General features: G+C 46.6%; 4 protein-coding genes across 4 annotated transcripts in view; 2 read left to right on the forward strand and 2 right to left on the reverse strand.

Moving 5' to 3' along the window:
- Positions 1-14,578: 14,578 nt before the first annotated feature.
- Positions 14,579-17,223, forward strand: LOC142558482 (solute carrier family 22 member 7-like). The gene is made up of 2 exons (XM_075670614.1): positions 14,579-16,340; positions 17,102-17,223. Exons 1-2 carry the CDS (start codon positions 14,579-14,581, stop codon positions 17,221-17,223), a joined length of 1,884 nt encoding a protein of 627 aa, XP_075526729.1.
- A 1,823-nt stretch (positions 17,224-19,046) lies between these two features.
- LOC142558116 (uncharacterized) lies at positions 19,047-26,472 on the reverse strand. The gene is made up of 5 exons (XM_075670274.1): positions 26,344-26,472; positions 24,150-24,267; positions 21,940-22,107; positions 20,237-20,377; positions 19,047-19,329 (listed from the first exon to the last, which is right to left on the reverse strand). Exons 2-5 carry the CDS (start codon positions 24,168-24,170, stop codon positions 19,171-19,173), a joined length of 489 nt encoding a protein of 162 aa, XP_075526389.1. The 5' UTR covers positions 24,171-24,267; positions 26,344-26,472; the 3' UTR covers positions 19,047-19,170.
- Positions 26,473-54,178: 27,706 nt separating this feature from the next.
- Positions 54,179-68,725, forward strand: LOC142558117 (uncharacterized). The gene is made up of 6 exons (XM_075670275.1): positions 54,179-54,400; positions 58,560-58,639; positions 58,772-58,855; positions 62,933-62,965; positions 63,489-63,533; positions 68,409-68,725. Exons 1-6 carry the CDS (start codon positions 54,199-54,201, stop codon positions 68,442-68,444), a joined length of 480 nt encoding a protein of 159 aa, XP_075526390.1. The 5' UTR covers positions 54,179-54,198; the 3' UTR covers positions 68,445-68,725.
- Positions 68,726-71,191: 2,466 nt separating this feature from the next.
- LOC142558483 (tyrosyl-DNA phosphodiesterase 2-like) overlaps positions 71,192-71,566 on the reverse strand; it is an 849-nt gene continuing 474 nt past the window's right edge. The window contains exon 1 of the mRNA XM_075670615.1: positions 71,192-71,566. This exon is cut by the window's right edge and continues 474 nt beyond it. Coding sequence (XP_075526730.1) covers positions 71,192-71,566 — 375 coding nt within the window.

Raw genomic sequence — 71,566 nt, forward strand, 5'->3', positions numbered from 1 at the left:
CCCAAGCCCTTTTCACGCGACTTCCTGCAATGTAAGAGACACATCGACAAGTTTCTCCAATAACTTGAGCAACACATTGGCACGCTACACTCTGGGGTGAAATGTCGCACTGGAAGTTTTAACAAAGATTCCTTTTGAGAAATGTTCTCGTTTGAAATTTAACTGAGTTTCTTGCATTTTAGCGTGTATTCCAAACTAAAAGTTGTGCACCCGTGGCAATCCTAAATGATGACGCGTCTTTTTTTGCGTTTTTCTGGTACAATATTGATTAATTTTTTTTTTGCATCTTGTGTCCCCTGCATAAATATATGTCAATGGCCCGCATCTCTCTCTCATGAAGAATACATTTGCTGGTAGGTACGGGGAAATCATTGAAATGAAATATTTTCTGGTATCAAATGTAGCATTTACTTCAACGTTCAGAACGACAACCCATTTGTTTGCGTTTGGCTACGCCGCCACCAAAGCTCTTCCAACAAGCAGGACGATGTCGTATAGCAGCTCCCCACTCCCAGCGTACACTGTAAAATAAGCTACGGTCTTGAAAGAGAATAAGATTATAAATCTGTCTGTAATAGACACCCTTACACGCACAGAAAGGTGTAAGGAGTGTGAGTTTTAGCCGTATTTACACCCTTATTCCGTTTTTAGGCTGTAATGTGTTTTGCAGTGTAATGTATAAGACTCATCGCGCTTTCCGATGACTGTTCAGAATAGCGACTGCGCTGGACTGATGCTCGAGGGAATCGGTTGTTTCTGTGCCCGGCATAAGAGAGGTGTGCCGGCCAGCCTTCCGTCGACGGTTAAGGACAGCCTGACACATATTATGCATGCCGCTTGTAAATTTGCAAGGAAAAAAATATGTTTTCATGATGAGTAGAGGCAGGCCGGAAATTGCAGGAAGGGTATGGGTAGTGGAACACGTTAGGGCATAGCGAGTGCAGGGAACTCTGAACGTGGAACTTATCAATATTTATCTTTAGTTCGAGATTACGTTGTTGCAGTTCCGGAATAACGTAACCTCGCTGCTATCACGTACCGCACTCACTGTGCTTCTTGCGGAAGTACCTAATGCGGTACCTCATCGGGAAGTGCGGTCAGTTACCTCTAATCAGTGGAGTTCCTTGCGGAGGGAGCCATCGTTCGTGATGGCGTTGCACGAACAAGCTTTGTTTTTTAATTTAATGTATTAACGCGTGCTTACGTGTGTTTTTTTTTTCAATTGTTCCAGGCAGATCTCCTGTACTGCAAGAACGGCGGCACTTCGCAATACAGGGTTAGTCGAAACGAACAGAAAAGCTACAGATTTCGCCAGCTATATCAGTCGCGGTTAACGACGCGATAATGGGCGCTCACCTTATTGGCACAGAAAGCTTGGTTCATGCCTCGACGCAACAGGATGATTCTCATGGCACATTGTATGCAAGATAACATGTCGTCGACAAGTGCAACCATGAAGTCAAACCTTGACCTTATTAATTTTCAGCTTCGAAGAGATGTTTCCCGTCTGTGCCTTTTTCAAAAAATCTTTTACGAAAATAACTCAGTTAAACAAGACTTCATTTCAGAGCCTTCGTACATGTCGTCGCGTCTTGATGATCGGTTTAAGGTGTTCGTTCCTTTCTGCCGCACAAATGTTTTCTCTGATTCATTCCTGCCGAAAACCAGTGCCGAGTGTCTTCCCCCGTCCATCGCCTGCATCGAAGAGGCATCATCTTTCAAGATTGCAATAACTGATTATGTTTGAGTTTATCACCTAAATACTGATAATTGTTTGAACGTGTTGTACTTTTTTTATTATTGTACCCACCCCCTCTGTAACGCCCTTCTGGGCCCTCAGGGTAGTGTAAATAAACAAATAAATAAATAAATAAATAAATAAATAAAAGCTTCCATCACGTTAGCAATGACGCAAAGTATTGCACGGCTTAAAAAAGCATGTTCTGCTTTGAGTAACCACGATAGCGGGCCGACGCTGTCCTAGTAAATTTCTAAAAGGGGAGAGGGAGAGGACGAAAGGAGGCGGGCAGAAAGAACGAAGCAATGTAGCCCATCCGAAGTGCTAGTGGCAAAGGCGTAGCAGGTTGATCAATTAAATCACTAACAGCAACCACGAGGCGACAATGTCCCTTTTGTTATTGGTTAAATAGTTAGTTTATGCACAAACAGGGACGTCACGGCCAAGAAACGCATTTGATACTGGTATGAATGACCGCAAATAAGCTTTTCGAAAAATTGTAAAGGGCATAAATGTTGGGATAACGTGAAATTCCTGGAAATCATCCCAGCCGAGTGATTTAAACTCAACAATGGGCCGGTTGGCGACTCGACCATGGCTCAGCCTACACTTGCTCTGCTAGCTGGTTCTTCATCGAAGAAACGAGGGGATGAACAGTCGTGAGGGCTTGCGCAGTTATCACCGCCTAAATAACTAAGAGAAAAGTACAGCACAAACAAGCAGAGAAAAAACAGCGTCTAAGGCAGTTCAAATGCGAAGTAAACTACTAGTGTCGACATAGGCACCTTGAGCAGTCCCCCTTATTGTTTCCGCAGTAATATAATTTCTTGTACTATGCCACCAGGGCCACACACAATATTTCTGAGATGCATGATTGCAGACATTCTTAATTTCTTCGCGAGATTCATGTATTTCCAGCGTCAACGGTATTCATTTGGCTAACATTAAAGATGATGTCGACATGGCCCGTAAACATTTCAGCATCGCTGGTTACAAAACCGTAGCAGCCAGACATCACTTCGTGAATTACAATTGTTGTACGCACTCTCACCTGAACACGAAGCATGGTGATCGACGGCATTATTTCTCGTGCAGCGAAGACGTCTAAGAGATGGCTAAGGCCATGTCATGCCACGGGAAGATTCGCCGTCCCTACGTGCCAAGACAAGGGAGCAGAACTGTCATCCGTTGTCAAGCGAGTATCGAGGAAATCTTGTGCAGGCTCTCAGCAGCTGTTTTGAGGACCCCTGCATAGAACAGAATGATGTAGCAAGAATGAAGCTGGTTGCGTGACTGCAAGGTTAGCGGGGGGAATCTGTTGCAGCTTCATTACCGTCAGCAGAGAAAATGCGATGTTGCTGCTGCTGATGATGATGAGGATTAAGATGATGATGCCCTTCAGAGCTGTGACACATACCCAAGGTGGAGAGTCGGCCAAGAGCCTCTCGGAATGGAGAAAGTAGACCTAGAGTTTTCTTTAAGCCCAAGAAATTTTCTAAAGAGAAAGAAAAGGAACAGGAAAAAGAAAAGGAAAGAAAGTGCTTATTTAGACTGACATGAGCTACGAGTCACGCTAGAACCCTCTTTTTTTTTTCTCTAGTGAACAGGGAAAAATCACGCCGTGTTCTTCATTCGTGCGATTAGCATTCCTTGGCAACCTTGCCCAATTTGCGGTTTGTCAGTTGGTATCTAACCTCTTTCACCCTGTGACCCTGGGTCACTGGGCATGTGGCCGACAGAGGTAACTTGCTGCTGGCTGCTCTCTGTACCAGTACACAATTTGGTTCTTTGGGAAAGCGAAAGAAGAATATTAATGCATCAGCACTCTTATAGGCCTCAGGTAATTTTCTGGGATTATACATGTTTTCATCCATGTATTTACGGTTGTACTTTATAACCGTTTTCCCGCCTACCTGTATCATTGGGCAGTCCGTGGTCAAATGGGTACACGGTGTAAGAATAATTTAGGTGTTGACACTGCGGCCGGCGCACCGTCCTGGTTGTGTTCGCCGCCGGCACTGTTTCCGTTTCCCGGCGACAGGTGGCGTTAGTAGGTGGAGGCTCTCGGATTTGCGCTGCGTAGGTTATCGATGCTAAGCGTTGCTCGTTTGTCGAGCTCGATATCGGGGTATATAGAAAAGTATGCACAGGCATGAATACACCGGGATTCTGCAGTAACAAGACTGATTATCTAAATGAATGTGCAACTGATTTCTCGACGACGTTTTTATTATAGATCTGGTATCTAGCATACGTTGAAGCCAGTGTATCAATCGTATTTTCTAGTTGCGCCCGCCAATGTTAGCTAATTAAAGCAAAAATAAATAAATTGTAGCCGGATTTTTGGGGAAATAGCGTAAGGAGAGCTAGCCAAAATGCCGTTCCGAGCTTCGGTCGTCAACCCAGCAATATCGCGCTGTGCGCTGGCGGTGCGGCTGCCGCCGCTGCTCATCTTCCTCTTTACAAAATAAACGTCCTCAAAGCACCTTGAACCATTGCACCTCTAGCTTACACATGTACTTGGTTACAAACTTCGCTCGACACGCGACCCCTACGCAGGCTTCTGCTCAGTGTTAAGGCGATGGCGGTTATACTTTGCGCCAGTACTGCAAGCCGTGTGCAGTACAGCTTGATGAAGGGCATGTCACACGGCTAAATCCATCGCAACTCTCAAAGCAGTATATCTTGCGCTAGTTGCCCATGAATGGGCATAATTTTTCTATTCTACTCTGTCATTTCAAGAGAACAATGCGCGCTCTTATATTAGAAAAAAAAATGTCCGACCTGAAGTAGGTCTGGTGGTGTGTACAGTGCTCTTACATTTGTGTAGAATATTAGGAATGGCATGCTGAAAGGGGGGCTGAACATATAATTTATTCTGTTACAAAACTATACATTGCATGGCACAAACTGTTTAATACATACATTCACAAAAAATCTAACAAAATTAGTACATTCTGTAAACTTGGCAACACGATTCAGGATGAACAAAGTTTCGCAAGCTTTTTTTTCTCTTGAGCTTGTTTTTTCAAGTTCATGGTTGCAGCTTTGCAGTGCTGCCTCATTCTCATGGTTAAGAAATAGTGCAGAATTTGTGCAATGACCTCTTCTTTGTGCTGAGCACATGGAAAAGTCAAAGTCTTTGTGTCAAGCACATGCTCCACCGTTTCCCAGTATACAGACTGACTGTCGGCATTTTTTGCAAAGTGCTCCTCAGCTACTCTCAACAGCTCAAAGAGATTCGCGTTGGGGTGCAACAGTCCACCCCTGCTCTTTGTGTTGGTCAGGGATGCTTCAGCAGAGCTGTTTTGCGGAATGGTAAAAGCAGACCGGCAACAATCGCACGTGGTGGCTTTCATCAACTTTCGGCTCAAGAATCCAACCACATAGTAAAGTATGCAGTCAACGACTTGCGCTGTATCCTTTCCGTTTACTGTGATAACATCCTCACATTCCCAGTCCTCAACAAGAATCAGTTTATCAAGCTTTTCTTTTAGCTGATCAATGAAGCCAGGCGAAGAGTTGCTTGCACTGCCTAGTTCGATCAGGGCTCTGAAGTCTGATGCGTCTAGTAATGGCTTCTCATCGACCACGCAGCAATTGCCAAACTTGGGAGGCCTCAGAAGGCTGTAAATGGACATTGTATTGTACAGTTGCATAAATGTTGGCATTGAAGGATGGTCATTCTGGCTTCCAGCAAGTCTTATCTTGCCAAAGAATCTTTCGATCGGATCTTGATTCATTTTATTTGTAAGAACGTATCTGAACTCGTACTGATGCAAAAGAACCTCACAAAGCTCTTTAGTTGATCTCAAGGTAACTCGGAGCCCTTCAGAAGTGCTTTTTGTCAGGAACATATCTTTCGTGATATTTCCACTCTGCAGCTCTTTTTCCCAGTTATCCAACCATTCTACCCCACGTGACAGAATGCCTAGGTCAGAGCCCTGCTTTGTGACACCTTCATGAGGAAACCGCCGGTTCAAGGCATCGAAAAGATTATTAAGAAACAATGTGAATTCTTGCGTGGCTTCAGTGTCTCCCAGACTGCGCACACCACGGTTTCTGTAAAATTCAATACCTGCTGCCATCGAGCGACTGAACACTTGCGTGGCAAGCTTTACCCGCATCTTTTCACAGTTGCTTGGATAAATGTGGGAATGTGTTATTTTTGGACACACCTTCAAAGCTCCAACATTCGCTTGGTCTTCTTTATAAACTGCTGCATAGTCCTCCCACCTAATCCAACGTCCCTCCTTTTTCAGGTACCTTTGTTGCAAAAGACGGTTCCTGATGCATTTAAAGAGGTGTGGAGCATCAGAAAATGCAAAAACTTTTCGTGTGGGGTCGCTTGGATGTGTGAAGGAGTTCCGGCAGGCTTCTAGTGACCCACTTATACCCAGTGTTCGCCACATAGTCCTGTTTGTCGAAGCTCCATCACAAACAAACCCATGAATTTTTGCTCCAGCTTCCTCCATAAGTAAAATTGCCTGAAGGAGCAACTGTGCAAGAATAGTACCCCTCGTGGCACCTTTTGCTGCAAAAACACCTATTGGCTGAGCATAACTTTCACCAAAAGGGCAGAACATAAAAACAAGAGCATGGTCTGCAAGCTCGGTACTGTTTTCCGTCTCTGATGCCAGACCGACGTAGGTCATTGTCTTTGAGTTGACAGCCTTACTTTTACGGACTTGCATCTCATCAAAGATGATAATACCGTGCCGCTTGAAGTCATCTTTCTTTTCAAGTTTCTTTTTTAAGGCTATGAAGAACTTACTATCAAAGCCTGTTTTAAAGCCCACCAATGAGATTAGCGGTGTATTGTTCGTACTGAAGGCAAGGCGAGAATTTCACTCTCCATCAAGAATCTGTATCCTCCAGGTGACCTAATATGGAGGAGAAGGCAGAGCAAGATCCAGTCATCTGAGTATCTTCTACCGTTTTTTGAGCGAGCTTTGCCTGCAGCTACACACTCTTTCAACACCAGCTTTTGCGCTTCAGGAAGGTTTGCTTCTCTGGAAAGGCGTTCGAGTGTTTCATTACTGATTTCTAGTAGCTTTGATTTGCAGTTAGCCAATTCTTGTTCAAGATTATGTTTTTGTTTTTGAAGCCGCACTTTTGACTTGTAGCAGGCAATCCTGGCGCGCCGCAACATTTCAATGCGTGTTTTTTTCGATGGACTGGCCGGAATGCGAATGTGTTTCAGTTGAGAATTCTTTTTCTTTCGTGCAGCATGAATACGAAGTACATCTTTTAACTTAGCACATGCATTGCAACTTGTACTCTCTGTCACTAGTAGGCAACGGTTGTGCCGCCAGGTTCCACATTTGTCAATATATGCGCACTCGGGGCGTATATTATTGTACATTTCACCACTGGGACCACCTGCACACACATGCATTTCATGAAAGACCCGTACTGCACACTCTATATCAGCTAGGGAATTCATGGGCAAACCAGAACTTATGGTCTGTACGTTAACAAAACGGCCATAAACAAAACATTTCACTGACAAGGAGTCATTATGTGATGTGGTTACTTCTAGTACTTTTCTATGAAAAGGCGCCTGGTTACTCTCTTTCGGCAATTCTAGCTCACTGAAAACAACAGATTTAACCCCAAATCTGTCAGAAACTTGGACTGCCCAGGCTTCACTTGGGAGTTTAAGGCTGGAAGCACAGCCTGACAGAGCGGAAATTGTCATTTGCTGTCCTCCGTCCTGGAGGAACAGGGACTCGGTGGGTCGCTGCTCTTGCGTTGGTCCATGACTTCTCTCTTGCTCCGTAGTTTTTTGAGATGAGGAAGAAACTTGTTGCTGAATGAAAAGAAATGATAGAATTAGGAATGTTTCTGCCGTCCGAACTAAGCCAGAGTTTCGTTTACGTCATCTATATTATGTCATTACTTCTCTTAACAAGTCGGTGTTATATGTTTCTTACTATTTTATTATTTCTTATTAATCTAAAATTTTCCTGTTACCAACCTCTTCTTTAACGCCTGAACGGCGCTGAAATTAAATAAATGAATGTGCACTTTCCGGATGGCACCTAATAGTGAGCAAAGCTTATGCGATTACTAGCACACTGTGCTCTTAGATGTCCAATGAGATCCTGGCTAATTAATTATAATCAAATAAATATACTGAAGGGAAGAAAACACGGCTGCAGCAACCGTATCGTATTTACGATAATTTCCGCTCAGTAGGTATTGTAGAACAATATCATGATTTGTTGCGCCTAGTGAGCTTAGGTGAAGCGGCTGGAGGAATGCCACCTGAATTTAAAACAGGAAATTACCTTTTCAGCTGTGTGACTAGGTGCGTCGGCAGTGCATGTGCCACTCAATGTGTCAGTATCGTGTTGAAAAGGATCCTTTTCTTCACGTGGAGGGGGCGCGACGCTGCTGAAATCCAAGCGTGGCCTCTTACAAGGCGCGTCTGTTGATTCGGCATCAGAATATTTTAAACTCGTTGTGTCAACCAGCAATAAACTTGGTGTATTTTCAACGGCCAGGTGTAGCTCTTCAGAAGCATTCGACGCTTCTGGCTGTCCTTGCTTCTTAGGCTTCTGAGAAGTCGGCGGCAGAGCCTGCCGTTTCCGCGGAGGTTTTCTCGTTTTTTGCTGCACAGTCAAGTATCCTGGGCAATTCGGGAAAATGCTAGGCACAGCGTCGGGTGAGAGCACCGGCTTTTTTTGTGCGTGCAGAAGGACGTTCCCCTTGTATTCCGCGTGATATGTTGCAGAGATCACTTCATTCGGGAAGTGCTTCGCGCACACGTGGTCGGTAGGCTGCAAAACTCTGTCTGCTCTCGGAATCGCCCGTCGCCACTTTTCTAAACGTTCGGGTTCACGCGGAGCCTTGAAAAGCGACACACGCTCCGTGCATGTCCGATACCCCGACTTGCAATTCGGTACAAAGCACTTCTTGCCCATTTTGAAGCGCAGCAAGCCTGAGCGCAACTAATTGCACTCGGCGTCACATGACGCGGCGTGGTATACGTTGAGTGAATCCCAGCAGAATACCAATCAGCCGAACAATGCACTCACAGGACTGACAGGCACAACCAAACACTTTTCGAGAATCCGGAGAAGCCTTCACACACACACACACACACACACACACACACACACACACACACACACACACACACACACACACACACGAGTTTCAGCAAGTACACTTCTGCACCTATACCACGTGTATTCACCCCGCGCGTGGCGTGAAAATTTCTGAACGCACCCGAGCGGGCAGCGCGGGCCCCTGGGCTCCCATACTACAGCGCCATCTGTACCCTTGCGGCGAAAACTACCGCCGATTCAAGGTCATCTGCGAACACAATCTGCCCGCGCGTTCTCTCTACGGGCAGCGGCGAGTGTCAGCACCTAAATTATTCCTACACCGTGAATGGGTAGCGCATCGTGATGTTACTCTGAAAGAGCGGGGTTCGAAATGAACCATCGAACCAACTTAGGTCACTGATTATGTGGCAATGTGTACATACCGTGCAGCTCTTCAACAAACCTATTTCACGCCGATGTGGGTCGCTGTAGATGCGGGGCAGGGTAGGCGCCGCTGTTCAAAGAAAATCTTTGACACTGACTTGGAACACAGGGTTTGTGCCACTCAGTCTGCGCTGGTCTTCAATGAACCACTAGCATGCCAACTTGGACCGCTGGGTATGGGCCAGTGGGCGTGCCCCACTCTTCCGTGAACATCTTTGTCGCCAGCTTGGGCAACAAAGTAATTGCCACAGCGAAGGTGCCTCGCTTGACGCACACTCAGTGGCACGTACAGGGACCCAAGTTGGCGAGAGGTTCATTGAATAGCGGCACATACAAAGAGCATTCAGGGCGGAGCTCGCTAAAGCGTTGACGTGAAAGGCGCCACAAATGTGGCGTAGCCTGCCAATGCGTCGGTTCATTTAGCGTTCGAACTTCGTTCTTAGGACCCCAGTTCGCACTTAGTATCCCTTTAATATTAAGCGAGAAGAATGGGGATTAACCGAGGGGCCCGATTTTTATTAGTCATGTCATAAGAAGTCAACATACACTGATACCAAGAACAACCATAGGGGAAATTACTTCTGCCTAATAAATGAAGTAAAGAAACGATAAAAAATGGAAATGAAAGTGGATGAAAAAACTTGCCGAAGGTGGGGAGCGATCCCACAACTTACGCATAATAAATATTAAATATTTATTATTAAATGATATTAATATTAATATTAATGTTAAATATAAATATTGAAGAGGGTAAAGCAAGTTTCAGCTCATGTTTACAGTCCAGGAGTAGATCATGTCATGTACTATTGTTTGTTCTCGCTGAGTGTTAAATGTTAAGGCTCGCGGCCGTAACCATCAAGACAGCCAATCAAATTGTGGCCCTTTTACGCAGTCAAAGTAGGGCGACTACAAGCCCACGGAAACTTGCGCAGGGACTTATCCGGTGCTGATTTCCCCCCGGTTGGAGGATGCATAGGAGGATTTGGTCGAAAGACTTGTGAAGTTCCTGCGAATCAGGAGCTTTGACACATTATTTGTGAGACAAACAGTTCTTCAATGCCATAGTAATAACACGCTGCCGATGCCCCACTGCCTATGTATGCTAAGAGTTCTCACTCATACAGAGTTCGGGATCGTGAGGTATTTACACTTTATTTAAAGCGTGAGCCACGCTTTTGGCTTTGCTGTTCGAGACTTGTATAAACACTTAAAAAGACAGGTACAATATTTGTTAGGCAGTTAAACAGTTCTTCAATGTCATTGCAAAGACACGTTGCGGACGTTCCCACTGCCAATGTATGCTAAGTGCTCTCAGTAAACCATTGTTTGGGATCGCGAGGTGCTTACACCCTATTCCAGAAGGACTTCTTCTTGGGCAAGTTGGTGCTTAAAGTGGAGCAGAAAAGAAAAAAGACAGTGTTGGCCGCTTCGCCGTCTTCCTTTTTCTGTCCCTTTTCACGAAATGTGTTGCGCGCCAGAATCAAGTGCACCTAGGGAAGGTTCGCACTCTATTTAAAGCGTGAGCCATGGTCAAGGTTTTGGCTGTGCTTGTCGAGGCTTGGCTTCACACTTAACAAACTCTATTCTGATGGGTGTGGTATAGTGCCTCCCCCTGCCAGATCTCTGTGTTATCATACATTTATGTTTCGTAGTAGTTTAGCTAGATGGCGCACCCCCCTTCTGTCATGTGACGAGCTGGGACCAATCAGGAGGTGTCATCTGGACGTGAAGTCCTTTTTAATAATAAACGGCCGCAAGCCGGCTGAGTCTTCGTTCCGGTTTTCATCAGGAGCAGTTAGCTCCGAGTCTCCTTCACTGCGCCGGCGCTCGCCGCGCGTTCGCTGGGCACGGGCCCCCACTTGCCTGCCGCTGCCGACACAACAATGGGGCTGCAAGAAGATGTAGGGGAAGGCGAATGGAAACCCGCTGAGAGACGCTGTACACTTCTATGGTCGTGCTACCAAATGGCTACTGGCGAATCTATCACCATGAGTGCCACGTTATTTTCACGCAGAGTGTGTAATGTGCGAAGTGTGAATTGTGCCATGTCACTCGAAACTGTGCTGGACACAGAGCAGACGAAGTGCAGGTGCGAAGAAACGCATGGAGAAGAAGTGAGATCTGCTTGCATAGTTCAGTGTGTGGGGTGACGAGGAACTGTGCGGGGATCGCGTAGGTAGAATAGACTTAATTAGTGTGCTGAAAGAAGAACCTGTCATTAAGAAACAGAAAACGAGCACTGTATACTGTTGTCTTCGGTGCACAAACAATGGGAGGGTTCTGAACCCACAAAGAGAATCCAACTAGGGATTAGGAAAGGCGTCGTCTTTCGAATGTCAAATTGGTCGACATTGCTTTAAAACACACATTAAGAAAGAACGCATAAACAATATATACAAGATCGCTTTACATACAACTGACCAAGTATAGGAAAACGTGGGGACTAATAGGGCATTACATATCTCTGCATGAAATCATCCGAGAGATTGTGCGAGAGGAGATCCGGCAGCTCGGAATTTCTCCCATGGCACCAGCAGTGGCTTCTGTCGCTGATATTGTTTGGGAGGAAGTTCGACGGGCCTTTTCGTCGCCCGACTGGCAGGCGGTGCCGCGAAGATTAACCTGCGCGGAGGCTGTCTGTCGTCCACCTCCCGCCACTTCGATGATGCTGACACCATCAATCACTACGACGCAGCCATCACCGCCACCCCCGGCGCCCTATTTTCGAGAGTCACCGCCGCCGCCAGCTATGCCGTATCGCCGACAGCCGATTGCCGCGCCTCGGTCTTACGGCGAATCCCCTGCCGGCTACCCGCTTCGAAAGACCGATTGGTGACGCACCGCTGACCGCAGGCCGCTATGCTTTTATTGCGGCGAAGCAGGACATGTTTACCGCGCGTGCCACTACCGCGCAGCTGGGTATCTAAGGTTTCCCAACTGCAATAACCCTCTGTTTGATGCTGCACGTACCTGCGACGGCAAGTCCTGAAAATTCCGGTCGGAAGATTCAGCGACGCCCCGATCGCGTTCCCCATCTCCGGCTCGTTACACCCCGCCGACCCGTTGCGATTTTCCTGACGCCTCTAGGGCCAGGTCCCCTAGCCCACGCCGGGGAAACTAGAGGCAGCGACCTCCGGTGGTGAAGTTGCAAACGGTCTAGCTTTTCAAGAGTCCCCATCACCGACGATCGACGACTCTAAAACTCCGACGACTCCAACCAGACCCCTGTAACCGACGCCGTCAGCGCCGATCTTGTCGTTCGCACTGACGGCCACCAAGTGGCCGCTCTCGTCGATACTGGTTCGCACTTTTCCATGATAAGTCTACAGCTGGCCGATAGGCTGAGAAAAGTGAAGACGCCGTGGACCGGACCCAACATCAGAACTGCCGGCGGCCAGTTGATGACGCCGATTGGAAAATGCACAGTAATCGCCCGTCCAGCCTTCGTGGCCACCCTCGTCCTTCTCTTTGAGTGTTGTAAGGAACTTATATTGGATGTGTATTTCTTGAGAGAGTACGGTGTAGCGATTAATGTCCGCGACCTCGTCGTTACATTTTCTAAGAGCTCAAATGATGTCGACCCTGCGGCACACCAGCGACCCCGCTTATCCATCGCCGACGACGACGTTACGCTACCGCCGCGAAGCTGTTCCCTCGTGCCCGTAATCTGCGACAACTTTCACACCGGAACTGGTGTCGCTGAGCACATTGACGCACTGGTACTGAGTCAAGGCGTTTCCATTATGAACACTTTAGCTACATGCATACCTTTACTTGCACGTAATTAGTGTAGACACTGAATATAGACACTGAATTTAGTAGCACATACTTATGATGATTATTTTATGTACAATGGCACAAAACCACTCGGGGGGGGGGGGGGGAGTTAGGCCACGAATCGGGATGTAATATTATCAACAAATAAAAAAGTTACGTCAGCGAAGGTACGAAAGAAACCGAAAACATCATCATCAGCCTATTTTGTGTCCACTGCAGGACGACCACTACAGGACCACAGGATCAAAGGGAGCGCCGTGCGATCTCCAATTACCCTTGCCCTGCGCCAACCGATTCCAGCTAGCGCCTGCTAATTTCTTAATTTCCACACCCCACTTAGTCTTCTGCCGTCCTCGACTGCGCGTCCCTTCTCTTGTCACCCATTATGTAACCCTAACGGTCCACCGGTCATATAATGTACGCATTACATGACCTGCTCAGCTCCATTTCTTCCTCATGATGACAATTAGGATATCGGCTATCCCTGCTTGCTATCTGATCCACACCGATCTCTTCCTGCCTCTTAACGTTACGCCTAACATTCCTCGTTCTATCGCTGCTTGCTCGGTCTTTAACTTGTTTTCGAGCTTCTTTGTCAGACTCCAAGTTTCTGCCCCAAGAGTCAGCAGCGGTAGAATAATTACCGATAACAAAATAAACTAAAATAGTGTTTAATGAGGTACTCAGCCCTGGATAAGACACGTATAACTATAAAGGAATTAGAATGATTTTAAGGCCTAAAGTACTCGATTTTTGAGTATTGTTTTTATCATAAAGGATATGCCTTTTTGCTATTTCAATCTTACAATTCCTTGAAGGACACCACACTGGAGGAGTGATTCCAAGCCTTCTTCCTTGTGAAGGCTCTGTCACGTTTATTATGATAATGATGACGATGCCTGTGTTGGCGCATGCCTACATACTCACAACCTCAGGAGCTCCAAGGAAACACTGCTCTGCCCGTGAGAGTTTGCTTGCGAATACGACCTTCATAAAACGGATCTGAGGGGAGCTCCAATACGCCTCTCACCCGTTCCCCCCGTCTCCCCCCCTCCCCATAACACCCCGCTTCCCATTCAGGCTGCAGACCAGGCCTGTTCTTTCCTAATACAGACTTTTCATTTAATCTCGCTCAATATGCTTCATACCACAGTTATCTTTCAGCCCTCCAAGGATCACTACTACCAGCGTTCTCTATGGTAGTGGTGCCGTAGGCCAAACTTGCGAAATCGGTCTACTGGCACTGAGAAACAACTCGCAGTACATGCCACAGCTGTCTATCTTACGACTTCACACGCAGGTAACCGCATAAGAACAGTTCAAAAAATTGTTTTACGAATTTGCACGTCAGTTTCCCGTCATATAGGGGAAAAAATATATTCTGATTAAGCACGCCGCCTTTGCCACTCAATGTTTCCCGCGAGCTGCTCCAGGAAAAAGCAGAAGAAGCTTATGTCGCGAAGGGTTCGCGCACCGCAGTGCCTTATGATATTTTGCTTGGTGCTCCCTTTAACGGGAATAACATATGTGCGATTAAACATCGCCCGCAGGCTTCCCTGCTACCATGCCTTCCGTCGTGGCACCTACGCAGAACACCTGGAGCCGATGGTCCAACGCAACTAGCCGACCTCAAGACACGCCCTCCAGCAGCGAAGAGCCCCTCCAGTACCACTGCCACGCGCCTTACGGTCATGGCAGATATCAGCGGCGCACTCTGTTTTTCTGCATCGCTGCAGTGGTGTCCTTGGAGTGCCACTCTAACGCTTTCGTCCTCATCACGGGCCCCGTGGACCACTGGTGCAAGCCCCCGGCCGCGTTCCTCAATCTTTCAGTCCAGGAATGGAAGAGCATCGGCATACCTGCCGACGCGGAGGGCCGCTACAGCCACTGCTTCTTCTACTCTCTCGCAGGCGCCACGGCCAATGACACGACCGTCAAAGAAATCCCCTGTGCAGCCTGGGACTACGACCAGGATAGAGCCGCGACTACGGCGCGTAGCTTCTGGAACATTGTGTGCCACCGGCGCTGGCTCCTGGTCCTGGGCAACACCGTCTACATGTGCGGAGCTCTGGTCGTGGTTCCCGTGGCCGGATGCGTTGCGGACGCCGTCGGCCGCCAGCCCGTCATCAAGGCGGCCGTTCTCACATTGGTCGCCACGACGGTGTTGAGCTGCTGCACCAACTCCTACCCTGCGTATCTGGCCACGTGCTTCGGCAACTCCGCCTGCGTCAGCAGTGTCTTCGTGCTCACTCTCATACTGTTGTTCGAGGTGACGCCGCTCAGCTATCGAGCCCTGTACATTAGCGTGACGGCCTTCGTTGGCGTCGCCGCGACGGACATGTTATTCCTCGTGCTGACAGCGCTCCGCCTGCCGTGGTCCGTGGCCCGCGCAGTTGCTCTGTCGCCCACATTCGCGCTGCTCCCCGGTCTCTACTTCATATTTGAGTCGCCGGTGTGGCTTCTCACCCACTCGCGTGTGCAGAGTGCCGAGGCCGTCATGATGCGAGCCGCGGTTATCAACGGCGTCGAACCACAGAGGGCACTAGACTCCGTGCACCGGCTGCTCGCCCAGCTTGGCAATGGCCAGCAGAGCGACGCGCGGATATCGCTGGTCAGCCTCGTCACTCCCGGCACCGTGCGCACCAGGGCGGCCATAGTGTGCTGCATCGACTTCTCCATCATGCTCGCCTTCTACGTCACCTCGTGGGTGAGAATTCACCACGAATCACCCGGGATGAAGGTGGCCTTCGTATGCCTGTCGCTGCCCAGCTACGCGGTAATGTACCTCGCCATGACCACGTTTGGACGAAAGCAGTTCCTCATGGTCCTGCTGCCGGTCTTGGGCTGCATCTGCACCGCGCGAGGCGTGGCTGTTGACGCAGGTGCCCCTCTACTCTCCGACGTCCTATTGATCATCGCGAGGGACTGCGCCATCGTGGCCATTCAAGCCACCTACCTTTTCATTGCCGAAATATCCCCGACGGCCGTCCGCTGCGTGGTAATGTGCGTCGCGTACGCGTTTGGCCGCGTGGGCGCCATGGTGGCTTCCGGGCTGGAGCTCTTGCGACACTCTGGACGCGAAGATCTGACCTTCGCCATTCTTGGCTTCTTGATGTTCGCTAGCTTCATCATCGTCCTATGGCTGCCGGAGTCGAGCTATGGCAGGTACACGACGCGTGGTGTTCAGCCGAAGGACGAAACGACTTTCCCGGTGCAGCAGCCTCAAGCTGTGACGGAATCCAAGGCTGCGTTGCCGGAAGTCGAGAAAAGCTGCCCGAGTCCCTCGCAAGTGCATAGAAATGGCGGTGGCAGCCATGATGCGACTGGCAAGTCGTTTGCGATTGACACGAAGACCAGAACGCGCCGGGGTGTCTCCCGCTCGCGCAAGAAACAAAGCCCCAGTAAAAAAATACGTGCTGGGACGATGAGTGACGTGGCATCCAAACGCGCGCCACACTAACAATGACAATAGGAAAATTTCTGCCCATTGCTGTCAACGTTGATGGCCTCTTCTGTTATTAGTAAATGTGCCCAATATTTTTCGGGGGTCTTGCTTACGGACTGGCTCCTAACGTGCCACAAATATAGCTTTACTAAATCCGTCGTTGCTCGTTGCATGGAAGGTCTCTTTGAAATGCGTGAGGGCTTGTCGTAACGAAGTCTTCACTTTGAATCAACTGGCGCATAATTTAAAAGGGCCCGTTAGATGATCTCTAACTTTCTGTACCAGAAGTGCAAACTGCATTTGGCGGCAAGAAATGGCGATGAAATTCGATTAAAATAAAGCTGCTGTTTGAAAACGTTATTAGTAAATAAGTCACTAGCATAGTGTAAGCAGTGGACAACCGTTACTTATTGATTTTCATAACCAATACTCGTTCGCATGACTGCAGATATTGTCAAAAAAGCATGCCTTGTCCTTACTACTTCAAGCATGAACCAACTAGCCCAACAAATGTTTTACTTCAGCCAGTTTAAACTGTCCAAATCGTGAAGGTACGCTGCTAAATCCAGCCATCGATTTAAGTCACTGTCCATCTTATGAAGTTCAACTTTATAAATCTCACCTGTGTGAGCTGTTTCGTAGCGATGACCATGATACGCGCCATTCATGCAGTGTCGAGGTGCGTCGAGGTGCGTATCGAGATGCGCATTGCGATGAACGTCAAGCACGACGCAGCTGATGAACGTCAAGCACGACGCAGCTGACTACGCAGTTAGCTGCGTCGTGCTTGACGTTCATCGCAATGCGTTGTCTCAGGGTCACGAGCATAGACGCACGAGTTACTTAACCCACGGCCTTTTAACACAGACTATAACACAGAAACAATCAAAGAACATGTTTTCATGTTTTGGAGCTGGTACCTGCCCATTCGCCATTAGGCACTGTGAACTGTTATGAGCGTGCTAGACGCTTCCATTTTTCGCCCTCATATCGCCGACACCGGTTGCTAGACAGGCGATGAAAATGATAGACTATGCCAAACGGCAGTGGCTCACTTTTCATCACTCGTCTGAGTGTTGTGCACTGCGCTTTGACGAGATCAAGCTCACAATTGTCCGTGCTTCGGATATTGATCGCGAACGTGTGCAGTCATACGAAGAGCATGCACACTTGCACATTTTCACTACTCGGACAGTCTTGCCTCGTGATAAGCGATCAAAAGTGCCACGGCAAATGTATACAGCATCTCTCCAGTTTTGCTTCCGCCATACGTTAGGCTGTGTGTTCTGGCGCTGCTGTCAACTCTGAAAAGCTTCAGAGCAAAGCACATATTGACAAATGGCCGCTGGCCTCCCACGGTAAGTTTGTGGGGTGTCTTGGGACAAATGAACGACACCAGAGTAGTGGAAACAATCGCAAGGTCATTTACTGCGCCTTTTGTACACTAATCTAGCCAGCCTAATTATTACCCATAGAAAACACCAGTGGTCGCGCGACAAATCCAGAATGTCCAACTCATCGCGACCGGATAGCGAGCAAACATTTGTGCCTCCATGCTGGACACTAACGCCTAATCGTTTTCGTGTACGTTCACGCGAACGGTGGCGCGTTCGAACGATCGTGTTCGTTCATTCCAGTGTCCTGCGCCTAAGCCTTTCGCAGGACGGTGGCGCGAACGGTGGGCGAGCGCGCGAGACGCCCGAGCCGCTCACCGACGCCAAGCCAGACCTGCGACGCCAAGCCTGCTCCCTTTCGCGCCCCAGTAACCCCTCCGTCAGGTGGCGTTAGCAGTGCAACACTCGCGCCATCTCTCGTAATATGCTGCAACCACACCGACCGCCGCCGGGGCTTAGCTACGCGAAGAAGCCGGCATACAGGAACGAGAGCCATGCGGGGAAATCAACGCCCAGGGACGCGTGAGAGTCGAGGATCCGAGCGTCCCCAAAAGTTTCCCGCGTAGATAGTGCAGCAGTCGCGTGCTAGCTGCGCTGCAGGGTGCCTATAGCAGCGTTTCTTGGACGACAGCGTGGATAATACCAGTAAGCCTTGTTCTGGCACGAATCAAGTGCAAGATACATTGATGGCGCTTAGTCTAAATGCGTTCGTTCGTTAACGGTTGACATCGTACAGTGGGACTGATCTTTCTACACAGAGAGCGTTAAGGGAGTAGATAAAGCTCGTTCGTTCGTTCATGTAATTGAATAGAGGGATCTTAGAGGATGCCACTGAATTCTGGCTGATCAAAGTGAAGGCAAAATCATGATCTGGTCGAGATATGCCGTATTAAGGGACTCTAGAATAATTTTTCCCGGATGAGGTCCTTTTACATGCGCCCAATGCGCGGTAGATGGTCGTTTTTGCAAACCACCTCCACCGGAAGAAGGCTTCCGTAGCGGACACCGAGCACGTTACTTCTCACAGCGAAGTGAACACATTTCTTAGGATTTTATTGGCGCGTGTGTTGATATTTGTTTACTGACGCTGAATTATAACCGTATAGACGTCGAACCAAGGACGTAAAACAAGTCGTCTGCTCTCCTAAGGAGATGCGGTGTTCTTTTTAGAAGCTGCTTTTGGCTGAAAGCTAGTTGCTAGTCCCGACAACCTTGGGCGACAGCTTTTGAAACTGTCCCTCGTTGAAGCCGTGGCCAGGCAGCCGCTTTCTGAAGCACAAAATCCCAAAGCCGACCGAAGAAGTGCCCGGGCGCCGGTTATTTGTTGTCGTCGATCACTTTGCGGATTTCATTGATGCGGTTGTTGGTACCGTTGCACGATTGAGGCGCCATTCCGTGTGTGACGTTGTAAACGCTCCATCCTATGACGTACTGGCTGGTTTTCGCGTAGCCCAAGCGGTGGTAGGCGGCGACCATCTGCAAAGAGTGAAGTGCGCGCACCAGTCGGGACCCCTGTTTGTCCGAACGACTGATGTCGTAGGGTCGCTTGCTTGAAGAAACAATGCCCTCAAGAATCGAGTTTTCGCCCAGCGATAGCCTTTACATGACACGAGGAAGCTATTAAACTTTGTTAACTACGCATGCCACAGTATTCAAATCGAAACAAAGCCCGATCGGAATCAGAATGTGCACTGTATTCAGCTAACGCTGTGTCTAAAAAAACAAAAACATTTAGATTACACAGATGACGCGGAAAGGACAGTGCAAGAAAGTCTGCATTTGGAATTTAATAAGGAAGCGGTTCGCAGCCAAACATGGAAATTGAATGCTTTACGATACTACAAGACGGTGTATGCCAAAAAAAAAAGATCATTCTTCCCATCCCCCGCGACTCATGCTTCACGCGCATTTGTAAACATGAACAAATTATAGCAACAGGAAAATTTACGGGGTGTTATTGTTTTAAGCGTTAACATAAGCTTCTTTTTTTAAATCCTTGGTGGCGTGTAGCACAATTCTAATGGTTGAGCTGGTTTACTCTCAGAGGTGGGCGTTTTTTGCACGAGAAATCAAAATAAATATTTAAATAATAATAAACGTTCGCTAATCAACTTATAAACAAATTATTCTATAGCACACATTGCAAGTCACAAATTTTAGCCGCTGACTTCGAAAACCATATTAAGCTTGGGCCGAATTCTGAGGATGACAGCATTTGTGAGAGTTTCATTCCCAAGGGTTGCTGCAAAGTGCCTGAAAGAGGACCTTTGTCTTTTAAGTGATGTTGAATACACAGCGACGTTTCAGTCACCGTCGACGGTGCAATGGTGCCCGCGTCCAGCTGCTTAAGCACAGCGAAGACGCGCCGCGAATGCCTGCTTACCTTGTGTCGCACCGTCTCTGGCGTTTCGAAGGACACCACGCTGTGGTGGCTGCCGTGCTTCGGGGCAAACATACAGTCACCTCCACCGAAATACACTGCAGATGTGCCTCTCGAGTCGTGCTGGAAGAAGTCTTTGCATTCCTGAAACACAGAATGCCGCTACAGATGCTATTCAGGGCCAGAGTCCTTTACCAACACAGTAAGCGTTCAACCTACGCAATATTAGTTCCCCAAAAAATAAAAGGTCACAGGCTCAGTCTTATGCAATTTTTATGTTTATGCTCTGCATCCCTCATAAGCTGTGACGAAATAAAAGCAGCGAATGAGGCACTGCAAAAGTGTGCGAACAATCTAAATCATTATTGGGTAAGCTTGTACTCTCGAGGAGAGTAGCAGCACTGAAATACAGTGGTAGCGGAAAGCATGGTCAATGGTCGTCGAATCTGGACCCGTATCCACACAAAAAGAACATCTCTTACGCTACAATTGTTCGTAAGAGAAAACTTCAGCTAATCCTTATACCGGACATATTAGCGAAGGTGGTCAGGCAATGGCAAAGAGCACTTGCAGGCAATAACATTTGTCAAACGGGGACATAGCTTCGGGGGTCCAGTCAAGCCGCCATTTTTACGTGCATCACATTCCTGAACAACTTCTCGGGCTCGCCTACATTCGGAAATGTACAAAAGCATTCGCATCGCGCGCGGTATATTGATGAGACGATTGACACTGTCGCGCTGATTGCGCTTGAGGATCCGCGACAACGTTCAAGGATTTTGCTCTCGCGTAGGCGCGTGTTGCACCGAGCCACAATCGACGACAGTGGCAATTCGGTGAAAAGCGGTCAGCGTGAAAAAAAGCAAAACGCGTACGTGTGCTAATATTTTAAGGACACTTCTATAGCGAAGTCGAATCCTCTTTTGGTTGAGTTAACTGTTTTGGTACCAAATGGGGACGCGCAGGGCTGGTATTACGCCGCGGAATCATGAACGTTTCTCGAACGAAAGCCCGCCGGTGTCTTTAAACCGATCGCTACAGGCAAGAGAGCAGAGATGTTGCAATGAAACTTTGCTGCAATCGAGTAGACCTCGCGCTCATCTGATGCAAGCCGCAGGAAGAGGTGTCGCCAAGTTGTTAGGCCCGTAGTGATAAAATTCTTAATGGGCTGCCACAAAGAAAACGCGTTCGGCTGCTTTAGGGAGTTGAAGTGTTTAACAGCCTTTATGCACACTTCTGCTTGTGTCAGTGACCTAGATGAAGACTACGGCATCCGCGAAAGAGTGCGTCTCATACCTTAGGAGGCATTCCAGTGGTCTTTCGTGTCTAACGTATCGTATCTAACTAACGTATCTGCTGATATTGACAGCGCAGATGCACTAAAAGTGTTGGAAATGTTCCTCTTTGCGTTTTTTGCAGCAAATCTAGCCAACCCATGCTTATTTCCAGCCTTCTGAGTCTTATAGCGTTCTGGCATTCGGATAGTATTTTCAATTCTACTCAGGTTTTAATGTCACCTTCGTTGAAGCGCAATGCACGGATACTCATCGAGTCACTCCACCGCCGTATCTGTGATCTTAGCGATGAAATTTGGAAGCTTATGAAACGAAACTAGCAAGGACGCAAAAGAGGAAGGCTTCCGGCTGCCAAAGGTCTGAACTTTGCGTAGACCTCGAAAACGTTTCTTGTTTACTACTTGCACTTACCTTGTCGTAATAGCCAGTCGAGTGATTGGAGGAGGGGACGAGCCCGATGTCACCAGTGCCTATGTCAGACATTCGCACGTGAGCGAATGTGTCAATACGTAGACTTAGCGTCAAGGTGAAGTTTACCTTCGGCGCCGAGACGCTGGCTATCAGATCTACGGCGTCCATCTGAGACGAAATAAGAGAAAAAATTATAACCACTGTTCCATCCTGCAGACTCTTATTGCGTATACACTACAGCTGCAACACTCAAGCTAAATAAAAATGAAACAGATCTTCAGTCGTTTGAGGCAGGCTCTGCCGACACTGCCTCAACACGTCATCGGCATGAAGTTCTTCACATTACGACAATAAAGGGCTTTAGCTTTGCCTGATACGTGACACATTGGACATACTATGCATTTGTGTCTCATACCGCTCCCTACAGCGGCAAATTAGTATGAGTGTGTAGGAACATGGCAGCGGCAGGCTATGCCTGCATCACCCGCTTCGATTCCAATGCGCCCTTGCTGCTTGTTTTTTGTTGTAAAAGCAAAAAAAAAAGGAAGGTCAAATCGACCATTCCTTTGTCCTATATCAATCTGAGGACGACGGATTAGAGATGTTTTGTACTTAATATTGAAATTAACTGTTTGTATCGACGCTGCTATGCCCAGCGAGACGGCACCGAGCGTAGAAACTTTTGTCATTACCACGTGGACAGACGCCGCCAAAGCATTAGTGTTGATAATGCGTTGGCGATGCAGAATGCTCTAAAGGCCTAACCCTTCGCTACATCAGTAACTTGATTCTACGCTCTACACACTATGCGACAGCAGTAGGCTAAACGGTTGATCTATTTACATGCCTACTACAGCGATTTCGCGGAGGACTAAGCCTATCAGGTATATCACAATGACCATTTCCTGTTTCTCGTTAACTTTTCCGCCAATCTACTTTAGGCGATAGACCAAAATACACCATTTGAAGGTTGAATGCAACCGCTTGGAGGCACACTTGATCGATCTCTGCATGTTCCCGACGCGTCTAGTTCATTTAGGAAGGAGTTTCGTCTAGATCTTAATCAAGGGGAAATGTCAACCTATTGTAACTAGGCCGTTTTCTCGAAGCCGTAGAATATGTTTTGCTTATTTATGATAGGACGCTGAAAAACGTATAGGACAGGACACGCGCACTTGTTTGGCGACGTCTGTGTCCTGCATTGTTTATCTGTGCCATGCGTACACCTTCAACATTCACCAATAATACTACCACTAAACGTTAAAAAAATAACTCGCGGCAGCTGCCTTGACCCAGTACCTCGAGAAAAGCGTCGTGTATCTTTTCCTGAGCGCTATGTGTGCCACGCTCACGGTATCGCCCTTTTCCTACAAGTGCCAGGACAGCAAGCATGGTTACATTGCACGAACTGGGAACTTCTTTATTATATTAGAATTATTATTACGATGACTATTATTACAATACCCAATACCAGCATCAAATTCAATAAGCTAACGAGTATCTCGGGGCCTCGACATAAACATTGAGCTTGTCTGGTTGAGCAGTAGTATGACTAAAACCACAACAAGTCTCCATAGCTGTACATTAAGATGCAGCTGCTTCTCAACAAATTCAACTCAACAGGCAGTTCTTCATTACTGCCCGCATCAACGTACCCAAGACGGTGTAGAAAACTGGCAAAGCTACAAAAAAAGAGGAAAACTGGGCTAATTGGAGTTCAGACCATCTCAGACACAACGCTTGGGAGAAATAAAAAACACCCTATAGAAGAACACGGAAAACACGAGAAAACATGAATAGTGCTAGTCTTTTTTCCATGATACTGTGTCTCTATTGTCCTCTCGTCTTTTCTGGGTCCTTCATCTAAGCGCCGTAAATGTCTCAGGTGCCAAAGCCAGGAGTTCTGCAATCGTTTATTTGATCACGCTTGGCTACTTCCTGGCCTTACCAATACACGCTGCAAAGCCAGTTGGTACATAATTTTGGCTTAAGATTATCGCAAACAGGACACCGACCAGAAGGACAGGACAAGTGCAGACTTACAACTTCTGAGTAGATTCATGGCAGTTTGAAGTAAACTTCCCGTCCTGTCCCTGTCGTCGACGTCTTTTTTTTTCCTCGCTATTCCTAACCTTACATTTCTTTCTCTAGGTTTTGTTATGCGGGCTATAGGCTGTGTACACCACAAGGAACGTTGCGCAGTGACCCACCATTTTGATTTCGTTCGACATCGGCCAGCAGGCGTCGCCCCAGGCCGACGACGGTAAGACGTACTTCGTTTGTTGCTCCGTCACTGTGACGATGAAAACAAGGCTGATGGTGAGGATGCTGCGAGCGAACAAACGATTGACGATTCAAGTTAGTGACACAAAAACACTAGTTGACGTGGTCTATAGAAAAGTCGCACTTTTGACACCGCTTCATTGAGTACGTTTCTCAACCAGACAGGACATTTCGTGGCAATAAAAAATAGACGAACAAAGCACTGCGCATAAAACAAAGGACACTTGTGACAGTTACAGAGTTCTTTTGTGGAACGGTGAAAAGCCCCTGCAATGTACCAAGTTCGCGCTTACTACATCTGATCCTTCATCAAGTTTGTGCAGTGCGCTCAAACGTAGACAGTAGTGTGAAGCATAAGGACGACACTGTGTATGATGGCAGCGTCGTACTACGAAGCTGCTGTATTTGTATGGCTGCTGGACGGCCATGACCATGGGTCTGTTGCTAGCGTAAAAACAAAAAGTGGTTGAGAACAAGGTCACTCGTTCGATTATCGACTACGGCGCTCGTATTTCAAAAAAAAAAGGGGGGGGGGGTAGAATTTTATGAAGAAACAGTGGTTATATAGAGGTAAATGTGAGATAAATGCGTTACCCTTACGTCGCACCCGCTTGAGGTCCCGGTTCCGTACTTTAAATTACGTCACGACATTGTAAAGTTTGTTCAGAAGCTTACTCGACACATGTCCTGCCTCTTCGAGGAATGCAACTCATGGTGGTCCGGAGCAGACCACTGTAAGTTACAATATATAACTGGATTTTTGAATGGGTCAAACGTATTTAGAAAGATGAGAAGCAGAACTTCGCGTTTAGCTTTAATTTATTTACCCAGCAGTTGCGGTCGGTGAAGCGACCTTCATATATATATATATATATATATATATATATGTAACTTATTTCCGTTTTGGCATTCCTAATGCTAACACATGAAATGCGCTTCGGCACCAAGCCTTGGGTGGCAGATTAAAGAACCTCACGTGATCTGCAACTATCGTAGATCGTATCTCGCACCATGTTTGTTAAATCCTGCTTCTTTTCGTTCAACAGCTAGCTGACGTTAGCTGGAACACTTACATGCTCCCAAAGCGAGGGACAAGGCTGCCGCTATCATATCCTGCCGCTAGCACATTCGAATAGTCGTTCTGATCGCAAGGTAAATGTGTACGTGGTAGCGAAGCTCTCGTGAAAGCCCACGAGTGCAGAAAATGGCGGTTCACCAGCGGTTTCTGGTGCTTAGCGGCATCTAGGTGATGAGAGGATACTTCCCACGGAAAAAAAATTAAAGCAGGAGTGACGCCATATGCTGTAAAAAAAATGGGGGGCGTAATTTTTGTCATTAACGCGAAAAAACTACTGTTTATCTTTCTTTCTTTTTTTGCAGGCTTGCGATGGTGAGGGAACAAACGCGAGTCAATGACATTTTAATTGAAATCAAGAAAAAGAAGTGGACATGGGCAGGACATGTAATGAGGAGGGAAGATAGCCGATGGTCATTAAGGGTTACGGACTGGATTCCAAGGGAAGGGAAGCGTAGCAGGGGGCGGCAGAAAGTTAGGTGGGCGGATGAGATTAAGAAGGTGGCAGGGACGACATGGCCACAATTAGTACACGACCGGGCTAGTCGGAGTAGTATGGGAGAGGCCTTTGCCCAGCAGTGGGCGTAACCATGCTGCTGCTGCTGATTATGATGATGATGATGATTTAAAAAATTAAATTATGGGGTTTTACGTGCCAAAACAACTTTGATTATGAGGCACGCCGTAGTGGGGGACTCCGGAAATTTGCGCCACTCGGGGTTCTTTAACGTGCCCCTAAATCTAAGTACACGGGTGGTTTTCGCATTTCGCCCCCATCGAAATGCGGCCGTCGCGGCCGGGATTCGATCCCGCTTCCTCGTGCTTAGCAGCCGGACACCATGTGAGAGAATGTTCTAGCAGATCCCGAAGCTGCAATTTATCGTTAGTGGAGGCGAATATTTGTGCTCACGGGCCCAGATTCTCGGGCACCACGCTTCCGGCGCGACCGGACGTTCTTGCACGCTGCAATCTATAACAATCCTGTAGAAGCTGTGCGGAATACGGCCGACGCCGTAACACAGCTCGAACATGCGCCGCCGTCTTACCGGTTGATGGCGCTCAGAAGGCCCTCGTAGACGCCCCGTCGTATTGTGAGACTGGACGGCTTGAAGGCTATGAAGTTACAGACCTCGCTGGGACGTACGCCCTCGTTTCTCAGAGCGTTGCTCAACACCTGCGAAACAGTAGATCAAAGCACGAGTGCTTTAACCCCTCGGTGAACGAAACCACTCCCGTGAGACGTGCAGCGGCAAATGGGTGAAAGAGAAATCCGTCTTCTATGTCGCATTCTTGAGCTCGCGTGTCATTTTCGCGTTACTGCACGCGTGTGCGAAACGGTTAAAGGACGAAACAAATTCCAGTAGGCTGTGTTAGGAGCACAGCCGTGGTGGGGTACGTGAATCGTCTTGTGCATGATGCAGAGGCTCTATGGGCACGAGGGCGCAGGAATGACGTGGGCAAAATACACAAGTTACATTTATTCGCGCATTATAAAGTTTGCCTGCCTAACTTACGTTGCAGCTAGAGGGAAGGAGGGGGGGGGGTTTACGGCCTAATTTTACAATAGTACTTGCTCCCTATTCGTAGTGGGTCCGTCTGTCTTCAAGAGGGCCTTTGGGCACTACAGGATAAACAAATGACCCCACCCTGCTGGTGTCGCTCGAGTCTGCCCTGCGCCACTGGAGCCCGCCGCCCTTGTGGATAGTTGGGGCTCAAGCGCTTCGTTTCGGCTTCTGCGCTGCACTTCCTATGGAGAAGGACCACTCCCGCCTTATCAGAGCGGTTGGATGTCCCTCTGTATTACTGCCCGAGCCTGCTAAGTCACGTCATTTCTGAACCATACTTTTTCAACGTAGAGTGCCGTAGCCGAGCAAGCTTCAAATTTCTGAAGAAAAAAAAAATGTGCCCTTGTATGTCTTATGACTCCCGACGAGCACAAGTTTGGGTTAGATTATACCTACTATGGCTGAGTCAGCGCTTTCAAATGCGACCACTCCTGTTCGGATCGACAAACGTACTGCCGATCTGTGCCTCTGTGAACGGCGAGCGAAAGGCCAAGTTTCTCTACGATTGCGTCATGCTTGAAGGCGCGACAGTGGCGCCATCTGTGCATGCAAGGCTGGCATGACCCAGCAATGGCCTTTTTTTCCCTCTCCACAGCTATACTAAATTGAGGCGCGTAGATAGAACGGTTGCAAAAAAATATAAGCGATCATACAAGTAAAACTTTGTTAATACGTTCCCGTTTAATAAGTAATTCCGGTTTAAATATAGTCGCTACACGTTCTCCGCCCTGCCGCCCTTGAACTTAATTGAACTTGAACTTGACAAGCATGTGATTGCCGAAATGTTGTGCGCGCAGACAAAGGTAACGACTGCAGTCACCACCGATAGTGACATCAAAACGTGGTGACCACGACGTGTTTAATTGCAGACTAGAACATACATCACACCAACGACACTAGGCAGGATCAATCCGGACCTTTCTGCTGAATGCCCGCACTGCGGCTACGAGTACAACTTCGAACACATGCTCTGGCTGTGCCCTGCCAACGCGGGCACGGACTTTCCTGACCAGTCCTCCAGGGACTCAGCGTTCAGAAGCACAGAGCTCTGCGCTCAGCTCAAGGCTGTCCAGAGGGCCCGGGCCGTCGCCGAAAGACTCTGTCTACCGGCCCCGACCTGGGTGGAGCCGCCGGATTGATTTTATTCTTTCTCCCCAGGACCTATACAAAGTTCGCACTCACTCCCTCCCTAAGAAATTCGGCAGACACACTTAAGACTGCTTGCGCGTAGCAATGGGAAAACATTATACCGTTCGTAGACCTCTGAACGGCATGAACGTGCTCATTTTATAAACTCCATGACCTGGCGCTACCTCCTTCCCATTGGCTGCGCCGTCCCGCGCCCGATGACACACGCACTAGGCCACACCTCCAGTCAGCCAGATGGATGTGGCGTGACGTGTGCAATGACGCAAGCACTAGGCACACCTTTAGTCAGTCAGAGACGTGGAGCTGCCGTGGCGTCGGGGATACGTGCTCGTCTCGCACCCCGGAGGACCGGGTCTGATTCTCACCCATACCAATGCGTACCAAATTTTCTTTCCACAGCCATTAATTTACTTCGTTTACAGGAGCCTGCTTGAGAAACTGCACATCGATCCGAGCATTTTTTTAACGTGTTTTTACTATTTGCGCCGTCGGTCGTTTTAGGTACCATTTCTAGGTCACGCCGACGCCGACGGATTTTCGCGTAATGGTGCACATAATGCATTCGCATTAAAACTGTTACTATACGCTATGCTCTAAGTTCACAGCACGTAAATTAAAATTCCGAGGTGTAACATGCTCAGTTTAGCTCAAAATGATGGCTCGGCATTGCAGCGTTAAACTTCTGTTCCTCTCCCCACCTGCGTCGTCCCTCTCAGGAACGCCTTATCGTAACGGCCTCACAGAAAGCCCCACCTGATAGATTCCACTGAGCGGTCCCATCGTGTTCGCCGCGAGCGCCACGCTGCTCGGGATGGGCAGATCCCTGAGGAAACCGAAGCCGTACAGCGGCATCGCTCGCTGCTGTCGTATCGTGCGCACGGTGTCCTTGAAGTTCTGGGAGCTCAGTGCGCGTTGTGTCTCTCTGAAGTCAGCCTCGACTAGGCCGATGGCGAAGAGGAACTTGTATCCCTTCCAGTTCTGCAAGAACTCGTACGAGTGGTCTGCGAGAGACGTAAGGCGATGCGTCACACGGACGCGAGCGTCTGCAGTGCGAATTGAAGAGAAGCTGCTCGTTGCTGACTTCATACGTTCTTGGCCTATCTGGCGATCTGGCTAATCTAGGTGCGTAACCTCTGAATTTCGATACTTTAGAACTTTGTTGCCAGTCGCAAAAGATATCGGTATGAAGCTCTCGACGCCACAAGAAGCGTGGAATAGTAGCGGAGTAAGTAAAATTAACAGCACCAGCTTAACGAGCGCCAATACAGTAAATAATTAAGCACATTCCGCTATTAACTGCCCTATCTCCGGGATCAGCTCACCTGGCGCTTTGGTACAAAAAGCGTATCAACGAAAGTAGACTCGAAAAAAGACAAAGACGATGATCTGCATGGGAAGTAAAAGAAGAGACAGGAAAGAACGCTCTCTTCTGTCACTTCTCTTACTTCCCATGCAGAGCATCGCGCTGCTAACCAAAATGCAACATTATCAACACGACCGCTCGCCATCCTTGCGACTAAAGAAACTCGTCATGTAAAAAAAAAAATACAGGATCCGGAGAAAATGGTGAGGTCTCACAACGGAAGGAACGAAATAATGCCTGCATTACAAAACTTCATCCAATTACGCGCTATTGTTTCATCTTTAATGTCCCAATGTCCTTTCTTAAATGTCGTGTTGCGGAGGTTCCACGGAGCAAGTAAACTACATTTGCAAAAAAAAAAAAAACGTTGCACAATGTCCTTTAGCATCGGCTCTCCCTTGAGACGAGCTTCTTGCTACTGTTGTTCTCTGTCACTCTTATTATCGCTACACCACGTTGTCTGTGAGTGGAACACCTTAATCTTGTTCGACACAGGTTCCACCGACTTAGCGTCACGTATTTGCTAATATGACCCAATTACTTTTGCGCACTTATGTAGAGCGAGATGAAGAGCGCAACTCACTCTTTAAAGACGTTCCGTTGCATGTCGATGTGCGAAAGCCCACAGCTATACCTCTCGTTAAAGAGGCATGCAGAGTGATAATAACTAGAGCTTCACTGCCAGATTACATATCGGCAATAATTATTTCAAACAGGACCCTTCGCGATGAGTATCTATGGAACGCTGTGCCACATGATTGCTTTAGTGCGCACGATGGTACGTTGAAGTAGCTTTTGCGTACGTTCGCGGGTTGTTAAGCACTGTTGGGAGCAGGTCGCGTGTAATTTCTTTTCATGGGCAAGAGCATAAAAAATGGAAACGTTACGCATTTTGGCGGCTGAACTGATTGCCGGATTTTTCCGCACTTCAAAGCATCTGCGTTCAAGCAGTATCTTTGACGTATAGCTGCACCGTTAATCTTGGAGCACGTGTTCCGTCATTTGCTGCTGTCTGTTTTGAGTTAGAAGCGCACGCACAAATGCGGCACCGTAGTCGTCTAAATAACGCCGAGATTTTGGTGGGAACACGTGGCCACACTGAGTTCTTCCGTACGAGACCCATTGGTAATTCGAGCTGAAAGGCCTTATATTGTGGAAACAGATGCTTAGTGATTTCAATTGTCAAACTGCGATTTCTTCACAGCCAACGCCGCCTAGGAGAACGTAGAGTAATACATACGGGGGTAGGTTCCGTTCGACAAGAATGGAAGGTCTAGTACAACGTAGTCGCACACTCCCGAATTTGGAAGTGCTTGAGACAGCAGGAAAAAGTGGTCGGATATGTTGGTGGCGTAGACTGGAGACACCAAGTGACACACGAGAGGAGGTTTTCCTGCATACCACAACATGAGGCGAGAAAAGAGCGGAACGATTTTAAGGAGCTCTACAGCGTTCTGGCACGTAATTCTTATTTTATGGACAGATTTGTTACAGTTACAGCAGTATACACGAGACGGACAACTTGAAAAGGTGAACATTACTTCCGTGACTAATACATTACCAAGGTAAATTTATTTATTTATTCATTGTACCTCAAGGGTCCCGTAAGGGACCTTACATGAGGGGTGGGTACAAGGAATAAAACATCACTACAGTAATTGAACTAATTGCAATAATTAAGTAATTATTTGTACAGTATCACGTCCCAGTGGCGGCATCGAGGCTGGGCGATACTCAAACAAAAGATACTTAGGGAAAATTCAGAGAATTGGGCGACTTTTTGAGATGCCCCGTCCCCACTACGTTCTACGAAATACATTCATTTTATTATTTACTCGAAGCCCTTCTTTCGCGTACCGCAACACACCGCGGGGGGCGCCAATACATCAACTAACACTTTCGACGAGGGGAGGAGGGTACTCTTCAAAGCTTGCAATGAACTCAAGGTTGCTGCTTGGTCGACATGACTTCGGCATTGATAGTTGCAGCGAGGTGAGACATCTTATACCTCCACGCTAAGTGCCACGCAGCAAACGAAAATATCCAAATGATGCTAAAGTGAAAGATAAGTTCTTGTGTATTAGTATATTAGCAGCCTACCATACAACTCTTACCCTGACACAATGTTGCCCTGACTCTTACCCAAAATCCACTCTTAGCCTCTCTGGCGGTACGGTAAACTAGGCGAAAATTCCGGCAAGAATCATCTGAGGATGACTGTCAACGTTAACGCGACTATCATTGAAGCACTGCAGCGAGACAGCTAACTGCCACCGCCGAAACACGTCATGTATGATGCAAGTGCTGTAGTTGGGCTCCTGTCACGCACTTTCCTCTAGACACGCTGCGCCATCTAGCGGTGCTACGGCAAAGACCGCGCGTAGCCCGTTACTGAATATACATTGAGGCAAGATTGTATGAATATTTATCAAAAACGTTTAGCATGTCAGGTATTCCGCTCAACGCAGGTGGACTGGGTGTTTTGCCGAATGGGCGGAGGCATAAGCGCCAAAAAGCGCCGGAGCAGCGACGCCACCAGGTGGCTGCACAGTGTAGGCCGCTTGCGTGTGTGCCTCCACCTATCCGGAAAAACGCCCAGTCCGCCTACGTTTAGCGGAATACCCGATATGCTAACACTCTCTTATGACGCGGGTTCAATTCTACCCAGCACTGGAGCAATCTTAAGGGGCATTTTTTGTCTTGGTACAGAGACACACACTCAGTAGAAATACCCAGCAGCCCAAGTTGGCATGAAAGTACTTCATGCATTAGGTGAGGCGCAGACTCGCAAAGGCTCATGGGACTCGTCGTCTAATTCACGTGTTCGATCGATCGGCCAAAGGATAGTTATCTTAAATGATTGCCTATGCTACAGTGGCGTAGCCAGAAATTTCGTTAGGGGGGGGTCTCACATTGCAGCTCGGCCTCCTCCTAAGAGGAAACATTAGGTCGGATGTTCTTATCTAAATACATGTAGAAGGAGAATTCGTTTTTCTCGGAAACCACTGCACCAAATTTGGTGAGGTTTGTTACATTTGGGTACGGCGAAAGCGCTTGGCGCAGGTCGTTCACCATGCGCCTCATCTTCTTTGTACAGGCTCTGTTGCTGTCAGCGCAAGGTTCATCGCCTGCAACAACGCTAACGCCGGTATCGACAACACCAAGCATCAGCAATCAAGCTCGGATACTCAACGTCATCATCGAACCGCCTCCTTTCCCAAGCCATGGATTCCCAAGCCATGGATATTATTCACTAAGGCAGATGATGTTGCGATTATAGATTATTTAGATACACAACTTGGTATAATCGAAAATAATGTTGAACTTTCATGGCAACGTTTTGAGGAGACTGTAAAGTACTGTACGGAGCACTTTGTCCCTTTAAAAGTAGTTCGAAAATAGCGCCTAAATCCTTGGATAAATCGAGATATTATTCAGACCAAGCGTAAAATAAAAAGGCTGAGAAAGAGGAACAAAGCTACAACCCCGCAGATTACGCAGCTGAAACAAGACTTACTACCAAAGGTAAATTCGGCTAGAGATGAGTTCTACAGCTTGAATCTTGAATAATTTATTTCTAGCGATCCTAAAAAGTTCTGGCTGCATCTAAGCCAGAGAAAACAACAGATACAAAGCATTAACGTCAACGGAATTGAAATAGAGGATGCGCACTGCATTGCTGAATACTTCAATGTATATTTTCAAAGTGTGTTTACAGAACGTGATCAGTGTGAACTTTCCAGTGCAAGTAGCCCATCGGTAGATAATATTTTAATCAGTCGCGAAGGTGTCCTGGCATTGCTTCTAAATATAAATATTAAGAAGTCAACTGGGCCCGATAACATTCCTAATGCTTTCTTGAGGCGATATTCTGAGCAATTATCTGAATTCATTTCTAATCTTTTCCAGTTATCCTTAAAATTAGGTGCAATACCATCAGTGTGGAGTAAAGCACGTGTTGTGCCGGTACACAAGAAAGGAGACCGCCAATCTGTTTCAAATTACCGTCCTATATCTATTACTAGCTCGTGTTGTAAGGTATTGGAACATATTGTCGCTGGTTTTATACAAGAGTTTTTGAAAGATCATAGCATACTATCACCTTTTCAGCATGGTTTCAGGAAAGGACTCTCCACTGTAACTCAACTCGTAACAACCGTACATGAGCTATCCCGCATACTTGATTTATCTGGACAAATAGATGTGCTCTTTCTGGACTTCAGCAAATCTTTTGATAAAGTTCCTCATGCAAAGCTATTACATAAATTAGATAAAATTGGACTCCCATTTGGTATCATACAGTGGATATGTGCTTATCTCAAAAACAGAGAACAGTTTGTTGATATTAAAAATTGTACTTTCAGTGCACGTCAGGTCACCTCAGGAGTCCCTCAGGGCAGTGTACTAGGACCATTGTTATTTTTAATCTATATTAATGACTTGATTGATGTTATTCCTGGTAATGTGTCCATACGGTTATACGCGGATGATTGTGTTATCTCCAAGGAAATTGTGTCCTATGATGATGATTTTGTGCTGCAAAGATGCCTTGCAGAAATCACTGACTGGTGTTCCAATTGGAGAATGGAGCTCAATGCGGAAAAAACTGTACTTTTACGCGTAACAATAAAAAAATCAGCTAGCATTTTTCCGTACCAACTTGGAAATAGAACTGTCCTCGAAGTCGACAAATACAAATACCTTGGCGTTACCCTCAACAATAAGCTTACATGGTCAACTCATATCTCGGATGTTTGCTCAGCTGCGCTAAAGAAATTGTGGTTCATAAAAAGAAAGCTTAAAAACGCGCCTGTAAGGACTAAAATGTTAGCCTACAATGCAATAGTGAGATCAAAGTTAGAATATGCTTCCGAACTCTGGGACCCGCATACCATGAAAGACACAAAAGAACTTGAGCGAGTACAGAGAAAAACAGTGAGATTTATTTACGGGAAATATGCCAGGAAGGATTCGCCGTCCTCAATAATGTTACAAAATAGAATACAGAGACTCGAAATACGCAGAAAAATTAATCGTCTTGTACTACTACATAACACTCTTTCTGGAAAAAATAATATGACGCTACCAGCTTCCATATGTCGGCCTTCTACGAGGAGAACACGACACAGTCATGAGTATTTGCTTGCACCGATCTTCGCGAAAACAAACGCTTACAAGTACAGTTTTTTCCCTCGAACGGTGAACGATTGGAATTTACTTCCCATTAGTGTATTTCAGTCTAAAGATTTCATGGCTGCATTGCAAAATCATTTTTGTGCAAGTTAGCGATGTTGACGTTATCATTTGTGCTTCTTTAGTGCATTATGTTCATTTCATGTTGCATTGTATACGCTTTTCTGTCTTTTCTTGTTTGTGATATGCCCCTCCTGCTTTGGCCAAAGTATTGGCCTGCAGTATTATTAAATAAATAAATAAAAATTTAAAAGAAAAACTTAAATTCTAGTGTTTCGAATTTTCGATTTAGGCCGTCAATTTTTTATTGAAAAGTGGCAAAAATCGAAAATTTTCAGAAAACGAAACAATGAAGTTTACAACTTTGTAAATCAGCAATGAAAATTGATATTACAATTCTGTGAATTGCACGTAATAGTACATCTGCCGCGGACAAAATTGATATGTTGCACATGAGTCTAAAAAAATTAAGTATTATGGAAATACAGCTCTTGCAGAACCATTGTACATAACATAACCAATTCAAGTAAGGTACGAATAGACATATCGAATTTGTCCGCTTTGAATGGTGTAATGGATGCCGTTTACAGAACCGCGATATCTGTTCTTGATGCAGAGCTATTAATTTGTAAACTTCATGCTTCTATTCTTTTCGAAGTTTAGAATTTTTCAAAATATTTTAAACAAAGTTCCGACCCTAAATAGAAGTTCGGCTTCCAACAGACACTAGAATTTAACTTACTCTCTCAAATGCAACAAATTCCATTAAAAGCGATTCAGGAGTTATCTCAGAAAAGCGTTTCTGCGTTTTACATGTATCTGAATGGGCCGCGTCGGAGTTGGGCCCAAGCTAAAGCTTCCTCTTAAACAATTTGCCTATGGATCAAATACATGAATAATAACTGCATCGGCATTGCCAAAGATGCTGAAAAAGAATTCTTGAACGCTACGCACTGTCAATACAAGTAAAATATGTATTTTTTCATAAAATATTAAACTCGTATGTTCCAAAAATTGTGCCCAACAAAACTGATGCCAATGCTTCGATGTTTTTTGTCTATTTAATAAGTAAAGAAAATATCACACGAACTTTTGAACTACATCAGTTCGAAACCAGCAAAGTAATGCATGCCGCTGATATGAAAAATGTAAAGGCCATGAAATGAACAAGTTGAGGACAAATATGTTAATGAACCTTTGTCATTCAAGATCCTTGTTTACATTCTTGTAATTATGCAACGGCCAGTGAAAAGTTTCAATGATGCTGTCATTTGTTCCAATGTATTACGCAGGAGCAGCTGCCACCGGTCGTGTATCGTGAGTAATTGCACCGAAATTGTAGTCGCAGCAGAGAGCACGTATAAAAAGCAGGAGTTCTGCAGAATATACGAGGCCGAGTCAAATGAGAGTGAGCCAATGCGAATATATGACAAACGGGGTACTTCATTTAAAGGTAGCCTCCATGAGTATTTAGACATTTGTCCCACTGACTAACGTGTCGCGTAATTCCCGTCTCATAAAGCTCCTTGGGTTGCTGCTTCAAAACGTCTGGAACTGACTTTCACGTCATCGTCCGAGACGAATCTGGTTCCCTTGAGCTGTTTTTTCGGTTGCCCCAAAATGTGGAAGTCGCAAGGCGACAGATCTGAGCTGTATGGCGAATATTGCAGTGTTTCCCACTTGAACTTCGCCAGTTTTATATTAACTACATCAGCGACGTGGGGACGGACACTGTCGTGGAACAACATGACCCCATTCGTCAATTTTTCACGTAGTTTGTTCTTGATTGCGGCACGCAGCCGATCCGGCGTTTCACAATATCGGAAACAATTGATAGTCTCTCAAGATTTAGCAAATTCTATCAGTAATGGCCCCTGACGATCGAAAAATAAAAGTCAACAACACCTTTCCAGCGGAAATAATGACCTTTGCTTTGTTTGGGGGTGGTGAATTCGAATGTTTCCATTGTAAGCTCTGCCATCGTGTTTCAGGCTCGTAGTAGTGGCACCATGGTTCGTCCCCGATCACAATTGCAGACAAGAAATCGTCACCCCTTATTGTGATACCGGATGAGGTCAGTAAAGGCAGCGCCGAACTTCTCCATATTCTGGCGGTGGTTCAAAATCTTGGGCATCCATTGCGCACACAAGAGCCGATAACCGAGATGTTCATGAATTATGGGGCGAACTCTGACGGTGAACCAAACCGTGACTGATGTTCACACGCTCTGCCAGTTCATCGATGCTTATCCTCCGTACTTGGGTCATCAGCTCATCAACCTTTGCAATTTTGTTAGGGGTGAATGCACGATTGCTTTGGACCGGTCTGGGATCGTCTTTGCAACTTTCGCGTCCTTCTATGAACGGTTTGTTCTAACGCTTCACAGTGGCCAATACAATGCAATGTTCAATGTACACGGCAGCCATGCGGTGACAAGTTTCTTTTTGGGAAACACCTTCAGCTGTCAAAAACCTCACGGCACCACGCTGCTCAGCTTCTGGATTGTCCATTACTTCACGCAACCACGTTCAACCCAGTGCATGAGCGCATTAAAGAACATTTATCCTCACACCTGCGTGCCACTTTTGTAAATGAGAGATGCCTGCAGGCTACGCGCAGACCTTGCATATAATGAACAGAACCATAATTGCGCGGGGTGGGTAGGCTCACTTTCAGTTGACTCACCCCCGTACATTAGAAATGCGAAGATACAATGGAATATACAAATGCGAAGATACAGCTTGATTAAGGGCAAAAAATTGCCACTGGAAACAAAGTTCACTGCACGTATACAAAAAGCATCGCAACAAGATATCTAAACATACGTATAAGTCTGCAATAAATCTACGTATCTTTTAAGAAAACGTCACGGTATATAATGGGTCAAACAAGGCAAATAAACATGTTGCGCAATCACAGATTCACAGAATCCTAGATCCCGTCCCAATTCCATTCACTACCCCCGATGTACCGCGCGCGACGGAAGGCGGCGCACTTGCTCCCCACTTTTCTCCTTTGCGCATACAAGACTGAGCCACCATCGTCCGGCTCCCCCATTCCCCCTCACCCCCCACACACTTTCACTCGCACATACAGCATGCGGCGCGAGGTCGCGATGTTATCGCCCTTGGACTTTATGAGGAACATGAGGGCGACGGCGACGGCAGGAATGCGCTTAGAGTCTCCATATAACTGCTATTGCAATAATAAGAGTATCCGGCAGCTGAAGCGTCCCATGGCCCATTATTTTCCGCAAAAGAAGTAACAAAATAGAACATTCATCATGCGACAATTCGCTTCGCCGCAACGTTTCTTTTTCCTTTGTGGGGCGGGGCAACCGCAATGAAAAAAAAAAACGCAAAGTATGTTGGTCACAATCGAATGCCTACTTTGGGCAACTAATGTGGCGATTAAAGGAATATCAAAGAAAACACGAGACGCTTGGTTCACCAAGAGCCATGCGCACGCTGCTCGGCATCCTACACCGGCGAGACAAGACTTTCTGGAGAGGTTGCGCTCAAGCGAACGCGGTGCAATCCGTCGAATCCCCACATTGATGGCGGCGAGCGACCATTGTTTCTTTTTCTCGTCTGCTAGCTAGAAAGCGTCCAAGGCTCTGCCAGGCGAAAATGCACTCGGCCAGAGAAAACCGAACGCGCACCGAAGTGCGCCGGCCGCGCGGTGGTCGGGGCAAGACGAGAAAAACGCATGCGCTCTGGCTGGCTCTGGCAGCCCCCGGGTAGGGAAGCGAACAAAAAAATTGATGAGGCTCAATATGTCCTCGCTATTAAAAGTCAAAGTAGAAAAAACGAATAAGAACGTAGTTACCTTGACTGGCTTTAGTGTCTTCACTGGATGCGTGGGCGCAGGTGAACAAAAATGTTGATCTTTTTTTACGTGACATGGGGCCGTATAACGTAAAACTATTCCAATGTGTTTTTATTCCAATCTCCTGACGTCAGATTTGCGTAACCGACGATCGCGCACCTCCTCTGTGACTGTCCACGTTACAATGTGCAAAGAAAAGTGCTCGTGACCGTGCTCGAAAAACTGGACAATCGCCCCTTCACAGAAGAGAAAGTTCTAGGACGCTGGTCTAGACGGGTTTCGTCACTCAAGGCCTTAAGGGCTTTGCTCAAGTCCTTAAGGACATGTGAATTGTGCGAACGCCTTTGACTATTGTTGCGCTTAACATCGCGTTACTGTGTGCATTTTTCTTTTTTTTTTCTTCTCTCTTCCTTCTCCTTTTATTCCCTTTACCCATTTCCCCAGCACAGGGTAGCCAGCCGGTATTTACACTGGCTAACCTCCCTGTCTTTCCTTCCCGTTTGTCTCTCTCTCTCTCTTGCGTAACCGCCGACGCAAGCATCGTGTGGTCACCCGCAGGGTTGTCTGAAAAAACCAATCAAATGCTCCCCTCGTTCACAGTAGGTCACTTTTGTTTGCTTGAAAAACGAATAACATTGCCTGCACTGAGCGGCTTGTCTTATGTAATTGGCTCACAAGATGCGAGGAGCATGCTCAAGTGGAGAGGGATTCGATGGGGCCGAGCCAATGCAGTGAATATCGATAACCGGATAAAGAGGGTGGTGCCGGCGTCTGCGATTGGTCCTCTTTCTCTTACTTAGCTTTCAGTGGCTCGTCGAGAATCGCGGCGTCATGCAACGGAAGATTAAGAATGACGCTAAAACGGATCCTCAGCAAAGAAGAAGTGGCAGAACGAGGTCGTAAACGTGGCGAAAGTGCTCGAAAACGTTACACGACCATGCAAAAAGTTTTACTAGACGCAAATAAACCCATGCTGTCCGGCAGGGGCGAGTAGCCAGTGCCGGAGCGATCGGCGGTAGCCATCTTTTATTCCTTTCGGAACGGGGCAGCCTGCGGCTATTCAGAAGAAAATTCAGTTTTGTTCGGCATAATAATGCATCTTTATCGCGTACACGTCACTTCGACGCGGTAAGTTTTTGCGGTTTTGTGACGTCACGTGAGAGGCAGGTGAAGTGGGGGCAGCCCGAAAACTTTTTCCCAACAGCCGAGCGCTATGGCGAAAAGGCGTCGAATCAGAAATAACTATTTTTGTTTTGTTCGGTCAAATTAGGCATAATCAGTCTGTACACGTCTTATCAGATGGGGAGCTATCGCGGTTTTCGTGACGTCGGGTGACAGACAGGTGAAGTGGGGGTGGTCCAAAAAAGTGTTTGACCAATCGCGGTGGGCTGAGTGCAGAATTGGAACAGAAAAGTTTGGAATAGTTTTACGTTATAGGGCCCATGATGGCACGAATGAACCACCACAATGCTTCGTCTCATCGGGCCTCGCTGCGGGCTTTGTCAACTTGTCTGATAGTGTGTTGATTTGGCTTGTCTCGTTGTATGGCCCGATGTATGACTTTGGAAAATTTACCGCACCTATGGCGTCAAATATTTATAGGAGCATTAAACTGAGAGTTCCGCAATTGAAAATCTAAAGCACACGTTTGGAAATGTCAACGCACCTTTCACATCAAAAGTTTATGAGAACTTTATACCCATAAAGTTTCGGAATTGACATCCACGCGCTCCGTTGATTCCATGATTCCAGTGTAGATTCCGCGGCCTCCGCGAGATGCCGTGGCGAGTCCGTTCGCCATCAAAACATCCTTGACAGTTTGTGCTCGGATGGGGCTGCTTGCGTTATGTGACTCCCGGTGCATGGGTGTTGCCACGAAATCCAGCCCGAGTTCGCAATTTTCGCGGTGAAATGTCTTTTCGAGCGTGAAAAAGGCGTTCTAGAGAAAATCCAGAATGTTTTCCTGCGCCGGGTGTTGCTTGGGTCGGCGGTGCATGGACAGCACGAAAAAATTTCGGGGGTGGAGGGGGGGCTGAAGCCCCGTAAGCGCCCCCCCCCTCCCTGGCTACGCCCCTGCTGTGCTCATATTTCGTGGCCAGTCACCGACGCGACCTCCACAGGCTCTATAAATTATCAGAGTGTGGGATACCTTATGATGAAGGTGCGCAGGGAGCAAGTGCGACCGAGCCCCACGAATGGAGAATCGTGCGCCATAACCGTCGTCTGTTGAACCGGAATCGCCGAGCAGACGACGCGTCCCGTGAGCTTTTGCGAGTTTACGCCCGACCTGAGGCGGTGCATGTCCCGTGCCACATACACATTGACCCAAGTTAGCCCGAAGGTTGTTTCGAACGTGGTTCTCCGGGTGTGGCACCCCGATGGTCTACCAACTAGGCCATGGGCTACGTATTGACCCAAGTTGACATGAAAGACGTTAGATTGGTACAAACAGAGAAACGCGAGAAGTACACGAGAAACTGTGTCAAGTTTCCAAAGCAGGCTGATCACATTAACAAAATTCGAGCAGAATTCCAGGGTGACTGTCGACGTTAAAGCGATTAGCACTGAAGCAAAGGAGCTAAACACTGTATGGTCACCGTCGAAACGCGACACGTATGAGGTCTATACTGCTGCCGGGATTCTCTCCCACACTTTCCTTCATTGAAGAGTGGCACATAAGCTGTGGCACATACTCAGTGAAACTTACCTAGTGACCCAAGTTAGTGTGGAAGGAAACATGCTTAATCCGGACGTAGAAAGATAGGTACAGAAAACTACGTGAAGTATCTCAGGAATGTCGGTTGCAATAAAACAGAGAAAAACAAAAGACCAGTGGTCGACGCCGGCTTCAAGTTCGTGCACCTGTGTGCCGTGACGTCTCCTTGCGCTTAGTTAATTATCAGTAAAGATAGATTACATTGTATTCTAAAACGACAGAAAACTTAACTAAGCGAGTTTCGAAAATTTTTGCTGCAGCGCAACCGCTCGAATACGGAAATATACTTTGATATCCGTGACGTTAAGCTGGCGTGTCGGCCCTGGGGTATAGGGGAAAAATTCAATATATGGCAGTATTGCCTTCATTTCCTCCTGAGATAGCCGACCCGTAACAGCGAAATTCACGGAAATGGAGTTCCGTGAGAATAGTTTATCAGTATGAATAGGTTAAGTGCCTTTGCTCAGAGTCCCTTTATCGACACGCAGCAATAAATGATTTGCAGTGACGTCATCGTGGTCGCCATTTTAGGGTGCTATCACGTAAAACAGCTGCGTAAACAAGAAAGGTGAGAGCACGACACACGGGCGTAGCACTGAGCGACAAATAGATGACAATGAAACTCCGGTGAAAAACGGTCACCGACAAACGGGTAAACCGATGTACGTGTAATGAGAAGGTGCGCGGACGTCATCAAGTGGCCGCCATGTTGGGGCACTAGCGCGGTGAGTTGGTGCGTCCGCGACATCACTTGCAGAACTACCTCATAGAAGTAGCATAGGATGGAGACTTACTCATGAAAAGTGGCGTCACCGCTGGTGTGCTCATAGTTGTATTTGTCGTAGCCGTTGTTGCACTTGTCGTAGTCTCTGTTGCACTTGTCGTAGTCGCAGTTGCATTTGTCGTAGTCACAGTTGCGCTTGTCGTAGTCACAGTTGCACTTGTAGCCGCAGTCGCACTTGTAGTCGCAGTTGCACTCGTGGTCACAGTTGCACTTGTAGTCGCAGTTGCACTTGTCGCTGTGGTCCTGCTTACGGTCCTCACCGTGCCGTAGGCGTTATCAGAGTTCGCAGTTATCCTAATATTGACAGTCGTGGTCATAGTGTTCGTAGTCGTTGATGGACTAGTAGCTGTCCTTCCTGGTCCTGTAAGTAGCGTCGTGGGCGGTGCCATATTCCCACTTATCGACGAACATGATAAGACAAAAAAGAAAGAAAGCACAGAAGCGCAATGACAAGGATCATCGCGAGCGAAAGTCATTTCACCACGCATCGACAAAGGCCTCTTCCCCACAGCTTTCAGCGTACTTGCTCTTCCTCCGAGCTCAATTCGCATCTTTTCCCGATTTCTTTTGTGTTCTTTGCGTCGAATGCGTAGTCATTGACAATTGGTTCTCTTGTGTAAAAGGAAGTGGTTTTCGTTCACGCAGTTCGTCTCCGCATACGAGCCAATCTAAGGTTTAAACGCAAATTGCTCTTCTATCATGCTGGTTGGCACAGGTCACACATCGTGTGATGGGACGGTGATACAGTAGCCTGATCCGAACCTCGTCAATGTTTATGATACAGCTCATACACTTTTTGACATGGAGAGCTGCGGAGATTATCGAACGACGCCTTTTGCGTACTTTGCAGAGACCTAGTTTACAGACATCGTTTTTATTTTTTTTTTTGCTCGTGGATGAAAACTTTACATGCACGGGTTAGCTCAATAATGGTTGAACAAATGTCAGTCTGTCTTCGCTACATTGTTATACTAACCTCGTGCCAGACGCGGGGCGTCATCTTTCACTGGCTATAAAGGACGGAGCTCCCATATTGCATTACCTGATAGCTCTCCCTATATGTCGTGGAGACTCAGGAATTCCGACCAATCCTCCCTATGGTACGGGCGCTGCCTTGCGCGCGGTGGAAGACGGCTCATTCTGGCAGGCTTTCACTCGCACCTACAGTATACGGTGCGCGGCCACGGTGTTATCGCACTTGGACTCTATAAAGAACATCACGGCGACGGCGATGGCAACGCCGGAAATGCGCCTGGAGTCTCCATGCGATTTCTGTCGCAATAACAGTGCAGGTCTGAGACGCCTTGCATAATGACGGGTGCCGTGAATTAGCTTCGCCGTAATGCCGAATTGTTACTGGGGAAGCAAAAGCAACTAACTGTGGGAAAGCATGTCAAGTGTAGAAAGCAGCCATGGACATGCAACATGTTCCTTAATTACACCTGCGCGAATGTGCCGTTCCCGGTCTCAGTACGAGTCCCGGCGCGTCTAGTAACTACATTGGTAGTGATTCGGAGCTGTTTCTGACGTTCCTATGGCCCAGAAAATAAGTGATGTGTTTGTGTTTTGTCGTCATCGTCATCCAGGTTTTATAAAACCTGTTGCAGTGATGTTAAAAAAAGCAATGGAATAAACATTTTGCAAATAAGCACATCGTTTGAGAGCCAAGCAAAGCGTGCTTGTTTTGCTTACGTGAGATGTGAATTTCCGCTATAGAAGGAGAGAGAAATACTGTGTTTGCAAGTACAATACCTGAGCGAAAACATGCGCATGCGTATTCTTGGCGATACACATAGCGGCCAGCACGTGACACAACATTTCAGGTGCCGACACAGTACGCATAACCGTTAATAGCTATTTACATGTGCATGTATGGATAGGCAAGCTTTAATTGTGCAACGTGAATGCAGCATCGTACTACTCAGAGCGACTCTCTACGCATGCCAAACGTGTTGACATGCTACGAGAACTCGCTGTAAAGAAAACCGCGACCAGCTAACACTGTGTGGACTTGTAAATAGAAAAACAAAGTGTTAGAATGGACATGCAAATAAATACGGTTCACATCAAACCAGCAAGGTTGCCATCGCATTGTCCGACCAATTTTCGCAGAAACGAAAGAAAACAGACTGGTCGACAGAAGAAGCAGCAATAGATAGCACACAGTTCCGGGTCGAAAGGTCACGCATGATGACCGATACTTCTACTGCGAGCTGTTGCGGAGCATTAAGTTATTAAGATGCCGCTGTGCTCTTGCCGGCTCCTGCGAAGACAAGAAAGATTTGAAACATACACTGCTGTTATTGTTTTGACGTACACAGACAAACACTTTAAATGTGTGTGTGTGCGTTTTTTTTTTCTCAAACTGGATATCGACGACCAAGAATCGCAGCTCCTTTCCACTGCGACAATTACGACGCTTGCTGCTACTAGTTGCTCGTGAACCTTGACATCCGGCTGGACCGTATCATGCGACGTGGACACGTAGTATCAGGTAGCAAACGACGTAGCATTCACCTGGCTTACAGCAAAAAATAAATAAGAAATAAAGGCAGGGCAAAACGAGAACGAGGATGAAAGGTACACACACACTGCACAGAGGCCACGTCGTACGGACTTATTCCGCAAACCGCCCGAGATGCGGAATAGTCAGTTTGCATCGTTGCCTCTGAGTGTCATCAACGCGGTTAGTCAACGCGGTAAGCGTCGATAGCACTGCCTTTTGGCGCTTTGGGGCATAGTTACAACGCAAACACCTCATGCATGGATTCAACTTCCGCAGTGGTTTCCAGCCTTGCCCGTCGCTTCGTGGGCTCGCTTTCTTTGCGCATCCCGTTGTAGGGTAACCTCAGCTCTCAAGTGCTTTGACTGCACGAATAAACTCCCGCCTCCGTTGGTAGCTCTTCCACGCTGCCATTCCAAAACGAGCTCTGCGATGGTCAGCTCCGCACAAGTGCGAGTGGGCGGAATTTCATTTGAAGAATTCGCGAAATAGATCGGACGCACCGTTAGCCGCAAAGCAACAATGTAAATACCTCAGCCACCGCCCCAGGGTTACGCCATACGGCAACCACGACAGTGGCAGTAGGGCCAAGACATTTGCCGTGACGCTCTGTGCAAGCAGCACTGCATGAGTAAGAATGGGAGTTGTCGATCAGATCATTTCTGTTAGGCATAAGGCAGATGACACGGAGTTACTGACTAAGGCAGATGACCCGGAGCGACACTTACCTACTAAGATAAATGGGCAAGAAATATTGGCGACTTCAATCCCCAGAAGTGTTATACTTACGTATACAACTTCTCAACCAACTAAACGTGAGACGAACACTTTATCATGAGCGTCGGATTAAGAAAGAAAATGGCTGAAACGACCGCTGACGAGGCAGTGACCACGATGGTGATGCTGATGATGATGACCCTGTAATATGGCTCGTACCCACCTTGGGGGACTGGCCAAGAACTGCACGTGAACCTTTGCGGCAGATTTCGAGAAACTACACGTATTGTGAAATTGATCAATCAAAACAGACAGATTAGAATTTTACTGTACATAACTATGCATGATAGTAATGCTAAGATGTAACACACAAATGTCACTAAGAAAACTTATAAAAGTCATTTAAAATCCTATCCGTCTCCCATTACGTTTCGTTTTTCTTCTCTGATGGCACATACCCACTGTCGGGAAACACGCCATTGCACGATGTTCTTTTTCAGACGTTTCGCGTGCCACTTTGTGTTCACAGTGCACGTAACGCTTTTGAAATTTTGCAGCACTGGTTCATACGATCTTATGAAATAGATCAAGTTCTTGAACATTATATCAAACTAACAACTCTCTCAGAAACACACGTAACGCGGTGTTGCAGGCTGCACCTGTCACAATATATCAAAGTTGTCCTGGTTCATGAAAGCGCTAGCTTCTGATAACTACTTTTGTATATGTGGCGTAAAAGACCCAATTATTTCCGTTAAACTACAAATCTACGCGTTCATCCCTTTTAAAACTGCTATCAGATCTATTGTAGGAGTTGCCGAAGCCTCTATCTGTCGAGATGCTGTACAGATAACTCGTCACTTTTGCGAGTCGCCCAACTACTCGAACTTTGTTTAAAAATTGAAGGCGCAAATAAAAAGATTCAGGTTTCCCAATTCTAAGTTTAAACGGAATATATTAAATCAATGCATTCGTTGTCTAACCATCACATTTCTATACATTCCCTTCGATATCGAGAACTTTTGGACATCGCCTCGTTTTGGAGGCCATGTGTGGCAATTCTGGTACTACGTATTTCCATGACACTGGCGATAACATTGATCCCTTCAGAGGTGAGTCGATGCCTAGCAAGAATGCCTTATGAATCTTTGCAACGATAGCCTTTGGATAGTGGCTGCTACCTGTAGCACAGGTATATGCATAAATGGTAAGAAAGGAAACCGAGGGGACCAATTTTTATTAGTATGATATCTTACTATATATATAAGGCTCCATTAGTCCCCACGTTTTCCTGTGCTCGATCAGTTGTATATAAAGCGACCATGTATATCTTGTTTATGCGTTTCTTAATGGATGTTTCAAAGCCATGTCAACCAGTTTGACATACGAAAGACGACTCCTTTCCTAATCCGTAGTTGAATTCTCTTTGTGGGTTGTAAACCCTCCCATTGTTTGTGCACCGAAGTCAACAGTATACAGTGCTCGTTTTCTGTTTCTTAATGACAGGTTCTTCTTTCAGCGCACTAATTAAGTGTATTCTACCTACGCGATCCCCGCACAGTTCCTCGTCACCCCACACACTGAACTATGCAAGCAGGTCTCACTTCTTCTCTATGCGTTTCTTCGCACCTGCACTTCGTCTGCTCTGTGTCCAGCACAGTTTCGAGTGACATTGAACAATTCATAATTTTCACATCGCACGCTCTGCGTCAAAATAACGTGGCATTCGTGGTGTAAGATTTGCCATTGGGCATTTGGTAGCACGACCACAGAAGCGCACGGTGTCGCACAGCGTATTTCCATTCGGCGTGCCACACACCTCCTTGTAGCCCCACCAGAATACTGTTTTTTTTAAAGTGTGAAGATAAATATCGAACAGTAAACCATGCAAAGGAGTTGCCATGGATGCGCAACCTTTCATTAGGTATACAGGATAACATACAGGAAGCTGAGCTTAACGTGTAAGAAAAACTTTACCTTCCCTAAAGGAATGACAAAAACGAAAACCTTAAGTGAAACATCTGACCTCAGAATGTAAAGCATGGCGATGTGTTCCACAAATTATTGCATAAATTTATCGACTTCGTGTACCTCTGGCGAGTTGCGATGTGTCTTTTACATTGCAAGAAGTCGTGTGAAAGTTGCTTGGGACACGAAAGGAGTTGCCTGGCACCAACTGAAGTTGTAAGGGATCAAGAACGAGCACCATCCCCACACAAATTTTATTGTAATACTGGCCAGTTCTGCAAAACTTGTGAGCCAGAATATTGGCAAACAATTGGTGACCGCCCACCGTGTTTTATGTAACTCACACGAATACGCTCAAGTCCTGGCTACGCCTGTTTATCGGTTAACGTTTAATTTGTGTAGCCTTGCGAGGGAGAAATTCCTAGTAGGGAAGTGATTACAAAAATTACATATCATCTCAATGAAGTCGTTATATTTCGTCTAAAGTGCCACTGTGAATATCTGAAACATTGTCAGCTTTACACTTTCATTGTTTTATTCGGGAAGTCAAGCATCCGGCTTTATAAAAGGCTAAACATAGAGGTAAAAAAATATATAACATGAAGTGTAAGTTAAAAAGTTCCTAACCATTTGTAAATGCTTAACAACTATATTATGTAAATGAAGCCTACAACCGTGAATTTAACGTTTCTGCTCCTAAAGAGAATTTTGCAATATAACTTATTTCAGATGTAACAAAATTCATCCGGTGAGGCTTCTGATGGTGTGAATGACGGCCTCTTGAACTCATTGACACCTGCAGGAATCAACCCACTGGCAAAGCCCCGTGCGTGTCAGGTGCGTAGCCTCCGAGATCGGATTTCGCTTATGCGCAAGAACCGCTCAATTTATTTCGGAGGCCATGTCTAGGAACCCTGGTCTCAGTGAGTGCCGCAGACATCGGTGCGACAAGTTCAGGCTTGCATAGACGTCCAGCCTGAATGTCAGCGGGGATGAATCCTGCGGTATCATGTCGACAACTGCCACTTTCGCAAGCATTTTGCATCTTGGTTTCACTTTCGTGTTTGCATATTACCCAGTGATATCCGCTATTTTTTTCACTGATCTTTATTGTTACATAAAGCGATAATGTACGTTTAGTTTGTGCCTTTTCTCCTTGTGCTTCAAGCATGTTAACCTGTTTAACATGCGAACACTTGCGCTACCTCAGTCGTAGTTGCATTCAGATGGCACGTTGAAAACACGCTCGCTGTTTCTACCTACAAGCTATGCGAGTCGCCTTTGCGTATGCTGATGATGTGATGTTATTTTAATGCACATAGAATGTGTACTTGCTAACGTGTGGTTTTCCGCACAGGTTTGAGTTGCGTTCCACGTAAGTAATGCGAACCAATTTCACTTTACACCCTTCCAAAAACATTACTAGATTAAGTGTTCCTTAAACTCTGTGCCTAAGCCCCGCAGCTTCTTGAAAATTTCCTGAAGGTAGAGTGTAAGCGCCTGTACTCCGGCCATCATTTTCACAACACAGATATAAGCAGGACAATGTACACAAGGAAAAGAAAAGGAAGCAGACAACAGAAACGCGGAAAACAAAGGAGGACGGCGCATATTAATTATTCAAGGCTGAAACGCACGCAAGTAAACATTGACAAGATTCATTTATTGCACTGAAGTCGCGAGCCGGGAACAGTTGTTGACGGAAATTCTTCAAGCCAAAGCCAAAGTCACCTTTATTTAAACTCACTGATGTGGAGGTGCGCAGGCAAAAAGGTACAGAAAGCTTGAATGAGGCCGTCACACAGACACAAAGGCAGCTTTATGTGAAAAATGAGATATTCACCAAAGCTTGTATTTACACCCATACTACGGAAATAAATTAGGAGCCCATCAACGAAGATATCTGCACATATATACATATACATCAACAAGAAACGGAACAAAAAGTACTTTATCACTTATATCCCTTCCCCAGTTCTTTAGCTTCCATGCCAATTAACTTATGAATTCGTATAACTCAAAATGTAATAATCAACTCAGTTTTCTTCCAGATTTCCATACTTAGTCTAACTTATATCTTGGCATAGATGATACAGCGCAGGCGTCGATCTTACAAGAACGAGTTTTTTTGTGAGAAGGTTCATTATTAAACAAATATATTCAGGTAGAAATTGTGTTGCACGATGCTTTTACTGGGAACTGGCTCTCATTCATGTGTCGGCCACTGTAGTGCTTAGGAAGATTTAGTAACAACGGCATGGGAATCTCTTGAACTTTTGCAGGGTTTGTCCGGATCTTACCTTGAGCTTTTTACTCTGGTTTCTCTTCGTAGTGTGCATTTCTTGTGATACGAAAAACGGCATCAGTTATAAAGGAGACATTTCTGGCCGTCACGTAGCCATGGACATGCGGACTGGCGAAAAAAAAACGTGATGCCTGCCGCTGCTAATGGTTAACAATAAATGGTGGTCATGAGCATGGTTGCTTCTGTTAACCTTACACCTTCTCATCCACTCAGTCTCAAATACGATTTCAACATCAACGCACAGCACGACAAGCAGCTCAACAGCACCTCCGCTTTTCAGGAGTAGGCGTCCTTTCGTTTTTATTATTATCACGCGTATTTTTAAACGCTTCCATCTTTCACGTGGGATGGGGTGCCAGGATAAAAAGAAATCAGGCTGAACCCGCCTTTTTCCGGGTATCTTATCGTCGTTAAAGTGATTGCTATTCAAGCGGTAGGGCGCATGTGATTGGTGAGAGGGGATGCATTATTGATTAATGAAAGAGCCGTTGCCGAAACGCGTCATGTATGAGACGTGTACTACATCCGGGCTCCTCTATCGCGCTTTATTACAAACACGCTGCGCCATCTTGCGGTGTGCGCGCGAGGTCCCCCTACTCTCGCGTGGCCTCCTAGTTTGCACCAGTGGCACACCGGTGTATGCTAACACTGAGATTTAATCCATCGTTGGCCAGTTCATAGTCGTAGCCGAACCGATAGAGCATAGGGCTGCTGTGCCTGAAGATCCAGGTTCGACACCGACCTCTACCGATGTTTCTCGCACGCTCTTTTTTTTTATCTGACTCCGGGAGTAAAGCGGCTACAAACACGATACAAATTCGGTAGTAGAAGGCTTAGAATGCTAATTATATTACGACACGTTGCTCAACGCACACAATAAAGTTTTTTTTTGCACCCTTAAGAGGAAGTTTTAACTAGGGCCCTACTCCGACGTGGCCTATTCATATACATGTAAAACGCAAAAACGTTTTTATGAGATAGCCCCTTGACTGATTTTAATGCAATTTATTGCATTTGAGAGAGAACGTTAAATTCTAGTGGCTGTTTGAAGGGTAATTTGGATTTAAGGCCTGAGTTCTTGCAAAACGATTTTAAATAATCGAAAGTTCAAAAAATATAGAAGCACGATGTTTACAATTTAATAGCTTTGCATCAAGAACAGGTATCGCGGTTCTCTAAACGGCATCCATTAGATCATTTGAAGCGGACAAATTCTATGTGTCAATTTGTCTTATGTGAATTTGTTACGTTGTGTACAAGGGTTCTGCAAAAGTTGTATTTCCATATTACTAAATTTTTTGAGATTCATGTGCAATATATTAATTTTGTTCGCTTTAGATGTACTATCACATACAAGTAACATAACTGTAATATCATTTTTTATAGCTGAGTTACAGAGTTGCAAACTTGATAGTTTCGTTCTTTAGGAAATTTGCGATATTCGCTAATTCTTAATAAAAACATTGAGAACCTAAATCGAAAATTGGAAACAAACAGTCACTAGAATTTAAGTTTTTCTTTTGAATGCAACAAACCTCGTCAAATTCGGTGCAGTTGTTGCCGAGAAAAACGAATTCACCTTTTACATGTATTTATATAGGAGCACCCGAGCTAAAGCTTCCTCTTAAGAGCTTTCTTGTGTCCCATGGCCGACACCATTACCCTTAAGAGATATCAAATCGTTGATGAGGACAATTGACGCTTTCCTTATTGGCAACTTCATGGTCAAGTGAACATTATATCTGCGACAGACGACACACAAGTTGCATGGAATAAATTTTATTACCGATTGCTGTCAAACTCGTAGCAGATATTTCGGGGCGAACAAGGTGGCCAGCAATGCACAGTTTTCAACTGTGGTTTGTCTGATCGCAAGTGTATAGTTACCAAGGTACCAAGTTGCCAAGTGTAAGCTACCTGTCATGTAGAACAGCATGTTTTTATGCTCTAAAGGGTAAGGTCGTTGTAATCACGGGCGAGAACGTGTTTTGCTGTGTGATTTCAGTCAAAATGAAAATTTGCGGCAAGCGACGTCGGCGAAATCAGCTCTGCAACGCAATAGACATCGCAGGAAAGATCAAGTCGATCGCCATTGCGGTTACGTTACTAACAGCGCCTTTTAACATTCGAAAGGGCCAAGAATGACTGGGTCAAGCTAACCATATCACTCCTTGTTATATAAAATACCTCTATCAACTTCCCTGCAGCAGAATCACAGCTTATGTTCCGAGTCACCGTCATAAAAATAAACGTCAGCTGCTTGTCACCGCCTGGTCCTGTCCTATGTACCAGTGTCCTTTTTCTCTGCTTCTGGCATTCCTATAATTTTGAAACTGCTACGAGTCACCCTAGTTTGTCATTCTCCTTGACCTAGTTACAGCCCAATTGTTATGTTCCATATTCCTGCATATTTCTTTTCCCGAATGTAGCGACCACTCTTTCGCCTTGGTCGGCCAGATGAAGTTGCTGAATGTTAGAAATAAATTTCAAAAGTAAAATATCCACCGTGTTTTGCTAAGTGTAGGCGGCGGGAAAAGAAATACGGCAGCGGCTGACTCGATAAGTTTCAACGTGTGCGATTCTTTAAAAACAGTATGTTGCAACACTTCTCCGTAGCGCTTAACTTTAGTTTCCCTTTTTCGCCGCAATCTATAGTACCCAAGTGTATACCCATTTCATGCCATGTTGGTGTTTGGGATCCGGAAATTTGCACACACTTCTGCATGGCCTGTTTTCTCGAACAAAAGACAATGATACTTTGTGTTGGCGCCCTGTTATGTGCCCATTCCTATAGCTCTTTCTGTTGGAGATATTGTCTGCCGCCGCCACCTCCCGTCGCAGCTATCGTCAGGAATTAGAAACACGCAGTTCCCGCCGGAATCGCGAGTCAGCTAGTCTACCATTGGGCCACGCCAGCGCTTGCTAGCTGCTGCTGAAACATGCCTCATACAAGCGTCCTAACACGTGAGGAGTCACGTGAGGAGTCACGCGATAGGACATGCGCGCAGCGTACCGTCGATACATGCGCATTGCAGTTGCATAGGTAGTGGTACAAAGTAGAGGTAGCGGTACAAGGAAGATAGATAAGCTTAGAGGAAGAAGAGGAAGAATAAAGGTCCAGTGCCTCCTTTACTGCGGCGTTCCTGTTTGCGTAGCTGCCTCTGACAAACAAGGACTTTCTACGCATCTGCTCGACCGTTAAAATGCTGCGCAGCAGATATCTGGCAAATTTGGTAGGCCCCTGGCAGTGTGAAGGCGGGCACTTTAGTTGTGTTGTCTCAACAAGAACGCCACCGCCAATGATAACCTGCATACCACAGAAAACTTGCATTGAGCAAAAGAGCAGTCCCTTTACGCCTAGTAAAGCTGAATTTTGATGTACAAATTGTAACATCCAGGGTGAGGAAATTTTGGCCATTGTTGTTTTTATAGGCTTAAGTTATTGCACAACATGCTAGCTGCACCATAACTATCACTTTGTTTACAAACCCAAACAACTCATTCTTCGTATGCGTGTGCGTGAAAAAAACACGCCTCGATGATGAGTGAACTGCTGACGGGTTCTCGTAACACATTTTATTTATTAGCGCAACGCAACACTAAACCCTTTGCGCCACACTAAAGTTAGCAACCACTTTCTTAAGTTCCGTGTTAGCAGTTCTTTGCTGGAAAAAAATTGAAAATGAAGGCCAAACTTTTCAAATTGCGCATCTAAAATACAGTGCCAGCACATCACTCGGTCTCAGGTTTAGAAGCATGCTTCCATGCTACGCCTGTTTTTGAGTAGCCTGAGTTCATAAAAATTCCTAGGTTGAGTTTTTTAAAGGTTATTTGCTAATGTCACTTACACCATTTGTTTGGATCAATCACTGAGTAGATAGACCCAAGCCTACACTATCAAAATGCATGTCACATGAGCTGTCTTTTATTTTCACTTTTCATTCTTACTGCCCTCCCCGCACATGTTTCGCGGTAAATATTGCTGTTTCGCAAGCCGACGCGGCGACGGCAGCTTGCGACGTGGGGAGTGACGTCACTAGCCTTTCGCATATGAGAAAATCAGCCTGACAACTGATTTCATTGTTGTTGCAGCACCGCTATGTGTTGGCAACGCAAAGTTAGGACTCCCGAGGAGCGCTGCGAATACGAAGAGCGGCTGAGGGATAAAAAAAAACGGCAATACGACCAGCTACGGCGCGCTGTGAACATTACCATTACTCTTAATACTAACATTACTCTAAATTACCATTACTAGCATTACTCCAAAGCAATAAAGCATTGCAAGCCCCCCTCAGCAGTTGTAGTGGTGGATTTCAACAGCTTCTCTGAACATCCCCTTTCACAGAGTCGGGATGGCGAGTCAATTTTTTCTCCCGTTCCCGCCATTCGTGAAAGAGCGCCTTACAGCCGACGACATGCGCCAGATATCACCGACCGTGACACCGACCAAGCAGCTTCCAGTCTACCGAGAGCCATGTTAATTTTTTTTTTCTCGTCGTATCCGGACGAGAATGTTTGGAGCAGGTGAGAGGATACGCAAGCAAGGTAGATACGACCGGCCAAGCGAGAGCATCGAGAACCAGAAGCTGCCGCAGCAAACAGTCTGATCTGGGTCGTGCGCACTGAATTATAGGCCGAGCGCGATATGGAGGCCTCGCGATCCATCACGTAAAAAAAGAGGCCCTGTTGACCGAGCTGCACTGGTTCGCATCTCAGCGGTGCCGCCGCCGGTAGCACGAGTCTTTCGTTGGCTGCTGCTGCTTTCTTTTTGTTTACTGCGACGCCCGTCACTGAAGTAGGAGATAGACGAATGTGCACAGTGGACGCCAAACCCTGCACTGGCGTAGCAGCGTCGCAAGCAGTCATGTCCACAGCGCTGTCCCACTGCATTCTGGTCGCGCTGGTCGCGCTGTGGTGCGGCGCATCGGCGGGACCACCCATCGACCCGAAGCTCCTGCTGGAGCTCGCCAGCCAGTTCGACACGTCGCAGCTGAAGCCCTCCTGCAGGAAGGGTATAACCCTTACGTTTTCCCACTTAGACGTCTCTGTTTGCAGTCTGGAATTCGCAGATGCATTTAGCATCTACCTCAAGGAATCACCATAACGCCATAATGCCATAGCGCGGAAGTTGTATGTGCTCTTATGAAACTTGGCCAGAATGATGTGTTGCGGAACAGTACGTTGATGTGCAAATGTCCTGTATATAGTGATCGAAACTGCGAATACCCCTATAACCCACCCCTGTATGGGCCTGTCAAGGCCTACAGTATTGCTAAGTAAATAAATAAAATATAAATAATTATGTGTTCAGGGTCAGTTGTGCGTGAGTTTCGCAATAACAGTACGGAAGCCGCAGTGAACTGTGCATGGCATGTTTCGGTGGAGTTGCAACGTGTCACTTTGGGAAAGAGATACGAAAGAGAAGGAAAAATAGGGAGATCGATCAAAACACAAAACTCGGTTCACTACTCTTACGCTGGAGTACTTTCCTCATGGATTTTGATGCCGAATCGTTTCATGTCTCGGTTTCCCAGTGGATTCTAGCCTGAATCTGACACAGAACTTCCTTTACTGCTAGAAAGGTGTATACGAACATTAACAGATGTCAGGACTATACATGCGAAGGCCTTCTACAGCAGTTTATATTATTTTTTTTCACCTTTAATTGTGTGTTTGCCGAGTAAAATTTTGTTTACCGTGCGTCTATTTTGATTCGGCGAGGGATATGTATATTTATTGCTTAACATACGAACTATAAGGAATAGAAAGAAAAATGGTGGCGTGCGAAGTAATATCTGTAGAATAATATCTCTCAAAGAAGGAAGGACGATGCTATATAAAGTTGGAAGTCATGTATCGCCTTCAGGACTCCCGCCAATAGATTTGTACATAATGGCCCCGGATATATATATATATATATATATATATATATATATATATATATATATATATATATATATATATATATATATATATATATATATATATATATACAATCTTTTGCCTACCTGTATTCGATGTTATGTTGCTGCCCGGGAATAACAGGTATATTTGTCTGCTACTGCCCTGTATTAATTACCCCTGCTATGGTCTTGCAATAAGACCGCCAGTATTGTAAATTTATAAATAAGTAAATAAATAATAATAATAATAATAATAATAATAATAACATAATCCACACCCAGGAAAATGGATGGGGAAAGGGCGCCGCGGTAGCTCATTTGGTAAGAGCATCGCACGTGTAGTGCCAATTAACTCCAAGTAATTTCTTCTATGCTGACCTTTGTGTCATCTTTTATCGGCTTTTTATGATATGACTTTACGTATATGTAATGACTACCAGTTGCTAATCTGCGGATGCCAGTTGATTGTTCTGGTTCTGCCGAAATTCATGCCAGCGGAGCGAAACTTGTAATCAAGCTGAGCGGAAGGTACCTATAATTTTCGATGAGGAGCTGATAGTCTGAATTAGTGGACGATGCGCAAGCGGACCAACGTGAATCCGAAGACTGAACTTTCCATAATTTCTGTGGTAGCTGGCCAGCCCCAGCGTCAGTTTTCTCATTACAGCGGGCACGCCACCCATACCATATTTTTTTTTTTTTTTTGCTGATATTGTATGCAATCCCACTGAAATGGTTCGGCGTCCTTGAACCTACAGGAGGCGTCGTAAAGTCAGTAGCCCATTTCCCAATGCCGTTTCGCGAGTTGGAGTCGTTCGTTAACGGCGGGTCGAGCGTGAAGTGGACAGGTGACGGATGTTCGCTGCTCAAACGAGGAAGTGGCACACATTCAGAGTGCAAACACGCCGTACCGCGTGGGCCCACTGCCCTCATTTCCCGCATCTAGCGGTGCTCATCGCGAATCCATATTTCACAGGTCAAAGAAAACGCACGGTAGAAAAATCCGACAGCTTATTATTGGTGAAATTCGGGCGAGCGGAATCGCGCCAAGGTCGGTTTACGGTAAGCAATGGCGGAGATCCAATTCACCAGTGCTAAACTTTGTATCTTGATGGATGCGCTGCTAGGCCGAAGGTTCGTGCAGCTCAAGTCCAGCTGGGCAGGCCTAGCTTCCAGGCTCTCTGGGGAAAGACAAACTGAAAGAAGAGCATCGTTTGCGTCACTTTCAGTGCTTGACGCCACGCTGACACCCGTATGGACCTGCGAAAAATGTTCAAATGAACGGGTTTTCGACGTCTTCTGATGCCTTAGAATATTCGTCGACTGCGTGGATATGGCGAAGGGTGGCATTTGCTCTTGCGGGCCCGTTGTACCTGCTGTTAAAGCGTCGCTCATGTTTTGTGAGAAGGAGCCATCGTTTTCGGCTAAGCGAGCAACTGCGTTTATGGTTGCCGAACAGAGACCTCTTTTTTTTTTTTTTATCTAAGGCAGGACTTGAAGCTAACACAGCCGCATTGGTACGTAGAGGTTAGTGACCTTGGCTGTTAAGCACCGAGCTGTGAGTTCGATCCCGGTCACACTTACTGCAGTTCGATGGGGGGGGAATGAAGCAACGCTTATGCACCGTGCATTGGACGCACGGTAAAGAGCCCCGGATGGTCGAAATTAATTCGGAGTCCACCGCTACAGCGTGCCTTATACCTAGATAGTGGTGTTGGCGCGCAGAACACCGCAATTTCTTTCAACTCGTTCGTACGTGGTCATTGGAGAGTTTTAACCTGTCATCGAAGTTTACGAAGTACTGGAAATGTGGCGGCAGAGGGGTGCGTTCCCGCAGTAATGACGTCATCTTACGCTGTTGACGAATAACAGATCGCGCAGAAACGTATAGTGTCGAATAACGCAGAAAATTTCGGCCGGTAATCGTACACAAAAATGAGAAAAAAAGATTCTTACACTGGAACTCATTGTGAGAGCAAATGCCAGCCGAAATATCAAGGTAGGCTGTATCGGGAATGCAGCCGCAGTGAGGTGTACGTGAAACATCTTACGCGCATGCTGCATTGGGTGCTTCACCTCTATAGGTTATACAGAACTGACATAACTAAATACACAAGATACATTTACCCACGAATTATAAAGATTACGTGCCTAACTTGTGTTACAGTGGCGGGTTATCTTATATATACGGTCTCATTTTGCAGTCGTGCTCGCTTCATATATTTGTAGCGGGCCAGTTTCTTGTCCTTACGGCGTTTCGGCACCAGGGCAAAAAAATCGCCCAACTATATACTGGTGGCACCCGAGACTTCCCTGCGCTCGCCACGATCTCTTGAACTTGCGGCGCTCTCTATGGAGACGGTCACGTCCCGCCTTGCTCAGAGCGGTTGAATATCCCTCCGTATTGCTTCCTGAATCTCTTCGCGCCATTTCTGGACCCTGCGTGTCCAATGCGAGGTGCCATTTAAACGAGCACGCGTGAAATTTTCGCACTAAATTGCGCACTTGTTTGTCTTAACACTTCTGATGAACATGTGTTTGAGTTTGATTGTTTATGTCTGCTGTGACTGAGTGAGTGCACTCGAACGTGACCACTAGCGCTCGGATCGACAAACGTACTGCCGAGCTACGCCTCTCGTGAACGCCGAGCGCGACAGGCTAAATTTACCTCCGATTGCGCCATGCATGGCGCGACAGTGGTGCCATATGCGGGCATATACGACGCGTGCATGACCGAGTAATGGTTTTCTTTCCGTGGACAACGATGCCAAAGTTGTGCGCGTCGGTAGGCTACGGTTGCAAAGATATAAGCGCTAATAGTATGGCACCTTTCGTCACATCGGTTTCAGCGAGCGTCCTCCTTCGGGCATTTCTCTTATGTTTTTTTAAGTACGCGTTAAAGGGTACAGGATAATTTCGACGGTGTCGCTTTTAAGTCGCCACTCTTTTTGTTTTTTTCTGTTGTTGCTTAAAGTATTTTCCCAATTTTACATAAATGTTCAATACGAAATAACTCCAGTTTCGATGTTAACCAACCACTCGTTTAGTGTTTATGTTATGCGCTGGATGCCTTGTGCTCTCGAATGGGAACAAGAAGGGCACAGACTTGTTGTCAGGCATCCACTTGCCTTTTGGTTCTGCGCCCTAGGCAACTGCACCATACCTTGTCTGAATAAACTCTTTGACTCTTTGACTCTAATGCACTGTGGAGAGGGCAGGTGCGATCAAATAGTTTCGTTTTCTTTTCGTGTCTTGTTGCGATCCGCAGTGTTCAACAAGTGCAAGGCACGCTTCGTTCCCCTGGTGATGCAGTTCGAGCAACTGATGCATGCTGCGCCCGCTGTCCTCGTGAGTGTTTCTCCGCATGGCCTACATGGAGGAAGAGCGCCAAGCGCGACAGCTGCGGTCCACACGTAATTGGAGCCTCCCTCCCCCGTCCCCCCGTCCCCCCGTACCCCCCTTTCCGACTTATTTCCTCAGGGTGTGCAATGCGTTCAAAGAGAACTGGCCAAAGGATTCCCGCGGTTCGACCTCGAGTGCGTCATGACTGAAGACTACAAGGAGGTGAGTGACCCTCGGCACGAAATATCCCCCGTGACTTGGATTACGCAACTCAATACCAAGAAGTCATTGTAGCATCAAGCACGTCGCTATCGTTGTTCCGAAAGGGGGAAGGTGCGCAAGCCTGTCGAACGACCCGGAGAGTTTCATCGTCGCTGAAACTAATGGCAAAATATTACGCGAACATCTAAACACGCAGCGTGCGGAATGGCACGCATCAGGATCTCCTGCCGACTTATTTTTATGCGTGCGCATTGTTTCACTGTTTATTTGTATTGTTCAAAACGAAATGGCAATGAACGCTCTACCGTAAATTTTATTGGTCTGTTTCTAGATTCACTTAGTTCTCTTAGCATATCTGTTTGAAAGTTCGCTCGTAACTTGTTTCTCTTTAACATGGATGTTCAGATAGCGCTTGCATCTCCTAAGGCGTTTTTATGTGATATGGAAGAATATAGGCCTATATAATGGTGCTCTGTATTTCTTTTGCGCTTTCTGTGTTGTTAACATATCGGTTGTTTGACGTTTCCTGTTTCTTTCGTTACCATAATATTGTACTAGCCCCCCCCCCCCCTCAATCCTTAACCCCTTACCCCAGCCCTCATGTAGAGGCATCCACGGTACGTATGTGGAATAAATAAATAAAAACAGAAAGAACATTTACACTGAGTGGAGGCGGGGGGAGGGGAGGGGCGAGCGGGGGAGGTTGTCGATGTTGGCGTAAGCATGTTTATTAAAGTCAATGAAGTTCCGGAGGCAGGCGTCTGAGCTCTTCTAATTACGGTCGGGCTATGAGTCGGTCAGATAACCAGTGGACCATTAGGGTTACAGAATGGGTGCCAAGAGAAGGGAGCGCAGTCAAGAATGGCAGAAGACTAGGTGGGGCGATGAGGTTGGCACACGACAGGGGTAATTGGAGATCGCAGGGAAAGGTCTTCGTCCTGCAGTGGACATAAAATAGAATGATGATCATGATGATGATGATGATCATGATGATTCGGTTGTTCACGTCTCTGCCTTATGGCAGCAAGGACTCGTACTTTTTTTTGGCAGACAAGTTTTATGCATCCTGCTTTTCGGTTCTGTACGGTTATCAAGGCGTTGCTTGGCTTTGACCACTTGACTGGGCTGTTCATGGGGATGGCGCCGTGTTCCTCTCCATCGAACTTGGAAAGCACATGCTAAAACATTGTGCTACTGATCTCGAGGCCGTGGGTTCGATCCGGACTGCGGCGGCCCAGTTTTGACGTAGGCGACATGCGCTAAATGCATAAACGCTCGTATATTTAGATTCAGGGCACTTAAAAAATATATCCGAATGATCAGACTAATTCGTACTTCCCCGCTACGGATGCCTAAAATCATATCGAGATGTTAAACGCGATAATTATTTTTTTTATTCTAAAGGGCAGAAAAGAAAGTCGCAGCTTAGAGAAGGACTGCGCTGCAGATGTATCCTTTCACGTCAAGGCCTTGAATTTCCAGCTGACTCTTAAGTCCCTGCGACTCAACCTTTCTTTTTGCACGAATAAAGAAAAGCTATTTGAGATTTAGTATAAAGAAGAATTGATATGACATATTTGACCTGTTGTTTCGCGCGCGAAATCAAAGTACAAGCCCTCGAAACACTAGAAAAACAATTGCAAGAATCAGTGCTTCCAAAATAATTCACTCTAAGCGTTTCTACAAACCAGGGAACGAATTCACTTTTTTTTTTTACATTCGTATGCCATTGGCCAGGCACATTTGCTAGCAATATGTCCGGCGTAGGGATGGGCGGTACAGTTTACTCTTACGAACAATCTTTGAGCAAAGCCCTTACGCTTGACTTTTCCGCAGGAACAATTTCCAGCCAATACCGATGCTCGACATTTCGTTAGCAGAGGTGCCTGACCAATGGAAAAACAGCACTTACCAATGTAACGCTTTGTGAATGCGTCCCCCTGGTACGGTTTCGATAAGAAGGAGTTGAATGCGCCGTGAAGGTTAGTGGCTACAGTGGCTCGCTCCTTTCGTGCGCTAAGTGCGGCTGACAACTTGTTTACATTTTATAAACAATGTCATTGTACCTACCCGTATTGCCACACGAACTCAGCAAATTTTGTCCTGTTTCACGATGCCAAGATGGCGTCCCTGACGCAAGGTCCTGCACCTCGAGACCAATTTAAAGTGGGGTAAAATAGAGAGAAACGCTCAATAAGTTGGATTGATTAAATATTTTCAGTGACTCACGTTTCGTTCATGTTGAGGAAATAGGTCAAACATTAGAAGGGAAAATCAACGTCCAGTCATCGCTTTCGAATTTAACGTTAACGTTTAACGGGGCCGGTTCGTGAGCGTGGCGTCATGGATCGCAAAGTTGCCGATTCAGTAAATGTTTCCCAAACTTCCCAAGTTCAACCTTTGGCTCGTTTATGAAATGCAGCGTAGTCGTTTTTTTTTTTTTTACCAATCAAAACTTAACTGCGCCCGAGCAGATGGCGTCAAAATACATCGCGTCACGGCCACTTGGTGGGAGATCTTTCAAGATGGCGTCCCCACCCGTCTCTCCTTCCCGCAACGTTTTCTGGCTTACCAAGCATCGTGCGGGGCTGGGGCGCGCTCACTGTAAGCACACTAGCTTTTCTGCTGTGTGTATGCTCTGGTGCGAATAGTAAGCAATAAAGCTACGGTTGTCTAACATTTCACTAAGCGCGCTGGCCAACGCCGACGGTTTATCGTCGGTCTCGTGACCTGATCACGCGCATCATCACGGTGCTACGGCTCTGCAACGCCATTGGCGGAGCTTATCGCTCAAGCGTTGCTTACTTCCTGGCGCCGCCCGGGTGATGCTCCTTTTGCCCAGTAGCAGTTGCCTTGGCGTGCCACGTCGTGTCAGCATGTCACAACCGCTTATAGTCACAATTACGCCGCGAGAGGAGCGCGTGCAACGTTAAACGTAGATGTTGCTGTCATTTCTTCACCTTTCTAGCAAAACAGTCACTTTTTTTTCTTTTTTAGCTTCTGCAGAAGCTTGATTAAGTAAATCAGCTTAACATAACACTCATCTTCAGTATCCCTTTAAGTCGCAGAACATTTCCCATATTGAAAAAGAAAAGCCGACATCAACGTTTGCTTATGTTTAAGTAATTAAAACGCACGCGCATAAACTGCTGCTTCCACGTACCAAACGAAATTGTTCTGATTCCTCTCACCAGGGGCCGATTAAAAAAAAACAAAAACGCTGTGGTCTGCTCCTGAGCTGCTCTCGCGAGATTTGCTGCTCCAGTTGCGTCGCACCACCACGTCCATCGCTAGAGGACTTGCATGCGGTAGCCGTCAGTGTTCATGCTCGTCCAGTAAGAAGCAGCTACGCACTCCGTTTCGCGCTTATCAACGGTGAAACGCTGCAGAAAGTAGCACGGCTTTGCGCCCTGCTTGCGTCCACGAACGAAAAGTAGTACGTCACATAGTAGATGGAGTGATTAACAGTAGTTGAGCAAGGAACGCGTCAGGCTGCAGCCAACGTTCTGACAAGGGCGGACTCACTTCGTCGTGGCACTAAAGGAGACAAGCTACCTCGCCGAGACGCTGGCTACAGTGACGTTGCTCGTCCGACCGCGTCAACTCTCCATCTTTCCGTGCAATTATCTCTTGTTTTAATATGAAAAATACCTACAGGACGAAGAAAAATAATAACACATATTGATCCAATTGATACAGACACCATACGTGATCAGAGTAGCTCTGCACAAAAGAACTATCTTGATGGCGTCCAATTACGTGAAATTTCTGTTGGCACACTTTCTTTCTTTATTTTTGACGCGATATTGTTTTCGCTAGTCTTCCACGGCTGATTCCACTCGTGCCGGGCATATGTCTCTCGGTAAACGTTTCTTTCGCGTTCGGAGAAGATGGAGAAGATGGCGTCTTCCGCATCATCAAGCACTAAATACAATATTTTTTCTACTCCATATAAAAAAAAAAGAACTGACACTTGGCTTCCGTCGGCAAGGTTGCTAGATAGTACACGAATTCTCTAGGATGAACGACGACCTGCGTAAAGAGCACGTCTTGTAGCTGAAATGCGTTTCTTTGCAGGGCATAGAGTGCATGGAGGACCCAAAGCTCCTGGTAAGTGAACGCAGAACTCTTAGCCGTTTTTCATTGTCCAACTGCGACAGAAGAGATTTGCCGGTCTGTCTCAATCACGCAGCAGTAGACGCAAGACTTTCTAAATGACACAAACTAGTGTAAACATCGTGCGTATAATTGTTATTGCCGGTAATCATTTGTTCCGCTTCGGGAATCCGATTCATGTACGTCGTTTGTCTGAGGCAGCCGCACATTGAGTGAACTTACTAAGCATGGTGCTAGCAACTGAAGAGAAGTAAAGGGCTAAACGTTATGCACTTAGAACTGCTGCGAGCCATGGCCGACTGTAAAAGTCACTCGGAGGAAGGATGGGGGGAGGGTAACTGAACAGTCAATGAAAGGAACTTGATTATGCCACGGCCACGTCAGTAGACACCTTTTGTTCCACCAACATTTTCTTATTTCGCAAGTTTCTGCACAACTAATTTGGCTAACGAGCTCTTTTACAGTAAAACCAAGAACGTCAGCACTAGGACAAAAAATATGTCGTTTTGTTTTGCAGGAAATACTCGGACCAAAGGCCGCCAAATCCCTCCAGCCAATAACGGCAAGTGAATAACCCTCGCCATAGAATTGTCGTTTTCTTGCGCAGTAAATGCATGCTTGCCGTACAGAGACTTTAACTCGCCCGTGCGCAGATTCCAGTTTACGGAAAAGCGGAACACAAGAGAGATGAATGGCAGTGACAGCGACGGTATCGACATCTTGCGGTTATTTCTTGAACGTTAAAAAAGTCACAAAATTTCTGTCGGTGCACGACTCTTGACGAAGGAAAAGAAAAGAGTTGTCATAAGCTCATGATTATGCTCCTGCTGACAACTGTACACCAGCAACTCAGTTACAGCAACCTCACACTGAAGTAATAGTTTGATGCACGCCGGTTGAGCTCGGTGTCGCGAGATGGCGCCGCAAGTGCTGCCGCTGGCTTTTACTATACGCTTGCGACAAGAGAGGCCGCTGTTGAAAATTGTTTAATATGTAGTCTGATCATCTGCAGCATATTAAGATATCTGGCACCGGAGTTTGATAGTGATGGCTATGAAAGTTTATTGCATGCAGTTCTAAGGTTTTCTGTCGCAGCTATCGTCATGTTTACGTGCCACAAGAATGTCGTCAAAAAACGCGTAATTTGCCTCGACCCACCAACGATTCCACCTTGATCCTCAAAGGGGCCCCGCAACGGCCCCAAGAAAGCACGTTCAATAGTGGAAGCCACCCTTCTGGGAAGACTAACTGTTCGGCACGTTTGTGAGGAAATTCTCTTTTTCGCAAGCTGTCCGGAAGTGTCCTTTCAGGCACCGATGGTAGCATCACTATGCGGAAGTTTTGTACACTTCGTGTGAAAGACGTGACATCGAAGTGTCGCACAGCGATCATTGGTTAGAATCATAATGTGCGATTTATGATCGCACGATAAAGCTAGCAGCTCTAGAAACCAACCGGGACCTTACATCTCACGCGTGAAGCGTTGCAACATTGGCTAAGAAAAAATCGTGCTAAGAAAAAATGCAACCGATCCAACCAGCTGGTATCTATATACGGCGAAGCTTTGTGGAAGTCCGTAAAGAGTCCAAAGACGAGTTTGTGTGAATAGATGTCCGATCAAAGTGGCACAGAAGGCTTTATTGAGGCATTGTAGAGAGGCTAATGTGACGCCATCGCCTTGTTTCTGGCTCTATTTTTTTTCTTTCCCCCATGGTCGGCGCCGCCGCGGATGGATGGGAGAATGAATGGATGGATGATATTACCGTCCCCTTTGAAACGGGGTGGTGGGTAGTGCCACCAAGTTTTTGTTGTGTTGCCTAATGACCTACTTATCTTTTTCAAAGAAAAAAAAACGCACTCAAAGAAGTCCCAGCATCAAACTTTCTGAACCACCACTGAAAGCTTTTGTTTTTGCGCGCCTCCGTTTTTTGTGGCCCTCCTACTTTTCTGCCGCCAAACCTCCAACCACCTCTTACTAATCTCTATTGCGGATATGCTTACTTTCCCCCGGTTATCCCTGAACCCAAGAGCAAGAAAGCCAGAGGAGCCTAAGCCGAGAGCTGGGTAGATATCTTTACGTTCTAATAAAGCGTGTTCCATCGTTTCCCTAGCTTTGCCGCAGCAAGCACTTACTCCTTTGGTGAAGCTCGCTTTATAACTATGCGTTCTAACGCATCCGGGTCTCGCTTCGAAAAGTGAGGAGCTGCCATTTTTTCCTCACAGGTAGTCACTTGAATATGTTTGGGCAGCACAAAAGATGAGGACTGAAGGGAGAACACAACACAGGCGCTGAGATCAACTGATCTTTATTTGCGACATTGCCAGAACTATTTACATGAGCAAAAGTAATGAAAAAACAACTTTATTTATTTATTTATTCATTTATTTATTTATTTATTTGAATTTTTATTTAATTGAATATATTGGATCACGAACGCGCCCAAGCTTCCACCTTATCAAGGTATTTACTCCTACCATGTTTCTTTTCCATTGCCGCCGCGCATGAGATTGTCTCAGCCTCTCTGACTTAGCGTTGGACGTTCTTTGTTTCCATGTTGCTTACCAGTCCGGTTGCATGCTTCCTGGTAAGCTTCCTAGTTCTTTTCCTCGACCATGTGGCAATGTGTTTTGCACAAATACCTGAACCCTCTCGCAAGTCATTCGCTTTCTTTTATATTCCGCAGTCGTTCTTCAAAATCAATGTTACTCTGCGCCCTTCAAAACTTGTCCAGCCCATATCACCCTGCACAGCTTCATTCGTAGTCTTCCCGTGAGCGCCCAATGCGAGGCGTCCCACTGACCTTTGACTGCCATCGAGTCCTGATTGTACCTCTAACTCCAAGCAAACAACCACATCTCCAAATGTATGTCCTGGAACCATTACACCTTTCCACATACCCTGGAGTACTTCGTACCTGTTGTATCCCCATAGCGGTCTGTGTTTCATTATGGCCGCATTTCTCTTCCCCTTTGCTATAAATATTTTATCCTGTTTCCATATATCCATTACCTTCGTTTATTCGTTCACCAAGGTATTTGTAATCTGTTGCCCGAGGAATTTCGTAGCCTTGTATTGACACTCTTCGTTCAATATTTTCATTGAATACCATGAAACCTTATTTTCGACCCTAAATTTTAATCCTAACTTCTCACATTCCTGTCCACAGATTAAGCATACGTTGCATATCACTTCGCTTATTAGCAAGCAACACAATGTCGTCCGCATAAAGCAAGGCTGGAAGCTACTGCTCTACTACTATACCCGCCTCTTTGTGTGAGAGATTAAACCCGATATTACTTCCCTCTAGCGCCCTTTCTATCTTTACCACGTACATCATAAACAGCACCGGGAATAAAGGGCACCCCTGTCTCAGCCTCTTGGCGATACCAACTTTATCCTCTCAGGCACCGATGGTAGCATAATTATGTAGCAATTTCGTGCACTTGGCGCGAAGGACGGGACGTCAGTGTCGCACTATGATGACTGCATGGTTAGAAACGTAACGGCCTATCCGCAGGGAGGAGGTGCCAGAGCAAGAACAATGAATCATTGAGAGTAGCGCCATGAAAACAAAAGAAGAGGGGCGGAAGAGGGGTCAGTAGAGCGAAAACCACAGGGCGTGCTCAGAATTATTCCAGCTGAAATTTAATAGCAAGGTTTCCACCGCCTATACTACTTACCACCACGCGTGTGCCCCTTCAACGCTTATCTGCTTGGCTAAAACCCCCTCACAGCTGCTTCGTGTTCCAGCTTATACCCAGCCAATTTCTTCACTTTCTGTTCTTGCACTCAACGGCGCTCCCAGTGTATCAATACCAACCAACCCAATTTGCCATCCTGGCGGCGAAACCATATCTCTCAAGCGTGGTTTGATTAATGGGGTAATTATGACGACCATGTGCTTTCTCGCGCTTATTCACCACGGCATATTCGGTACTAGTATAGTGCGCATCCACTTTGTCGTGGTAGTTTCGTGCAACAGGACCAACGCTATGAAGTCTACAAAACGGTTGCTTGCGTGCTTCACAAAGCTCGGGAAGACAAAGCACGGACGGATACCTTCATATGTGCTTTCCCCTTTGATTGGCCGCGGCGCCTGCAGCTTCCACAGCACGGAGGAAGGAAATAAACTTTACTCCATCTTATACGTTGGTTGCAGCACCCTCGAACCCGCAAGACTCCTTAGCCAATAGGAAGGCAGAATGCGGCTCGAGACGTGTTCATCCGGGCCGCGTCGTCTGCTCAGCGGCTGCTGAATTCGCGCTACACGACGTGCATACGCAAATGTCCTGCTATGTCTCGCATCGCTGTAACGTATGATCTACCAAGCGAAAACGCAAAACTGTCTAATCCCACCATTAATGAGGGAGCTACACGCGGAACTTATTCCCACTGCGCAATGAGGTTGCCTGTGTTCGCCTCATATTTTCAGCAGTGCTGCAAACGACTGATCAGAAGGAGTGCATATGGAGCGAGCATCCCGTCGTGCAGACACCCTTCGCAAGGCAACTCTCCGTGAAGCCGTCTTCTTCGCCTTTTCTCCCTCATGAAGTCGGCCCAACACGTTATCATGCGCTTGGCAGACTCGGCCCAGTGTGCGTGGTTCCTGGTAGGTTGAAACGGATGCGGGGTTGTACGGTTTTCTTCCCAACCGCTATGCGCACATTTTTCTGTCTGTGTGCTCGCCCTACTTTGGTCGTTTGTTGCCACGTGTACATTTGTGGTCTCCTTTGCAACTCGCGAGTGCGGCAGCCGCCTGTTGCTGTTGTACGCACGTTGTAGCTTCAGAAGAGCGTGCGCTCAGAGCGGCTAGCACGGTGGTAGAGATATCACTGAAACTTACCACGACATGGTCAAGTGATGCGCCGAATTTTCATGCTTCAATTTTGTTACGGAATGCTCCCTCCCTGTTGAAACGTTCCGAATGCAAATTTCACATCATTCCGTATGTTTTTAATTTATTTTAATAATGGGGTTTTACGTCCCAAAACCACTTTCTGATTATGAGGCACGCCGTAGTGGAGGACTCCGGAAATTTCGACCACCTGGGGTTCTTTAACGTGCACCTAAATCTAAGTACACGGGTGTTTTCGCATTTCGCCGCCATCGAAATGCGGCCGCCGTGGCCGGGATTCGATCCCGCGACCTTGTGCTCAGCAGCCCAGCACCATAGCCACTGAACATTCCGTATGTTTCCGTACAATCCTGGATTCCATATAAATTCCGTAATATTTTTTTTAATAGGAATTGTACGGAACGCTTCAATAAGGAGCTCCTAGTCTTCTCCTTCCTCCACGTTCCATGGTAGTGAACGGAACTATACTGAGACAGAGTTCTTTTTTTTTCATACGTTTGCGTTTGAGGCCTTCCCTGCCAGACTTGAGAAAATCAACTGAGCTGCACTGACTGGCGAATGCTTCTGTCTTTTTTTTTCAGAACTGCTTCAAGGATGTACCGCCGCCGCCTGCTTGATGCCGCCAGCACGATGGGAGCAAGAAAGCAGTGACGCATCTTGCTAGAGAACTTGGTTATAGCACTCTAAAAAACCCAGACACACGTCCGCCTCCTTCCCATTTTCGTTCCTTGCAACCAGCACAGAGAGATGTGAAAAGGTGCGCCTATAATCCCGGGCACAACACAAAAATATTTGAGACGTCTTGGCTCTTCTAAACGACGGCACTGAAACCGGTCAAAGGGTCCATAAAAAATCGAACCTCTTGAATAAACAAATGCAGGATGTGTAGCACAAGTTACCGAGGGGAATTGTCATCACAGGAAAAAAACTAACACTAAATTAGGGCACATGGCACAGTTTCAACTAACAAACATTTATAACACCTCACAATAAACATATGCATAAGTAGCTGCGTAGGAATGTAGCGCAGCACATAACTACGACGAAGAAAACATAGTGAGCATCGTCATCTGCTGATGTGGGCAAGCACCAAAACATTGTGAAGTACGGACGACATAAAATACATCATAGGAGAAAACAAGCTTTTTCTGGCTACACATGTGCGCGGCGATGATTTGTAGGCGCAAAGAAAATGAACGCTTCCCTGAGCACAAACGGTTGCACATTTGGAGCGCTCTGTCATGCGCCGCCATATTGTGAAATTCTCCAACGGTGGTATTTTGAGCCAATCAGAAAGGGCGTAGCATCCCTGTGGGCCAATCAAAGCTGACAAGATGGCGGACTACCGAGACGCGCAATGTACGAAGCGTGTGTGCAGCCGGGCTCCTCTCTCGCGCATCCCTCAATATATCTGCCGCTGCTCTTCCGAAACAGTGAAAAGATCCGTAGGGTACGCGGGTGTGTTGCATCGCAAGGCATGGTGTAGGCCCGAGACGTTTTTTTACTGCGTTAAGCTGTTAGGAGCCAAGCGTCCGAGCATCCCTTTAACAATATGGTTCCTTGTAGGTTCACGGCTGCTTGTAACGAACATTGCCAGAACACATCGATGCCGAAGGCAGGACAGCGCGGGATGTTCCTGTTGTCAAGCGCTACAAGTTTCCTGCTAGCCGGTTGTATTGAAACCACACTTATCTTAGTCTACTTCTACTCAGAGGACACTTGGTTCTCACTTAACAACGTAGACCAACGAAATCGCTCAGTGGTTGTTAGCCACTCTACTATGCGCAAACCAAGTCCTACGTTACCACACGACCACGAATAATTTTTCGTGAACTGTCTGATGCTCGTGCCAAGCGAGGAACGGGTAAGTATAAGTAAGTCACGGACAGGGTGCCGATTGATTTTCCGCGAATAAGCAACGACGCAACTTTTATCTTAGCACCACAAGTTTCGTTTCAAGGCACACGCCACTTTTCAAGTTGATTCTCTACTTTCCCAGCTAATGTGCTTCTTGAAGGTGATGAGCTGGGAGAAGATACCGAAATTTATTCTTGTTCAACTGACGAGAATGTATCACAAGTATCTAAAGGCGTGTGTTCACTACCCGATAAATTGTACAAGTCTTCTTGGGTGACGACGAAATTGTGCGAGGGACAGGTTTGCAAAAGAAAAAAAGAAAGGATAATGATCAAATCTGGCAATCGGCCAGTCACAATGTCCTACACATACATCGATGCAGATATAAAAATGGTACGTCAAGTACGTGGCCTGCTGCTTTGTGACCAGTTTAGCCAGGGACTTCTTGAAAGGCCTTCAACCCCAAAAAATCGCCAAGACACATGAATACCGGATACAATGTAGCTACCCTGACAAGTGCGGGAATTTTGCTAAACTACATGACGAAAATTGGTGCGGGAGCTGACGATATGTAGGAATCAGGAATGAAATCGAATGCTTGCACGATTGCAAGGCAGATGCGCGTTTCGTCGGTGAATTCATGTGTCGTACAATGGCTGTCTACTGCTGTATTATGCGTGCCTGAATGTTTCATTTCCACCTCAACCGTACTGGCGAGATAACTGTCTCCCTGAATGCCTTGAAGCGCGACAGCTTTCTTGTGGGGATTGACCGGGTCCTATAGTCACCTGAAGTAGGGTACCTAATTCTCGCGTCGGGCATGGGTCGCGAGCCAATCGTGGGCGCTCAATGAAAATGATCTTCTGCTTCTGATGCGTGAGGTGGCAGGTTCGATTTCCACCGGTGGTACTCTCATTCTGATCGATGCGGAGCACAAGAGATTCGCATACTCGGGCTTACGTGACATTTAAGAACCACAGGATGTGCAAAATTACCTGGAACCCTTCCTCAGAGCGTCTCTAATACCCCTAGAGTCGACAATAAATGCGAGCAGAAAGGTTAAAAATAATACCATGGACGGGAGGGTTCCCACTAGCAAGCCACGTGAATAAAACGAGGCACCGTATTCAGGTCTGTCTCGATGATGTTTAGAATTATCGTCGTTGTGCTGAGCGATGTGGCCAATGAAAAACAAACGTTATGCCCGCAGCCCAGGCGATGGTGACTGGCGCTGTACAGTGAATTATACAATCGTTGACACCGGCAAGCCATCAGCTAGAAATGTACTCTACACAAACAAGCCGCTTTAATGCAGCAGAAACTTCGCTGATTCTCAATTTATTGACGATCAATAGTGGATACGAATACGCAACCTAATACCGTGATCCCATTGCTGTTGTCTTGAAGGAATCAGTTCCTTCTGGTTAAAGACATTAAATTTAATATCCCCATTAAAGTGTTCCTTGCTTACTGTCGCCAAGAAAGCACGATTTCCGGGTGAGACTCATCATGGCGGAACGCCTATAGCAAATTGAAACGGCACAGCAGGCCCCAGTGATCGCTGGGGAAGCAACCTACGGGGCTTATCCTTTCCATCCCCGATCAGGTCGAAGGACACAGGCGCCATGGTGGCCGGCTTGGCAGCCCTAATGTAGACCCTGTCGGTGCGGTGCTGGGGTTTCTTGCGAGTGTTCCACGGATGGTTGTCGTTCACCATCATGTCCCACGTGTAGCAGGCATCCCGCCGCCTGCCGCAGTGTTCCCACGCGTCCACTAGCGAGCGCGGACGCCCACCTACGTCATTGAGCTCGTGTCCGCGCAGGCCGAGGTTTCCGCCGAAGATGACCGTCCTGTTAGGAGGCTGCTCTAGACACGTCTTAAA

Source organism: Dermacentor variabilis, chromosome 9, assembly GCF_050947875.1.
Source record: "Dermacentor variabilis isolate Ectoservices chromosome 9, ASM5094787v1, whole genome shotgun sequence".
Taxonomy (NCBI): domain Eukaryota; kingdom Metazoa; phylum Arthropoda; class Arachnida; order Ixodida; family Ixodidae; genus Dermacentor; species Dermacentor variabilis.

Coding starts and splice junctions, on each gene's coding strand:
- LOC142558482 (XM_075670614.1), top strand. CDS start 14,579: ATGCCTTCCGTCGTGGCACCTACGCAGAACACCTGGAGCCGATGGTCC. Junction 16,341..17,101: donor TGGCAGCCATGATGCGACTG/GCAAGTCGTTTG, acceptor GCTGTTTCGTAG/CGATGACCATGATACGCGCC.
- LOC142558116 (XM_075670274.1), bottom strand. CDS start 24,170: ATGTCGAACGAAATCAAAATG. Junction 22,108..24,149: donor TGTCGAACGAAATCAAAATG/GTGGGTCACTGC, acceptor ATTTCGTCTCAG/ATGGACGCCGTAGATCTGAT. Junction 20,378..21,939: donor CGACTGGCTATTACGACAAG/GTAAGTGCAAGT, acceptor TCTGTGTTTCAG/GAATGCAAAGACTTCTTCCA.
- LOC142558117 (XM_075670275.1), top strand. CDS start 54,199: ATGTGCACAGTGGACGCCAAACCCTGCACTGGCGTAGCAGCGTCGCAA. Junction 58,640..58,771: donor ATGCTGCGCCCGCTGTCCTC/GTGAGTGTTTCT, acceptor TTATTTCCTCAG/GGTGTGCAATGCGTTCAAAG. Junction 58,856..62,932: donor TGACTGAAGACTACAAGGAG/GTGAGTGACCCT, acceptor GTTTCTTTGCAG/GGCATAGAGTGCATGGAGGA.